Source organism: Aythya fuligula, chromosome 1 (genome assembly GCF_009819795.1).
Source record: "Aythya fuligula isolate bAytFul2 chromosome 1, bAytFul2.pri, whole genome shotgun sequence".
Classification (NCBI taxonomy): Eukaryota; Metazoa; Chordata; class Aves; order Anseriformes; family Anatidae; genus Aythya; species Aythya fuligula.
Window position 1 is genome coordinate 51,440,169 of NC_045559.1, and position 72,089 is coordinate 51,512,257.

The 72,089-nt window shown below is 36.3% G+C and overlaps 1 protein-coding gene across 4 annotated transcripts; it reads left to right on the forward strand.

The window, feature by feature from the left end:
* Positions 1-13,911: 13,911 nt before the first annotated feature.
* On the forward strand, positions 13,912-56,920 carry SLC6A15 (solute carrier family 6 member 15). 4 transcript variants are annotated; one of them, XM_032187452.1, is made up of 13 exons: positions 14,515-14,584; positions 18,614-18,664; positions 23,948-24,421; positions 33,427-33,584; positions 34,079-34,205; positions 36,234-36,415; positions 38,694-38,804; positions 42,003-42,244; positions 42,346-42,538; positions 43,460-43,652; positions 49,688-49,847; positions 54,242-54,404; positions 55,545-56,920. In XM_032187452.1, exons 3-13 carry the CDS (start codon positions 24,133-24,135, stop codon positions 55,914-55,916), a joined length of 2,190 nt encoding a protein of 729 aa, XP_032043343.1. In that variant the 5' UTR covers positions 14,515-14,584; positions 18,614-18,664; positions 23,948-24,132; the 3' UTR covers positions 55,917-56,920. The 4 variants fall into 4 exon arrangements, with proteins under 4 accessions (XP_032043334.1, XP_032043350.1, XP_032043326.1 ...); XM_032187443.1 differs by lacking the exons at positions 14,515-14,584; positions 18,614-18,664 and adding an exon at positions 13,912-13,973; XM_032187459.1 differs by lacking the exons at positions 14,515-14,584; positions 18,614-18,664 and adding an exon at positions 14,010-14,133.
* Positions 56,921-72,089: the final 15,169 nt, after the last annotated feature.

A 72,089-nucleotide genomic window follows, 5' to 3' on the forward strand; every position in this document is an offset into this window, starting at 1 on the left:
ATGTTGGATTATTAACCCATTTGTGTTCAATGAACTTGAATTTGAGCCACAGGTATTTTGTGTTATGCAGAAGCATTTCATAACAATATTTGTTTATTCAAAGACTTAATTTAATTTCATACAGTTTATAATTTTCAAAGATACTACACTTCTAAATGCATTTATAGGATAATAATTTTTCTTTTGTATGTATTCAGAATTTTACCAGAAGTCATGTTATGAATTCACATCTATGTTCTTCTTGATTTTTCCCTTTACTTGCTAATCTATAAAAACTACATTATTTATTTATTTATTTTCAGATTAGGTATTCGGTACATCATAAATATCATTATTTGGCTGGTGAGCTCTAGTAAGAACTATATTTTATTTTATTTTATTTTATTTTATTTTATTTTATTTTATTTTATTTTATTTTATTTTATTTTATTTTATTTTATTTTATTTTATTTTATTTTATTTTATTTTACTTTATTTTACTTTATTTTATTTTATTTTATTTTATTTTATTTTATTTTATTTTATTTTATTTTATTTTATTTTATTTTATTTTTCCTAGAATACAAACTGTATGTATTTGTGTTTCATAGCAGTGCATCCAAATTCATCTAGACAATTCTTCTATACACCTAATTGATTCTTCTTGCAAGAATTCTGTGGTTTGTAATCCTTCTATTGTAATACTTCTATTTGTTACATCAAAGAAGACAACATAGATAAGATTACAGTGTTTTAGCTCATCTATGAGATAAAATCCAAAAGAATACAAACACAAAGTAAGTCTACTCAGCCACTGTAAAGAGAAAATAAGAACATCTTTATTTTTTTACATTAACTTTCTTGTTATTATTGTTAAATAATAATAATAATAAAAAAAATAAAGTGGCTGGAATCAGCTATTTTTCTTCTGCCCCTATTTAGCTTTGAAATGAGAAGATCTATCCCTCGAATACATACTGTACTACAATTCTAACATAATTCCAGCTGAACTAAGGAGCTGGCCTAATGAATTTACATGACAGTGCAAATGTTTATATTTGTACCCTTCTTTTTTTTTTTTTGAACTATAAGGCTGAATTCTTAAAGACATGAACAATCTACTAGTACAGAAAGTATTTAGGTTAAAAAAATGAGAGCGGTTCAAAGCTTATCCAAGGTATTGTTTTTAACATGTTATTAAATGTCTGTAATCTTGTTTTTAAAGTAGCATTATCATTATCAAAGTAACTAGAGATAAGGAAAATAATTAAAGAAATTCCAGTGACTGGCATATTCACTCTTTATGCAAATCTGCAAATGAGCATATAATTTCTACTGATGAACACAAACTAAAGAAGACATTACACTTATACAAATGTGAATACATGAATGTATATATTTGAAGAACTAGACCTTTAAAATAAATTGCCTCCTTCAGCATAGTCCACTCTTGGCTCTTCCACTAAATGCTGAGTTGAGCCCTGGATACTGATGTTTCTTCATGCCCATCAATTGTGCTGATGTTCCAGTCAGTGCTCTACTTGTTATGCATATATGTGTCTGGCTGCCAAAATGGCACAAAACTCAAGTCACTACCATAACTCAATAGCAACCGCACCTCCTGGCAATTTAATAAGCTTATATTTAATAGCAAGAAGTTCTGTTCTTGATTCTTTTTTTTTTCTCCAGCTTTTGACAAATTTATTAAAAAACTTCAGAAATACTTAATCTTCTGTTAAACAGCTGGACAAATAGTCAGATTAATTCTGTAGCAGTTCAATTTAATTTGATAATAATGGCTGTAATCCTCTGCCCCAATCAGAATAAACATTTTTCCTAATTAAAGACTAATGTTTGTTTGTGTGTAATTTGTTTACTTTCATAGGTAAAAGAGAATGACATTATTTGCATACTTTTTTGCTGGGATCCCTTAGGAAATCAATAATATATTTTCATTTTTTTTTTTTTTAATAACAAAATCCATCCTTTTCATTAATTAACTGATGGTATCAGCACTACGAAGTAGACAAGGCTTGTTTTGCAGTGTCTTGTCTTCATTTGTCATGTTCAGGTAATACCAGAGAAATTTAAAGATAAAGAGACCATGAAAATCAGCTTTCTAACTGATGCTTCCATGTGAAAGCAGCATTAATCATCTCTTTGTAAGTAGTAACAATAGATTAATTACTTTGGACATAATATTTTTGTGAACGAAACGTATTTGTAAATAAGCTTTCTGTTTGCTCATTCGTATACCTCACCTGAACAAAGATAACATGCTTGCTGTACTTTCCTCAGCCTGTAACTGAAGTGGTTGATCCTGCAGCTCAAAATGTGGTTGGGTCTGAGTTCTTACTTCCTTGGAGACTGGGAGCACTTTTCGGTAAGAGCAAGTCTTGTGCATAAGGCAGCAGCACCATAACTATCTGCCCTGAGGCACACATTCCTGAGATGTGCATTCCTGCCTACTTCTTCTTCTCTGGGGAGTTATCTCCTGCTAGTTTATACCTGTAGCAAATTAAAGCTTTTTTTTTCACATGTACTTACAGACACATTGCCAAGGGTGGAGAGATTCTAATTGTTATTTACCACAGAAATGTTGCCATTGACTTCACTAAGCACATGATCAGTCTCTACTTTCATAACCTAGAACCCATAAGATAGGCAATACCATAAGAAAAGAATATTTACAGAGAATTAAACTCACAGTCTACTCATTAGTTAGTGATTTCATTTCTGCAGTATAATACTGCTCTCAGTTATACAGTAGCAACCAGGGTAAATCAACAGCTCTAGGAAAAGTAAACAGGCAAACAAACAAATAGAGAAAAAAAGACCCTCTTAGAACTCCAAACCCAGTTCTTTCGTATCAGCACTTACAAATTGCATTGACACATGTGTGACTTGCATTTGAAGTTTGCTTTTGAGTCACAAGCGATGTATTTGAACTTATTGAAACTTATTGAAACCTTGTTCTTAAACTGCACTGTAAGAATGAGTCTTCAAAGTCTATGTACAATTGCCCAGAAGAGTCTCACTAAAATAGTATAAATTCCTTGATATGATGCCTTTTGTTCAGCAGTAAAGGGAAACCAAAATAGAGTGCTCTATAAATAAACAATGCTGCAAATATGTGAATGTAAATGCTGCATATTTTGATTTCTGTGTACAGAAAAATAAATTTTATTGTATTTTCAAGAAAATACTAGTTGCTAATTTCTAGCATTTATAAATGTACTCCAAAAAAGTAATTTGAACAAACTTTACGACTTAATTTCATCACTGTAGTCTTTATATAATATTCATATCAGTATAATATACAGAATGCAAAATAACATGTAATTATAATTAATAATAATAATAAATAATAATATATAATAAATAATAATAATAAGTTCTAATCTAACCATTTTTTTAATCCTTGCTCTTTATAAATATGGATTTAGTCAAAGTATACAACTATTCAGTTCAAATCTCGAGCTTGTCAAAATATTTCTATCACAATGAATCTAATCTACAGAACTGGGATCTCAAAAGCCATACCTATGTAAGGCACATGGGTGGAGTGTGGAATTATTTCAGCTGCCTAGAAATTTGGTGTCTGGATTAAGCTAGGATTTTGTCTTCTTTTCAGCAGCTTGACAGAACAGGTATCCACAGGGCAACTTAACCCATCCCATAAGAGGAATGTAAGTTCCAATAATGTTGGGATGGTTGATATAGGTTAGATAAATCCTACCTTTAAGTAATTGTGATACACCCATATGTGATGCATTTTCTATGAAGAAAAGAAAAAAGGAATGGAAAGGAAAAAAAGAGAGGAAAAAAGAGAGGAAAAAAGGAAAGGAAAGGAAAGGAAAGGAAAGGAAAGGAAAGGAAAGGAAAGGAAAGGAAAGGAAAGGAAAGGAAAGGAAAGGAAAGGAAAGGAAAGGAAAGGAAAGGAAAGGAAAGGAAAGGAAAGGAAAGGAAAGGAAAGGAAAGGAAAGGAAAGGAAAGGAAAATAATAATGAACAGTAAACAAGACATATAATTTTAAAAGATTACTAATTGGATAAGATTCATTATAATTCACAAAACTGAAAAAACAAAACAAAACAAAAAAAACAACAACAAAAAAAACAAACTCCTAAATCCATCAGTGTTTTCTTTTATTTATTTATTTATTTTTTTCCAGTATTATGACTTTGTGACTTCTACCTACACATTAATAGTTCAAACAAATGCATCTCATTTCTGTGATTTCTATGAAAAGTCATTTGCCAATGTTACCAATTCTCTTTTTCTTTGTAATGGTATGAGGTTAACCTTTCTGTTAAAGAAGCACCATCCTGTAAAGTAATAAAGTATTAAACCATAAAATAGTTTTTTTTTTTTTTTTTTTTTTTTAAATACAAAGCAGCCTTAACTTGTGTATGGTTGTAGCTACAACTTTTCCTCACTAAAAAAAAAAAAAAATAAAATGAAATAAAAAATCAAGTATTGTTATGGTTTTATAAAATTATAAAGCAATTTATTAAAAGCATTATAAAATACTACTAAATTAATCCGTGTTACTATTTAATGGTCTTTATAGATTAACTTCTTGCTAAGAAAGTATTTAATAGATAAAATACAGGATCCAGGACTTATATACATAACTAACTCTATTTGAAGTTTTTCAGTAATTAAGAGGGGGAAAAAATGTGTTGTCGGAGATAAAACCTTATTTTCAGTATTGTTCTCATAGGTACATAGAAATAATGAAGTAAACGTAAAATGAGGAAAACCAAATTTTGAATAAATAAACTTGTGCTGATATTGCTTACCCCAAAACTTTTGATTAATTGCTATAACATAAATCAGTACATTATTAGTTGGGGGTTTACAACAGCAAGTGTGATTAACCTCATTTCATATACAGGGAAACTGAAAGACAAAAAACTTTAAAATACTTGTTCAAAAGATACAGTGAAAACTGACAAAGGCATATTAATACAAAAGGGGTAAAATTTTTGTTTGTTTGTTTGTTTGTTTGTTTGTTTGTTTTTAGTAAAACATTTAGATGACTAAAAGGAAAAAAAGAAGAAAAAAAAAAGAAGATGGAAAGAAAAAGGAGGAGGGAAGCTCAACTCAGTAGTAAAATCTAAGAAAGAGACAATCATGAACCAGATGAAAAGTCAAGACAGAATGGTATGTTAAGAAACATGATAATGCCTACAAGTCATAATGATCAGAAAACAGAAATAGACCAGATGGGAAAGAGTCTGATAATCACTATAACATCAAAAAAGTCAGGTCTTTGTGGTTAGAAATCCCAAATGAAGAAGTATAAGGAGGTCTGCTCATCAAACAGATTCAGACACAATAAAGATTTAAGATATTGAATGTAAACTGAAAAGAACTCAAATGGAGAAAAAATAACTGAGTGTTCTTCATGTCTGGCCATACAGCTTCCTGATTTCTAGTAAAAGGCATGGACAAATAGCAGACAGGCAATATTCATAGAAGTGGAAAGTCAATGAACACAAGAGTTCTGCCAGTTCAGCAGTTCTCATAGCAGGAATCTGATCACAAATGGAGTTTTAGCACCTTGGAGTGAGAGCAAAGCCTTGCTTTGAGTATTTACATTGGTATTTGGGGTTATAAACCCTGCAGATGCAGAGCCTGCAGGCAGCAGTTTTTGGAAATCCAAATATAGCTAATGAGGCTGAACAGAAGATTTAAAGGAGATACCCAACTGCTGGGAGGAATTTTCAGGGAAAGAACTGTTCCCAACAGATGAAGTTGATTCTGATTCTGTAAGTAAGCCCAGGTATCCAAGATCAAAGCCAATTCCTCAGAAAATGGGGTGGGAGAGTATCAGATAATCAATCTGCTTACATTTAGTAAAGAAGAAGTAGAAGAAAAATGATAATCAGAGTGGTAAAGAATACAGAAGATAAAGAATAGTATTATAGGAGAAAGAAAATATGAATAGTGATTAGAATAGAACAGTAGCAAGGGCAGAGATCGAGGATGCAAGACTGTTAGAGGAAGATTGCTTAATTTAGCTAGGAAATTGGATGAACCTCAGAGAAAACAACATATCTTTACATTAATGCAAAGACCTCTGAAAGTAAAATGAGAGACTTAGAACAGCTAGTGTAAGACATAGAACAGAGATCAAGTTAAAGATTATGTGTAGTATTCTGGAAGCTGCTGCTGAAATCCTTAATTAAATGAAAACTGAGCATAAATAAAATATATTTTGGTTAAAATCAACTCTAGAGAAGATTTATTTTTTTTGAGGGAGGGCTGGAGGTTTTTTTCATTTTGTAATGTCACACTTCTACTAAGAGCCCTCAAAATGGGACACTGATATAAAAAAATTAATATTACTGGCAAGATAAATATTAGAGCAGACTGTGCATACAGATAGAAACCATGGATAATTTGAAGAGGAATTATTACTCAATATTCAATATCAACAGTTTCTGAGCAGGACATATGATGGATTTCCTTATTGACAAGTAATTAATGAAGTAAAAATAAGTGATTTACTTTTTTGGGGGGAATAGTGTAGTGATAAGGGAAAAAATCAGTTAAAGAAAGTTACAGAAAATCTCATGTTGAGTCATCATTAACTAGTGCACTGGACTAATCAGAATGGTTAAGTAATTCTGTGACTAACTGTATTGGTCTTAGAGGACCCAAGGGTAAGAATTTAGGGAAAGTTATTAGGAAAGCTTGTAGACTTATACAATGAGGAAGTACAGAATCTCTTTAAGTAAAATACACAAAAACTACGAAAGCTTGCCTGAGCTTTCAAGAAAATTGATGGTGAAACTCCTGGTGGCAAAGAGAGCTTTGCTAATGAGAATGATTAAAATGGAAAAAACCTCAACATTAAATGTTCAATTTCTGTGTAGCTGAAGGCAGCTGAATGAGGAAAAAGTCACATTATTTCCATCTCAGAATATCTAAAGTACTATGCATTATTTTAAACACATTTTAGTAAATGTTTTAAAGAATCTTCTTAGCAATTAAAATAAATATGTATTAAACTCAAGGTTTGTAAATATGCCTGCAAGTAGTAGGATAAACAGTGAGACTACTCATTTCACTTCAATTGTACACAGATTTTTCAAACAAATTTAGAAGAAAAGGCAGTCGAAAGAAATAAAAATGAGTAAGATCCTTTAGTTTCACATATTCATCTGATAAAATAGTATTTTCTTTTAACTACAGGAAATATTTTCTGAAATTTGCTAAGCATTTCTTATAATATGGAAATCATACATGCATTGTACCCTTCTATAAAAATCTTCTATTTACTACTACCAGAGACAGACAATCTTCAGGTGGGCCTATGTCCAAGTACCATATATAACTAGGAACAACATATGCTACATTTGCGTTGCTTTGTGTGTGCGCTACTTAGTCTTTAATGGAGATGTAATAAATTAGCTCAGGTATAACACTTTGCTATTAAAATATTGTATTAAGTTGTCACAATGCCTGCTGCTTTTAAGACCCATGCTAAAGTCTCTTCACTCCGTGCATGACAAATGAGTGTACATGATACATGAATATTTTTCTATATTATCTTTCATTGCTCTAAAAGACCTACTTTATACACTGCCAAAACAAAGGGAGAAAGGGATAGCATTGTTCTCTGTAAATACATTATGACACATGAAATACAGGGACAGAAAACTGTTTAAGAACTTTTTGGCACAAGAACAAATGCCAATGAATAGGCTGTGACTAGATACTCAAATAAAGCCTCTTAACCACCACTGAGAGAAGTTTGGGACCAACTTTCAGTAAGATGTGGTCATGAAATCTAAGTAGTATTAAGACTAAACATGATAAACTCGGATGTGTTTATGAAGGTAAATTGATGATGATATAATAGAACTGGATTTGGTAATGCAAGTTCTCTCTGGTTCCTCACTTCTGTGAATGAAACAGAATATCTTGGTCCCCACTCCCTGACCTTAGTTTCTGGGTCAATAACTAAATTCTAATTCTGTGAATATCCTATAAAATTACTTTTCCTCAGATTTATGACTGTAATGATTTCAAATTAAATGATTTGAAATGAATTTCTTGTGGCTTATTACAGGATGATCAAGAGGTGCTTGATTCTTAAGGTATTCTGCTTAAGGAATATGGAGTACACCAGTCTGAAAAAAAAAACAGCCCCTTATACCACAGATATTTAAGAAGTTAAAAAGTAATTTCCACCCCTAACCATCAATAAATAAAGTGGCATGTGTAAGGAATGGGGAAAATCTAACACAGATTTCATATTTACTCCCCAGTTTTATCACTTCTTTCATGAGTTATCATATACTCATGAATAGATCATCTTTATGCTTTCACAGAATCACAGAATCACAGAATTTCTAGGTTGGAAGAGACCTCAAGATCATCGAGTCCAACCTCTGACCTAACGCTAACAGTCCCCACTAAACCATATCCCTAAGCTCTACATCTAAACGTCTTTTAAAGACTTCCAGGGATGGTGACTCCACCACTTCCCTGGGCAGCCCATTCCAATGTCTAACAACCCTTTTGGTAAAGAAGTTCTTTGCTATATATTTTATGTAATGTAATGCATATATATGTGTGGCCTAAAAATAACAATAATGTTTTTACTAGCTTCATTTTAAATATGTTAAAAATGAGTATATGACAAGGTGAAAGCATTAGACTTTTATTTAGACATTTAATATTATGAATGCAGTGTTGCAACACAAACCTACATAGACTGCTGATGCAGAATTGTGTAATTCAGTAAAATTCTGGCCTCTTCTTTTTCAAATTATTGTCTTAAGTCAGACCTATCAATTGCATCCATGACAGTGACATCTTCTTCAGTCTTTTGCAGCAGAATTATTTTTTTCTCCATGTCCTGAGTGGCCATGTTAGAACACTGTAGAAATGTACATAAACTTGCCTAAATACATTTGAAATTTGATCAGTTATTTTTTACAAGTAATTCTGAATTACGTTAATTGAAATAATAGTCTCTACCTTTTACACTGTACTATCAAAGTACCATATTTAAAAAATACATACCCAACAGCTTTCTGGAAAATGTCTCATATCATGAAATGAAACTTCTTTGAACTCACATACAATTTTTATCTGTTTCATTTTTTTTCTTTCTTCTAGTCTCAGTGAATTTGGGGAATCAGAAGGAATTTCCCTATGGTATGATTTTATTGGTACGATTTTATGATTTTATAGTAAACCTACTGGTGTTGGTTTAATATAATTTCTGAGATTCTCAGTGCCTTATACATATGAACATAATACATAGAGTCATTCCTTAGTAAGCAGTAATTTCTGTATTTCCAAAACCAAAATTCAGAAGTTATAGCTATGCTTACAATTTACTGATGCTTTGTATCTAGCTGAACAATACTTTGAATGTTATTTTTTTCTTTTGTGAATGAAATGGAGTAATTTTAGAATTTATTCTGCTGGAGAAATGACAGTCAGTATAAAGTTCCATCTATTATACCTATACCTTCAAGTTAAGAGAAAATTAAATTTTAAATACAGATTTTGAAAACTAAGTAGTCAAACCCTCAACCTGTAGTGTTCTTGGAACTGAATACTTTAATCTCTATACCTATCCAACCTTTGCAATGCATTTGCAAAGGACTTGCCTCAAACTGGAGAGTGTAGTGCATTCCTAAATATTTTCAGAACACAAATGCAATTGCACAGTAAGCAGACCCACGCTCACTATGTTCAAAGAGATAATTCATGTCCCAAGGCATGCAAATTTCCTTCAAATCCCAATGAGATGCCACCTCCTAGAGGACTAACAACAGCTAGCCAAATTCTGAAACAAGAAGTCCTGAGGACTTGTCAGGGGTTCATTATATTTGCTTTCTGAGCAAAAGTCAAACAGGCTTACATTTAAAATGAACAAACAAACAAAAAGTTAAAAAGGTTCAGATGTGATTTACAATCACTGGATCATGAGGCTTTTTGAAAAACATGAAAAAAAAAGACAGATGCTTGAAAACTGTAGTTGTTATATAATATGTTAAAAAGTTCATATTTTTTTCTTCTTTGTCTAGGATCTATTTCAGTGTTTTGCAACTGTGGCTAACGTTTAGCATAGCCTATTTCATTTTTCTACTTGCTGTGCACTTGTTGTGTGATTTATTAACTCCTTAGACTTACTCTCAACCCACTCAGCCACATTATTTTTAAGATTGGTGTCTGGAAATTTCATTTGTATACTGTGATATAAATTCTTGTACTTATACTTGTTATATCTTCAAGAACAGAAGATTTGGCTAAGTAGCTGCTAGCTTTTTATGTTGCTGCCATCAACCAATTTTGATGATATCTTTCTACACTGTCAAAGGTACAGAGAATATCTCCATTATCAAAATTTTATCTTCATTTTCCACATTTTCACAAGTAGCATAATCATCTTTGTTAGGTATAACTGCTAAATATGATTTTATATGAGTCTTCTGCTTGGTTTGGATGCTAGCTTAATATATATTTGATCTGTAATGAATCTCGTGGTGCTCTGAGCAGCTGGAATTTGTTTATCTTTCCAGTATTCTATCATTTAATAGGATGCTACTGCTTCACATTAGGAAGTATTTATGATGTTTTGCTTCTCCAGTAGGTGACAGAAGGGCACACTTAATCTGCCAGATTTCTATGAAAGCTCAAAACTTCTAGGACTTAATTTCTAATGTTATTCTCTCCTAGAATGGGGTAGGCAGCAACTTCTTAAATTGGGATGATTGGACACTGAAGTCACCATCAAACCCAGCTTCCTGAGTTGCTTAAGTATATATTTAAGACACAAAGCCTGCAGACAAGATTTAACTTTTAAAATGTTCCTCTGTTTTGTCCTCTAAAATAAGTTAGTAGTTAGAATTTCTGGGTGTAATTGTAAAAATATTTCAGTCATCTTCTGAGGAGACTGATACTACAGTATCAGTCTCCTCAGAAGATGGGGAGACTTCATTCATACTACAGTATGAATGAAGTTATACACAATGTAGCAGACAATCCACATTTTTGACAACATGGACAGAGATGTGTCCTTTGATGAGGTCAGCAAAAAGGAGCAAATCTCTTATATCTGTTGATATTTTAAAACAAATATTTAGAGATGAAAATGCAAACAGCCGTTTAAGTATAGACAGACTTTAAGGATTCCATCATTGCTTCAACAAGTAGGAACAACAGCTGCAGTTTATCACTGCTCCCACTGGTTGACAAAATCTCAACAGATTCTTTCCCTAGATAGATATTAAAACACCATGGCTTCCGACCTGATCAAGATATCTTGCTTGTACCTCATCATTTATGAAAGAATCATACTGAAATGTACAATAATCTTTGTACATCTGCTAAAAATACTTAACTGTTGTCCATGCAACTTTGCTTATATCATCAGGGTTTTCCATGGTGAAAAAGTTTTGTAGGATCAGATTGAATGTAATTTTGTCTGATATTTTATTTTTGGAAGAACAGGCCAAGTTAAGCAAAAAATCCAAGAATCTTCTCTCCTATGCACCAGTTCGCATTAATGCAATCAGAAATGTGAACACCAATATTTGGACATGCTTTAATAAACTGAAAAGCTTCTCCAGTTCTCCAAAAATAGTGTTTCAAACTGGTTGAGAGTTAGACAGGACATTAACAAATGATGTTGTCTAGAAGTGACATTGAGATTGACAATAAACAAATAGAAATTATATTAAACAGCAACAAAAACAACAGATTTTCTTTTTTGATTTCTATCTGAGTCTGAAAGTAACACAGGATCAAAATTCAGGCTGAACATGTTCCTTAGAACAATCAACTTGCTGTCCATGTACAAAACTCTGGATTTCCTATTGACAACATACCTGGCTTTATTTTTATTTTTATTTATTTATTTATTTATTTTTGTGTATCTGCATACTATGCATCAAGTCATTATTTAAAATCTGTAAAAATAAAGCTTTGGTGTAAAGCAGTGTCCCAGAGACTTAAGTCAGCATGGTGCAGGTGTAGTAGACCGGTGAAATATCTAGCATAGTGGATAATTGCGGAGGTAAATCAGCTTACACACTATTCTAAATTGCAATAGCTCATAGAAGATGAAAATATTGCTGCTGAATGGTTACTACTGTGTTGTTTTATATCTACCTCTTTAATTATAATAGTATGTGAAGAACTGCAATTGCTGAAAACAAATTCTAAATAACTGATGAAAACAAATTCTAAATAACTGTTGGTGAACATTACAAACTGCATGATGCCTTTCTCATGGTAAAATGAGTCATCAGTCAATAATTGATGATATCATTAAAGATCTAAGCTCGCTGTTCACTGTACACAGAATTTAAAAGAATCCAGGAATGACCTTTGCTGTGTCAATTAACTATGCAGTCATATGATACAGTTACCTTTATTGGTTAATTTATTTTAAAAAGTATAATTCTTATAATCTGGCAGTAGAAAACATAATTTCCTTCCATTTAGTATAAAGAAGTTTAGCTCACAATTAGAACCTTCTTGAGGTAAGTTCACTTTTACTGAGTTCCAAATAAGATTAAATCACGAAATGCAAAATATATTGCTTACGGGAGTATTTTCAGACATAACTGAAATACAGCCTGTGGAAATTCTTAGTTCAGTGTACTAGTAACAACACGGGGAAATACACCATAGTGTGATGAATTACTTTTGATGATGAAGATGAAATAAGAACATAAGTTTGCATGACAACTTTCTGAGTAAGATAAGTGGGAAGTGCAAATCAGCTGGCGAGCCCAAATTTCTAACTCTGAAGAAAAATCTCTTCTTGTTTGTAAGAAAGGTTTTTTTTTTTTTTTTTTTTTTTTTTTTTTTTTTACCAGCATGTGTTAAGATTGAAGTTGATGCAATAATTATTCAGACAACATTAAAAAGGTTTGGTCTTCACTTCATCATGCCTATCTTCATTAAAGTAAATATCACTTTCTTTTCTGGCTGCTGTGCCTTTGAACTGCTTACTTTCTTGATTTTATTACAAGCCTTCCTTTATAGCCAGAATCATTTTTTATTTTTATTTTTTAATTTTTCCAGAAAAATGCATACACACACACACAAAACCAAACAAATGACAAAACCAAAACCAAACAACAACAAAAACTGGTAGAAGGCCAGTGGACAGGCTTAATGACAGAAAGTTTCAGGGGTGATTAAAGAGGAATATCCCAACTTCATCGTCATGCAGTTTGTAGCAGCGGTGAAAGCCTGAGCTGCAAGACTTGTGCGCCATCACCACGGACGATGGTTGGTGCTTCTGTCTTCCCCGAGCTTTCTCTCCATCCCTTCTTCACTCTCCATCCCTCACCCCCCCAGCTGCCTGCCGCCTTCCGTCACGCAGATGGACCCGCTACGGCCGCCCTTCTCCTGACCGATTCCCGTCCTTCTTCATCCCCGAGCCCCTCACTCTTCCTCCGGAAAACCTCCGCTATCTCCCAGGAAACCCACGCCCGTGCTGCCGTGCCGGGGCTCCCCCGCCGGCTTGTGTCCCGCTCCCCCAGCCCAAGGGGGCACTGCGGCGTCGTCTCCCGCAGCGGGGTTCTGCGGCGAGGCCGCACTGGAGGCTCAGGGGCGGCAGTGCCCGCGGCGGGCGTCTCCATCCTCTTCCTCCTCCTCCTCCTCCTCCTCCTCCCTCGGCTTCTTCTGCCCTCCTCCCCGTCAGCCCGCGGCGGAGGAGATGGTGCTGCAGGCGGCGTGTGTGTGTGTGGGGGGGCGCGCTCCTCCCTGCGTCAGGAGGTGCGGCTCCCCCGGCCCGCCGCTGCCCTCCCCTTTCCTCTCCCCCCGCCGCTTTTATGTCTGTCTTTAAACGCCGCCGCAGCCGGGGCTGGCCACATGTGCCTGCCGTCGCCGCCCGGCCGCCGCTGAGCCCCGCGCCCGCCCAGCCCCGCTCGCCGCCCCGCGCCCGCGGGGGCACCCGGCCCCTTCCCGTTGCCGGCGCCCGGCGAGCCCCGCGGGCTGAGGAGGTAAGGCGGAGGCGCAGGCGGCAGCGGCCGGTCGGGTCCCTCGCTTGTGCGCCGGACCGCCAGGAGGGGCCGGGGGTACAGCGCGGTGTCCCCCTCCGGGGACAGCAGCGAGCGAACGCCCACTGGAAGCCGCAGCCGCCCATGCGGTTTTAACGCACCGGTGGGTTAGGTTATAAGGAAGCGCGGTACTTTTTTTTTTTTTTTTTTTTTTTTCTTTCTCATTGCTATGGCGAGGGATTTACATCCTTTGCATACCACAACTGACAGAAACCCCATTCATCTCCCTCGCGTGGCGCACGTAGTGACTGTGCAGTGTGCGTGTCGGGGAAGGACGGGGCGACGTCCGGCAGGCGCGAAGAGGGGTTGCTGCCAGTCCCGCCGGCAGCGGCTGCCTGCATCCTTGTTCCGCTCCTTTCCTTCTCCCGCAGCCGCGAAGGCAGCGCCCGCGGCCTGGGCGGCGGCCGGCTCGGAGCCCGGCACTGCAGGGGCGGAGGCGCCGCCCGGAGGGGAGAGGCCGGGAGCCTCCCTCCGCCGCCCCCCGCTCTCATCCCTCATCCCTGGAGGGGCCGGCGGGCTCGGGGCTGGTGCGCCCCGGTGTCAGCCATGTTTGGGTGGGTATGATAATGAGGACCTTTTCCCAACCTCGGGGCGTCTGGGGCTTGTTTTCCGTTCAGGATGAGAATTGTTGCAGCCCACTGCAACATCTGCACGGCAACGGGCTCATGCCAGCGGTTTTCTTACCGTGATTATTTTTTTTCGCTAATTTCTAATTATTCCTTTTAGTTTCCTATTCCCGCATTTGGTGGTTTTGTTCCGATTTCGCTTGTGTTAGAGTGAACTGGGATTTCTTTGCGGTGCTTTGCTTTTGCAGTGGAAGTAAATGAGATGACTGAAATATGCCTTCACTGTTACAGTCTTGCCAAAGAGAGGTTGTAATGGGATTTATTAAATTTCAGCAAATTGCACTATGTTTTATTTGTAAAAGATGTAGCCAAGACCTCACCCTTATCAGCCATTTTATTTTGCCTGCATGATATTGCTAACATATCAAGCTCACTGACGTAGTATTGATTTCTAAGAGAAGCCTAATTATTTTCAAATAGTAGGTCACTGTGAATATGCTATATACTGTAGGATTGGAATCCAAATCTCTGCTCCCCCCTCCAAAGGAAAGTATAAATGAAGAAAATAAAAATGTAATTATCTGATGTAATGTACATTTGCACTGGATGTATTATCAATTCTGCTTTCTCCAATTGATAAAAATGTACATCTATATACCCTCCCCACCCTTTCTTCCTTTTTTTTTTTTTTTTTTTTTTTTTCTGTTTAGCAATGTGGTTTCTAGATAGTCATTATCAACATCTTATTGAAAAGGAAACTTTACAAAAATAGGTAAAGAGAGCTTAATTTTGTCTTTGCTAATATACAAGATTTTGGTCTACACATAGAACATGTTAAGATAATGTGAGAATTACAAAGTGATTCTACATTTGATGCATTTCTACAATTCCCTTTGGATTCAGTTTTGCACTTCAGATTCGAGAACAGAAAATACCATTGGTTTTGATTTGTGGATGAAAAAATGAAGCCATTTAATTGCTGTTCAGGTCTGCCACTGATAGTGAAATTGAAGAAGTCAAACTGCTGAGACATCTCAAAACTACTTTTGTGGGATGAGCTGATTCATGTTGACCTCTAGTGTCTTGTCATTTTTACAGTTTTCTTTTTTTTTCTTACAGTCAAGCAAGAGAAAAAGTAGTAGTGCAGATGAGGGCCATATAGTTTGAACAACTCTCTCAACTCTTTTTTCTCTTTTGTATACTGCAAGAGCATGTATGCACAAAACTTTTTAAATGTTGAATTTATGGGAAAAGAAAAAATAATCACAGGTTATTCACGAAAATGTTTGGGAGATAGCAACAAGAAACACACAATCTACTAATTATAGCTAATTCTTTTGGTATAAATTACATTGTTATGGTTTATTGGAATAGTTGCTGTTTGTGTGGTATAGAATAAAATTGCCTGAGAAGTATTTGCAGCAGGAATCTTTTTGGGAAGATAGATTTTCTTCTGAAAATCTCTAGTGCACAGCCAGGAGTGTCCACAATTTTAAGTGCATGTGCACCTACATCCCCAGATCATCCATTGCACTGACTCATATAAAGTTCTTCCTTGAAAAGACAGAGTATGTGTCAGTTTTTGGAAGAACAGTTTTGAGTCCTTTGCTTATAAATTTTATATATCAGCGTGCCAATAGATTGTAATAAATAAATAAATAAATAAATAAATAAATAAATGATCAGTACCAGCTTTTCAATGTGACTAAAGATCTCTGTATTCTCAGTTAGTTGCAGAAGAACTTTGACATATCATCAGGTAACATCTCAAAACTTAAGCAACTCCATTCTTCCTTGAAATTTAATTCAAAGTCGCCTTGCTGTTCCTTGGGAAATGTTCTAGGAAAAATACAATGACAAATGTTAGCTGAATGTTATTCTTCTAAAGAGCTGGGTTCACAAAATGTGGCAAGTGCATACTAAATAGCATGAAATAACATTGGTAACTGTTAGAAGAGTTTTAAGGGCGTGGTAATAACTGATCTGAGCTACCCAGAAGCCTGCACTGAAACATAATTCTTTTTCACTCTGAAGTTTGTGGTTCCATATTTGCTATATGGAAGAAAGAAAAGAATAAGACTGTGTAATATTATGTACAGAAAAGCCTTGAATCTAGTTCATGGTGGCAGTAGTCTGTCTCCCACTTTGGGAAAATAGACTTCTGCTGTTGGCAGATGCTATTATTTTTGTATTTCAAGTGCCAGAAATTCATACTGCAGTGCTAGTGATTCAGCATGCTCTTCTTATGCTAAAATGGAGAAGGGATGGGAAATTGGAATAGGGAGTTTCCAATATAGGACTTTCTATAAGGGAATTTGTATTAATCAATTTCTTTTTAAATTCAGGGATTTACTCTAATTTAAAAGCATGAATTATATCATGAAATTAAACAATCAGATCTGAGGAGAACCAAGATTTGTGATAACCTGTCTGTGAACAATTCTTTTTTTTTTTTTTTGCTTATGTGTAGAAAACAAACAAAGAAGAAATCATATATATATATATATATATATATATATTTTTTTTTTTTTTTTTTTCCCCAAGGACAACCTGATTTACTTATTGATAATTCAGATGCATAGAGGGAAGAAAATTAAGGTCTTAGGGCAACTATATATCTGATAATGTCTAATTTTCAATACTACATTTTGAAACTTAATAACTTCAGTGCTTAAATTAATTAATATATTTTCATTTCCTCTCCCATCTGAAAAGTGTGATAAGATTTTATAATAAAATCATGGTCATGGTGTAGTTTATATGGTTAATATAGAAAATAGAGATTTTATTTCATGTTGCTGACAGTTATGACTTTTTTACTTCACCAGTGAAAAGTGAAGTATCTTCAGAATTGCTAGCATTATTTCACACAACTTCAGCTGGAAGAGCAGGATCTACTAAATTTGAGTTTTCTCCATTAGAATAGGAATTTACAGGCAGCACACCCCCCAAGTTTGTGAAGTATTTCAGTGAAGCTGACTGAGAAGAAAATGCTGAGAAATCTATGAAAGCTGGTGAGAAATTACTGTAAGATGAATAAAGTTCAAAGATTACATGCAATGAAAAAAAAAAGGACATTCAGGAGCTCTAGGTTGTTACATTCTCTCTCAGATATTTCTCTTCCGATGTTGATGTTGAAGAAACATTTCTAAGAAAGAAATCTTACTCTTCTTATAAAACCATTGCGTTTTTCTTAAAACTGTAGGGTGTTCTCCAATAACTATACTTCAGGGAGACTAGTCTGGGGTAGAAATTTTAATCAGGTTCTTGATGCATGACTGGAAGAATGTTTTATTGAAACTGAGAAAAAATTTCCCAGTAATATTAAGGAGACCCAATGTCACTGAAGTTTGTATAACTATCCATATTTACAGCAAGACTGAACTTAACCTTGTGTCTTTAAATATAGTTGATTGTGAGAAGAAAATGCTGAGAAATCTATGAAAGCTGGTGAGGAACTACTATAAGACCAATAAACATCAAAGGTTACATGCAACAAAAAGAACAAAAAATAATTGCTATAGTCTAAATGATTTAACTTTATAGAGATAGTGGAATCAAAAATATTCTTTTTGTTGTTGTTTTCAAGTTTCCCATAACCCACAGGTTTTTATTTATTTATTTATTTTGATACACTATAATGTATTATCTGTAGTGTGCATTAGTATGTCTCAGATACATTTATCTACATTTTTTAGTGATATTAAGTTTCATTGCACAAAATATAATTATCTTTCATTATCGTAGGGTTAGGTACCTCTTGAATCTATTACTAACAGGCTGCATTAAATGGGCGAGGGCGAAGTCCTGTATCATGTAGTTTGATATACTGAAGAGCAGAATAATGTCTGCTTGAGTATGTAGGTAAAATGGACTTGACTAGGCAAAAAGAGTATGGTGCATATTCTTGTTTCCGCCAAAAGACATAATGCTGCATTGCAGCACTAATTCAGTCTGTTAAGTGCGTACTGTAACACAATGCAACTCTTGCTGAAATAATTATCTGTCTGCACACAGATTCCCCGAGAAATCGCCATTCTTCACAGTTCAGTAATCCCACAAAACCAGGTTTGCAGTCTTCTTTCTCTCTTATTCAGACATGACCATTAGCTGCACCAATTATCTGATTCCTTTTTGCCGAGTCACAGCAGTCTTTTAGTCCTCCCATTTTCTGTATTGGTTGTTTCAATACACTGCCTAGATTTATAAGTTTCCTTTAAGGTGCAAAAGCTCCTCTTCACTTTGGCATGTAATTTCATTGACTGAAAACTTTGACATGAATGTCAGTCAAGATATTTTCTGAATGTCTGCCATGGTGAGCGTTTTGGCTTTTAGTTCTGTGTCCTGTACTGAATCACCCATTTCTTCAATTGGAGTCAAGGTGGAGGTTTTGTCAATAGGAATATATAAGCTTGTGGTAATACTCATACACTGTGTGCTGCAACAGTCTACCCTCAAATCTGAGAGATATATTGCTTTTTGGTATCCCTCCAGCATCATGGTCGTATGTTAACTGCTTCATCTGAGAAGATCAATGAGCTCCAGAGAAAATAACTTTTTTTTTTTTTCTTTAACGTTAAACATTAAATTTAAAATGGTATCCATTCTTTCCCTTTTCTTATTTTTAATGATGGTACAGTAGCTTATTAAGACTGCTAGAAGATTTTTTTTTCCTGAGCTTGTTTGATATTCCTTTATGAAGTACAGACACATTTATTTTCCTTCTTCCAATTTAGATGAAAATTGAAACCATTTTTGATCAAAGATTTGAGGATTATTTGTCATTTGTTAAAATCTGAATGTAAATAATTCTACTGAGATGCTTTGATCAGATGTAAAAACATGATAACAGAAATAAATTACACTATGTTAGAAGAGAATGGAGGGTTTATTGGACATTCCTTTTCAGAGAAGAATGCATTACTTTTCAAAATGTAAAAATAGTCATGTTTTAATTTGTCAGAAAAGCATCTCTTAGAAGTTCCTTAATATCAGTTATATCAGTTGTTATTATGGCATTGTGGGATGTTTTACACAAAATTGCTTTAAGAATGGCTTTTTATAGTGGCTTGTTTGGTAATTGCAAGAATTACCAAACAAGGCATGGGGCAGTTGTACTCATTCTACTTTCAAATTTGCCAGTGAGTGTTTTTTATTTTTTTTTATTTTTTTTTTTTTTGTACCTGTTTTTCTGTACAGGTTTGAAAGTCTCCAGCATCATAACTAAATTGTTTATTGGTACTATGCAATTGAGAAAACTGGAAGTACCGTGTTGGTCTACTAAGTGTCTATATATTGGCACGCAGATCTGACAGTGTCTAATGAAAATGTGTCAGAAAGGAATCCCTCACTATATCCAGAGTAAAGGTGAACAGGAACAGGCAGGGTTGAACAGAACTATTACAAATCCCTTACAAGAAAATACATATAAGAAAAATTAGGAGAAAAGAGTATGCAACAGAATGTTTCTGAATGTGTCTTCCACTCTTTTGGCTCACAGAATTCCTGTGAGTACTACTGCAAATGCCTGCAGTTTGGTTAGCAGAGCCTTTGCAGGTTTTATCTCCCTGTGCTAGCATTTCAGAATTTGTTCCTGAACCTAAGTAAAAAGCTGTATAGCAAGCTAAGCTCCAGATCTTCTAAGGAGCTAATTTAGGTCTGAATTCCATATTGTAAGGGATTATTATTGCTTAATCTGCTAATAATGTGGCAGTCTAATCAAGTTTATTTCTGCATGCTGATCCATTACGGCTTGATTCTTCTCCCACAGAATAAAATAACAAAATTCCCACTGTCTTCTGAGAAGGAAAGTTTGGGTCTTCAGTTTTCTTGATGTGTCAGAGAAGACTCACTGTTTTATCTTTCACTACCAGAAAGAAATAGGAATATTTACATATCAAGAACAATACTAGTAAAACATCATAAAAATCCAGCTAATTTGACTTAGCAACTTGTTTCCCCAAATTTTGCTCATGCTAGCTCAGATTTTGATTACTGTTAATTCAATGACTTTTTTTTTTTTTTTTTCTAAATTTCTCTTAACTGAATTTTGATACTGTTCAGCAATTTCTGCTCTTCTAAATTCCCTCAAACAATAAAGACAGTTGTCAGGTCAATTTAAGATTAATTTTGGAGTAGAAGGATTTTACATAAGAAAAGGGATAGCATCTTTCTTTTCTGCTTTGAGTTGTGGAAAAGTCCAGAGAAAAAATATATTCTCTAGTATATGTGATAATAAAAATTTCCTTTCAATGTTTTCATCTGACGTATGACATCAGTTGAATTATGAAAAGGGTGGGTGAAACTGCCTGGAAACCAGAATTAAATCAGTGCACCTAATTCCATGACACAGATCTAATACAGAAAAACAGAACAAACAAAACAAAACACAACAACAACAACAACCAGCAGCTTTAATAAGGCTAAGTTACATTTTAGGCATTTTACTTCTAATCCAAAGTGCTGGTAGTCAATAGTATCGTGTAGTAATAATTTACCATATGTGGCAAGATTTAGGAGTTGGAGCTTAAAATGATGACGGTAATGTCTGAGTCTATTCTACCAAATTCTGTAACTTGTTGGTAATTGTGGTGGTTTGTTATGTACATTCGTTAATGAGATCATCAAGGAGAACCAGTCCAATCACATAATGCTGTATTACTGTAGAAGTCTCTGTAGAAGGTAGCTAGCACTGGAACTGAAAGAACAATTTAACAGAATTTGGCATGATATTTCCTAATTATTACTTGATGCTAATGAAGAATTTCAGTTCTGTACTTGACTAGAGCCAAAGTATGTGGGAAGCTAAAATAGTGTTTTATAGGTAGAAGTGCTAATGTTCAATAGTATGTTACAAAACAAAGCTTGTTCAGTGATTCCTGATTAGCCAGCTCTGCTGGTGAATAACTTAACTAGGTATCTCCTTATTGAGCCTTTACTCAAGGGCATTCATATCCAGACACAACTTGAGCGTTTTTTTATTTGCCTTCTGTATGGTTGATCAAAGAAACAGGCTTCTGTGTAAGATTCTTGGGATGTGTGCTGGGAGTTCCTAACATAGAGTCCTTGCAAAAATCAACTGGGACTGCATTTTGAAGTACATCTAATGGTACTGTCTGCTGAGGTAGGACTTCTTATCTGGTTTAGCACAGACTCTTCTAGTACAGAAAACAAATTGTGAAGTCTGACAGTTGGAGATCACTTGTGAATTTGTGATGTATCCTGAAAGACGTTAGCAGTGTAATCTTTAATGCAGTCTGGACAGTGAAACATACTGAATTAGAAAACCAATACAATCAAAAAACTTGCATTGTCCCAGCAGTCTGCTGAGCATGCTTCTGGCATTTCTCAAATATTGCAGTCTATACTGTGATATTGCTATTGATAACAGCCTGCTTAATGGAAAGTTAATGAAATGCAAATTAATATTGCTAGGGCTTGATATTTTTTATTTCAGTTTATTGTGAAGTGTAGCAATGCAGTGACTCATCTGTGAGAGCAGCAGATAAATCATATTGCTGCCCTGCAAATCACTATATCTAAAACATTGTAGACCTTTTAAAGTATTTTAATAAGTTATGATAAATAGCTGGTCTTTCAGACTGTAAATACCATTTGTTGCTTACAGTTTGAAAAGGATTTCAGACATACAGACAAATACCGATGTAGGTTCACCAATGCAACTTTCGTATTAAATACTTGTTTCATTTTCACTTGCAATCCCAGAGTTTATTAGTAATTACTGCAACTGAGAAGCTGAAGTAATTTACATTGGTGGTTCAAAAGGAAAGGAAAAGTTTGGAATGTGACTAGAAGTAGTTGAAGTACAAGAGTCCCAAAGCTCCATTAGGATTATTTAAATGCTTCAACTGTATTATTAGTTATTATAAATGCTTCAACTGCATTACTAGTGTCTGTATCCTGGTTCTACTTAAATATTTCAGTCACAACTACTGAACAGCGACTAGAACAGGACGTAAGGTGGTATGCCAGAGGTGTAGATGGTGAGAGGAGACAGTAATGGGAAGCAGAGAAAAAGTGACAAGGCAGTGACTACAAGTCTAGGGAATAAATGGGAGGAGGTTAGAAAGGAGTGCAGTATGCAACTGGAGTGAAGTTTAGTTTTAAAATGCTAGGAAAATATTGGAAAGGTAATTGTCTTGTCAGCCATGAGGCTGGTGATACTTTTGTTGACAAAGGTTTTAGTTCTGCTTTTCTGAAGTATCTTCCGGATAAGGTGCGGGCTGCATTCCAGTGGCTTAACTTCTTTCTGTGTGATCTGTCACTGGACTCTCAAGCAGCCTTGAGGTGCTTGATCTCATGAGATATTGATCAATTATGATAACCAATTATTGTGCTATTAGTCCAGTAACATATACAGTTCTCAGCTATGTATGAGTTCAGCATAGGGTACCGTCTTCATTCTACAGACCAGATGATGCAGCAAGTCCATAAGCAACACCTGAAAGTTCCCAGGTATCCTGTAACTAATTTTTGATTCTCATCAGTTAGGAGTTTTGGTTACACTCCTCATGTAAATCTATTCTCACTTTAGGGTTTTGAAGAAGCTTAACACATAATCTAAATCCCTTTTAATACTCTTAATTGTGCAGATGGCTTTACACATATTAGGTTTGTCCCATGTGAATAGTGGAGAATTTTTTTTTTGGTCTGTACATGCACATTTGAAACAGTACGCTTTTTAAATGGGTTTGGTTACAGTTTCTCAGATGATTATGTATGGTTAATTATTTCATATTTCCAAGAAACTACCTAAAACATCAAAGCTTTGAAGAGATGAGCCTCCCTCATTGTAAAATGATTGTGATCATATATTCCTAGAAAAAGAATATGGGAGAAAAAGTCTCCCTTCCTTTTGAAGTACTGGGTTCATACTATACATGAAAATCTTAATTGAAGTATGATTTTCAGAAATGGCTCCCAAAATTTAATATACTTTGTTTAAACTATATTTTTAATAAACTCAGCAGCTAAAGTAGAGATATTGTGAGGAAAGAATGGAACTGGGTTCCTAAATTTTATATAAGGTTCATGTCCCAATGTGCCTACTAAGAAGAATCTGGTTATGCTGCCAGATTGAAATATGAAAAATTAGTCTGTCAGTCTAAACAAAGCCCTCAAGTGAATGAAATGCATTTTATACAAGTATTTAAGACCAATATGTGAACTTAAGTCTTACAATTTGAAAGTAGTTTAATATTCCTTTCTTCTCTTTTTGTCCTCAAATCAGAGATAAGCAGAAATAGGTAAAACAGAGCATATGATTTCTTAATTTTCTTCTGCATGGTATAATAATATTCTTTTATTGTTGCTATTATTATTCTTCCACAGATACTTTCAATAGGACAAACAATCGGGAACAGAAGTGCTTATTCTGATTTCCTACTATCAAAGACTCAGTCTACATCATAAATCTATTTCTTCAAGATTTTTGTCCAAGCAGAGGGAGAGCTTTCTTCAGTGCTTCTCCACCTGTTTCAATTGAACTTGACTTCTGTATTTTTCTTAGAGTACAAATGCCTAAGAACAGCAAGGTAGTGAAAAGAGAACTAGATGATGAGGTCATTGAGTCTGTTAAGGACCTTCTCTCTAATGAAGACTCTTCAGATGATGCCTTTAAGAAGAGTGAGCTTATGGTTGATGATCAGGAAGAAAAAGATGTAGATGTTGAAGAAGGCTCAGATGTGGAAGATGAAAGACCAGCTTGGAACAGCAAACTCCAATATATTCTGGCACAAGTTGGATTTTCTGTGGGACTTGGGAATGTGTGGCGATTCCCATATCTGTGTCAGAAAAATGGTGGAGGTAAGTCTTGTGATAGCAGTAGCTAAGTGATGAAGCTAACCTTTAAGATTTCAAGGTTAGCACAGATAATCACAGTAAAACCTGCTATGGCTTGTCAGATTTTTCTTTTAATTTATGCCAGAGCCTACGAGGAATAAAGCATATTCTTTTTATTTAGAGAGACATACTGGCTAAAGTAAGTAGTAGATTCTTCTTAGATTTCAGGGCAGAAAGTTTCTTACAGTTTTTGAAATGAACTTAACCAGGGGTTAAGCAAAACCATACTAGGTCTTTCGGGAGGGGTTGCATTATTTAGGACCTGGTTATCGTTGTGCTAAAATGTTCTGCATTGTACTTGCACAATAAATCAAACCATTAAATATTCATCTACTTTAAAGAGCAAAGCAGTATTCAGTCTTTAGTATTTAGCAGTACTAAGCTTCACAGTTTTGCTTTTTAATTGCCTTTAGCTCCTAGGCCATTTTTTATAGATAATTAATTATATAGATAATAAAATTTACATTAAGGAAATATATCTGTTTGTTCTGTTACATGGTTCTATTTTCCTAAATAAGTTATCTATCACTTAAAGTAATAAAATCAAGCATTTTATTTATTAGCTCTATGGTCATGAATGTAGAACGAAGTAGTTGACTGGAAGTTTTCCTCCAGGTTTAGTGTTTTATCCTATGCTGTACTGTACCCTACTACATTAATACTACATTAATACTACATTCATGTTCATCCTGTTCTAGCGAACTACTTAGCTGAATTTGAAACAAAACTGTTGCTTTTCCTTATACAAAAACTGAAACTGTGTTACAGAACAGAAAATAAAGAGTAACATTTTATTCATGCTGGATTTGAGTAGTTGAATGGCAAAACTGATGTAACTGAGAAATATAGAAATAAGCCTAGAGTATAATCAGAGTATAATTCTCTATATGTTCTCTCATTCAATTTAAACAGTAGAAATTGAGGTTTTACTTTCACATCTTATTTTTCCAGGATAAAATCTAATTTCTTTTATAGCTGTTGTAAGATTTTTTCACTCTCATTTAACTTCCTTTTTGTTTCTCCTTTATTCTGGAGAGAACATCATTAATGGTTGATTTAATGGTTTGTGTGAAACCTTTTTTTTTTTTTTTTTTCCATCTGTAACAGTGATGTTAACTGAGAAAACAGAAGTTGAATGTAGTTTCTCAAAAAACTTATTGTCACTGAATGACAACCTCCTCTAGACTACTAGACACTATAGACTTGACCACTACTACTTGTTCCATTTGTTAAATTGTTTCAAAACAAACTAATTCTAGTTACAGTTGTAGCTATTAAAATACTTATATTCTATATCCTTTCATTCTAAGTGTGGTGTAAGGATGTAGCTCAAGACTAATGCATTAGAGTGGTTTGTTTTGGATATTTGTGTTCTTTCTGAAAGTCTGCATTTAATATAGTTAGTTAGCGCATTGGATTCTGCTTCAAACCAACAGAAAAAGATATGTTGGTAAGTTCCTTAGACTACTGGATTCATATTATCAGGAGCTTTTAAAGTTACTCTGACAGTGAATGCAAATTTAATTCAGGTCAAATATAAATGTATTAAAAGTAATTATAATTTCACATTTTAAAAACAACAACAACAAAAACCGTTAAGGGAGTCAGGTATTTCATTAATCAAACTTGAAAAAATAAATATGCAATCATTTTATGTGTACAATGATTTCAGGAACTATATTGTGTAGAATGGTTTGTGGAGATGCAATGTTTTCTACACATGGCCAGGACAAGGAGGTATTTTGCTTTTAACAGTAGTTTTGCATCATTTTAGCAATTTACAAGCTTCAGTGGAAAGCAAGTGATCATTTGAGTGAAAACTTTCTTGGCTTTCAAGTTAACTATAATGCAGGATAGAAAAGATGATACAAAACATTGAAGCATATACGCTGGGGCATGTAGATGGACAGATAATTCTCACAGATGTGTAAATGAATAAGGGAAGAGGGGGAAGGAAGGAGGGAGACGTTCAAACACATGGTAAAAAAAATTACACAAATTTTACTTGAGGTTACAGTGTTCTGCTAAAGAAATGTTATTATATATGTTTCATTCCAAGCAAAATTAGTGTTTTTATACAACCCATTCAAAATATCAGTATCAGAACTGTTTTGTAGTCTTTTGCTGAGGAAGCTTTACTGTAAATTCCTGTTGAAGTCTCTGAAGATAATGTGAACTTAACGGGGATTTTTATTACAACTGCTTCAGAGGAGTATATGGTAATGTCTCCACCTTTAATGATGTTCAAACATTTTTCATTTTCTTCCCTAACTTTAAACAACTTTTATCTGGCAAATACCATCAGGCAAGATGAGTCTAATAAATAGTGGAAAAAACAATAAATGCACTACAAGCTTAAAACAAAAAGAAGGAAATAAAACATAGTTACTCATTAAAGATTTTCCTTCACAAATTTATTCTAACAGTATTCCAAAAAGTATTCCAAAGCCAGTAAACGAAGGTAAACTTAACCATGTAGTAATCTTATTTTTTTTCCTTTTTTTTTTTTTTTTCAAACTAACGAAACATAAACAACAAAATAAACATAGAACAGACACAGAAAAGTTAGCATGAATGGATGTATTCTATTAGGGGATTTTGTGGAGACAATATTTGGTGTCTACCACCCTGCTTACTGTAGAGATTTTCCTTGTTTGTGGCTATGGTCTGTGTTGTGCCAACACTATTGACATCAGAACTATATTCCACTTCAGTGAAGTATCTGTGTTTGGTTTAGTTGTAACTTCTTTATTGGTACAATGCTACACTATTTGAACATCCATAGATATCTTTCCAATCTCTAGTTTTAGTTCTGGTCTGTAGCATGAAAACAAATTTCCTCCACTTAATTTTTGGAGATCCTTTAGCAGTCCTTCCTGTTGTTTTAATTCATACAAATTCATAAGCGTTTAATGTTATTTTTATGCTTATTTAAGTTACAACTAGACTGGGCAGCTCCTTGCTGGCTTTCACACTTGGCTCTCCCAGAAAAGGTTTATTGTAAGAGGTGACCAAAGAGGCTGGTATGCACCTGTGATGAACTTCACTCTAGTCTGGGATGTAGCTGGAATACAGCAAGTATTAAAAGAAAGAAAAAGGCTGGGAAGAGACTGAGAGCCCTTCAGGGTTCTCATTTGCTTGACTTGGGATAAGAGAGCACCGAAAGGAGTTCTAGGATCTGTGAGTGAGGGGGGCTGAAAGTGTTCAATAAAGTTTTGAGGAACTGACTATAGACTTATGTCTCCTTCAACTTTATCCTCCCCGTAGGTCCCTCTTCTCCCTGGTAGGCAGTGCCTAACCCTCGCCTGGCACTTAATGCCCCTCTTTCACTCTTTGCAGACTAATAGATTAAAAATCTGTTGCTTTCTGAATGCCTCAAAAAGGTGATTTGCATTGGAAATGAGTATACTCAAATTTAAAAGTTTTTGATATTAATCATTTTTACACTACGCCACTAATTTGTTCCTATATGAAGACAAATGCTTTTACAGATAGGCGCAGTTCCTGTATAACAACTTCAAAACAGAATTTCAAGAATAAATGTCAAGTTAGGAAGTAAAACTCAATAATATATAATTATAGCTTTTTATTTATTTATTTATTTGTATTTTTATTTTTGTATTTTAGTCTATATTGCTCTTTGAGCAAAATATAATAATAAAATATTTTTTGTAATAATTCCAATAGAAAATTGACTACTTAGGGTGGACAATATCACATGCTGGTAAAAATGAGCAAAGTTTCAGTGAATTCAGAGAACACACCATTCTTTAAATCACCTGGAGCTGAAGCCAGTGTGAATAGAAGGGCAATAATTAACACAGTATGATAACAAATCATTGTTTTTTAGACACTGATACAAGTCTTTGTCTTACAATATTTAATTACAGAGTCAGAGAGGAGTTATATGAAGTAGGAGAACAGATATAACATCTGTTAGCACCACACAGGACAGTTCTTCCTCATACACTCTGTCCAGTTTGCTCATGCACTCAGTCCTGTTGCCTCCTTTCATTGGTTTTGGTGCTTGTCAGTCTTTGGATTCAGTGGAATCTGAAGTGGTTCAATCCACAGTTCATCTTCATGAATGTGTCCTAATCACATTTGGGCTGTTCTGGATGAGGGAGGAATACTGAAGTTCAGGAAGTTGACAGAAGAGCAAGACACTGAAGATAAACTGGAAGAGGGGAGCAGGAAGACCTTTTCCTGATGATTAACACACTCACTTGTTTTTTTGATCCCTATTTTGTTCTCTACTAGTGTACTTTATTTGTTATTTGATGACTTTCTAATACATCGACTGACCTCAAAACTGGGATGACTCTTCCCTTCCTGTTTCTCCATTAAGCCGTGATATCTCTTGTGCCTTCATGTGGACAAGTGATCCTGGCCTTCATCTATATTAGCATGCTGTAGATTCAAAGCTGCCTCAGTTTCCTGTGATTAACAGTGAGCCTTAAAAATAAGCATCAGGTCTACTCAGTCAAACAATGAGGTTAACAAATAGTGAAAAAGTAGACCTATATTTTCGTGCTGTTCATTGCAATCATCTTGTAAGTAGCTTGCACAACTTCCAACTTTTTCAAGCAAAGGAAACATTTAAAGTTTATTCTGTTTGGTTAAAGTAAAAAGTTGAACTCAAATGGTACATTCACATATTAGAAGTAAACGAAATATATTTTGTTTTGTAATTTCATGGGCATTAACTTAATTGACTTTATTTTATTTTGTTTTGTTTTATTTTATTTTGTTAAGATCAGTTGTTTTAATATTTCTGTAATATAAGAAAACAAAATAACTAGTAAATAATGATAAACAGATAAAGGTGTGAGTAGCATGAAGAAATCTATAGAGGATTACCTTGCTAATACATTTTGAAAAGATTGACACATGGAATCATATCAGGATGTTCTATAGTGACGTAGTCTGGATTTTACACTGAAATACCATTAGTCGGAGCGGTTAAGTTCTGTGGGCTTATAAAACCAAAGCAGCTATTTCTAAGAAATACTGAGGAAACAATATATAAATGCTTAAAGACTAAGTAGTGACTAGATGCTAGTCTTGTCTAATTTTAGTGGAATGGGAGCAAAACAAGTATACTCATGTCTTTCCAACACTGATTATGGACTCTGTGACTTTGTTATTTAGATGTAGATCAATAATCTATAATCAGTGGCTAGAATTCATTGCGATCTTCAATATTAGTTTTTGAATTCTCATTCACCCTATAGTATCAGACTCACAAAATTCCATTGTACCTTATTCAGTACACTGAAGATGTCTGATTTTTACTTTGGAAGCCTAATTCTTCTTTAAAGCTGATTGGCAAGAGGATTTTCATCCTTTAGGCACAGTTTTGTAAGTAAGCACATGTGAACATATTAAAACTGTGAAAGATTACTGACAGGAACTCCATCCTATCAGCTGGATAGACTATAAATATACTGATAAAACCTAAAACCTTTTATTAGAGTTTTCCTGATGAGAGCCGTTAGTGTTTTGTAACTGTGAATAAATTCAGTGTAAACCTTTGGTATTTTGTTGAAAAATCAAAAACAAACAGACAAACAAACAAACAACAACAACAACAAAAAAGCTGTGTTGTGCACAGTACTCCCTATTTCCTGAAATCAATAAATCATCTGTATTTTTGCTGTTAATTCTAGTGAAGAAGTATGAGTTATATTTTTTTATATGTTTTATTTCTTATTGAGATGAAAATATTATTTATATATATATATATGAAAATCAATGTTTAAGGCCAAAATATGCCAAAAAAGTGACTTTACAGTAGAGTAATTTTTAAACTGTAGAAGGCAAATCTGGGGATATTGTACTACAGAATTGTAACCACAATAAATAGTTTATTTGGCAGATGTGGCAGACAATATGTATGTAACTAATTTTAGTATGCTGTTCAAGGCCAGCATGTATAATTTATTGTTCTAATTCAAATAAAAACGATCCTTATTCAATACTGCTACTCCAAGGACACGTTTTCATGGACTGGCAAATAAGAGACATGCTGAACTGTTTCCATAGTAATTCTGTTTTATCATGAAGTAAAGATATCTTACAGGTTATTGAAGTATATCTTGCTTCAAGAGAAGGCTGAAACAAAATACTTGCTCAGAGATTCTGTGGTTTCACATGAATTATAGGACACAGAAACATTCTGAAGCTTTGATACACAGCTGTATATTCTAGCTGTGTCTAAACCACATTGTATTGAAAGCCAGATGTGCACCATTGTCCATTACGTCCTTCTTTTGGGGAGGGATACAAGATCGGAAGGGAGCTCAGCAGGTTTGAGTGATCAGAGGGGCCAGTGTGTCAGGTCCTCTGCACAGTCTCTGTAGTATAGGGATAATCTCTGCTGGCCATCCAGATTGAATTACAGGGTTGTGTAATGTATAATGTAATGTGGATATAACACCACATTTATTTAACTCATTTAGTTGAATCTAATGGATAAATCTTGCTACTTAAGTTGATACTGCACCTTAAAGCACCCACATCAGCCCAGTCTTTAAACATGTGCTTAACTTTGCAGCCTTGTGATTAAGGTTGTGGACTGGGACACTGAAGAGCTGGGTTCAGTTCCTGCTCTAGTGCAGTCATCCAGTGGGATACTGGGTAAGTCATTTAGGCCCCAATTTTTTGAGATGTTTAGGCTTTTCTCTACCTAGCCATGAAACACCTATCTAATTAAGGCATCAGGTATCATTTACATTAGTGTTACACTATTTTAAAAAATGTTGGTTTTCAGTGAATTATACAACCACATTTTGAGAGCTAGTGATGCCTAAGCTTCTGTATTTCATTTACATTGTGAATTAACAATATAGTTCTGTCTCACAGACAATTTTGGGGAATGATGGTGATAAATCAAGGATACTTAATGGTATTATATGTCTTATATATTTTTAGACAGATAGTCATCCTCATTTGAGAATGTTGTTACTCTGTTTCTCAGTTTTCATCACATTTATATCTGTCTCTCTTGTCTCTTTTTACACTGTTAAAAGTAAGTCCTTTGTGTTCATTTCATTATGTGCACATATAAGATGAACCAGAAGAGATGCCAGAGTACTGATTGAGAATATAGCCGCTGTTGCAGGACAAATAATAATTATAATTGCATACTTAAATAGACAGTATATACTGTACTGATATAGGTACATGCAACATAGTATTTGTCTCTGTGAGGTAGCATTGTATCGTCAAAATCAGTACTTTGTTCAGAACATAATTTCTTGAACAAATGCTGATCAAGCATTATCATTGCATTGTCATGCAAATAAATCTCAAGAAGCTACTTCATTGCTAACAATAGTGTATACACTCTAGGGTAAATAAGATCAATAGTTTTTTTTTGGTCCATCAGTAATTTTTCTCAGATTTTCTTCCTCTTCTCTTCTTCCTTATTTTTCTTAGGATCAAGACTTAAGTTACTCCATGCTTTGGATCATTATAAAATCTTTATAAGCAAAACTGATGTCCAGTTCATGAATATTTCATGAAGAGCAAAACAGCAAATGGACTTAAATAGGAGCAGATGGCACCAGAAAATCTGAGGCCTCTGCACAGTTTACAAAATTTTAAATTTTCTTAAATAAAGCCTATTCCATGAGAATAAGCCACCTACCAAGGATATGTAAATTTCAGTGTATTTTGATAGATTCATGAAAAAAAAAAAAAAAAAAAAAAAAAAAACAACAAAGGGGGCATTGAGTAAAGGAACTTAAAGTAGGACTTACCTGGAGGAGGATAAATCCAAAATTCGCTTCTGAACTGTGCTCAGCTTCTCTCTCATCACAGAGGTGAATAGGCTGATTGGACAACTTCATAGCTGTCTCTGGGTTATCAATTTGTAGCCTTGCTTTGACATGTTACAGTCTGCACCTCTTGTGCTTCTCTTACAATGATTGTGATCAACAGACTTAGGCCCTTTGAGCTGGGTGGACAGCATAGTACCCTCCCTATATTGCAGCGTAATTGTCACTTATGTGAAAATTAGGTGCCATATTGCTAATTGCTCATGTCAAAATGTTGTGTTAGCTCTAGTCCTAAATACTCCTCATCAGAAAGGATCAAGTTTGGCTCTGAACTGCCAGTGCACTTAGCATATGGATATATTTTGCTTGGAAGTAGTTTTGCTGAAATAAATGGAGATTCATCCCAAAGTTAGAATTGTATATAACCACTTTCTGGAAATACAACACTGAAAAGGGGATTTGTTTCACTTATATATGTCTAAAGATGAAGTAAGAGTTGTGTTTTCAAATGTCTTTAAGAAGAGCTTGTGAGTACAGGAAGGGGGCTATCTGGATCTACAGTACACCATTTCATTTCCACCTCATGTCTCTGGTATTTGTCTGGAGCCTGGTATAAATGAGCCCATACAGTTCTTTGCTTAGCTGAATAGTATCACTGTTCTGCACACTGGGAAATCCCCTTTTCGAGCATCTTAGGTGCACGTGGTGAGAGGAACACTACAGTCTTCTGAAACTGTGCTGAAGATTGGATGTAATTCAGAGTATTGTAACAGCACAGTATGCTCTGTATTTCCCTTATAAATTCAGTCTGGCTGGTCTGTTACAAACCCAGATTTAGAGTTTCTTTAGGAAATGTTGATTTAGCTCCTGAAAGTTTGACCTAAAACATTTGTGAATATGCCCAAATTTTCATGCGAGCAAACAACTAGATTAGGTAATGACTCACTTTTAGTAAAGTTTGCCTCAAAATATTACAGTGCTTTAGAAATAAGATATCTCTGTGTTTTTCTTATTTTACAAGATTTGTGGCCAAGATCCAGTTAAAATTACACTTTGCATGTAGTAGAGAGAGCTTCGTCATGAATGACACTAGCTCAAACTTAAAGATATTAGATGGTCTCATATGAGTTGTGTTAGATTGTGACTCTTCCTACACTGTCTCTGATTTCTACTTTGTTCATTTTGTAGGTGCCTATCTTGTGCCATACTTAATCTTGCTACTGGTCATAGGGATTCCACTCTTCTTCTTGGAGCTTTCTGTGGGGCAGAGAATCCGCCGAGGGAGTATTGGTGTATGGAATTATATCAGCCCCAAACTTGGAGGAATTGGATTTGCAAGCTGTGTAGTAAGTTTTTTACCTTAACTGTATGATTTATGTCCAATCTGTGTGATCCGAACTGTTTTGCTACAAGAAATGGACAGTGATCTGTAGCTGGGCTTCAGGGTCAATGTACAATGTTTTTTGGAAGATACTAAAACTTATATTAGCACATTAAAATGGTTATATGGATGTTTGTACAACCCGTTTACTAGTATTTTTGTATTTTTGAAATTAAGAACTATGGAACACCTTAGACATCTGGGAGAAAAATAGCCTGTAGAAATATAGGTGTCTCATGATAAATATGGGGAAAAGTGAAAGTGTAACAAATTGACATTAGGCACTGTAATGGTACAAACCATTAAGTTCTTATTTTAATGAAAAATAGGTTCAGTGTCTGATGAGCAGAAATGTGTAAAAGTAAGTTCAGTAGGTGTTTGTTTGTTTGAATTTACAAATGTAGTTATTAAATGTAACTTCTTTATGTCTTTTTTTTTTTTTTTTTTTCTTTTTTATAGGTATGCTTCTTTGTGGCCCTGTACTACAATGTCATTATTGGATGGAGTCTGTTTTACTTTTCCCAGTCTTTTCAGCATCCATTACCATGGGACCAGTGTCCTTTAGTTAAAAATACATCGCATACCTGTAAGTCTGTAATATATTAATGTTTTAAAAATCATCCAAATACAAATCTACTCATTAAGTAAAAGCAAGTCTTTCTGCTGAATTTAACTGGATTTCCATAAAGGCTTACTGGAGAAAAAAATATGATTTTTTTTTCTGCTTTCAGAACTCTCTCTTTAAAAATATATATATATATATAAATATATTTACACACATAGTTGGTTGTTATTAACATAACTGAAGAGAATCAAAGAGAAATTTTTGTATACAAAACTGATATTGAATTTTAATAAGATTTCACTTTATGATATTTGGAAAAATTTAAAACAAACTCATCTAATCTATATTACTATATTTTGAAAGGAACATCATTGTGAACAAGATTTTAAAGAGTAATAAAATTATGTGTTACTTAGTGTGTTGGCAGGAAGAAAAATCCAGTTTTTATTTTTATTTAATTTTTCTTTTTCTGATTTTGATACTGTTTTTCATGCTTACTTGACAAAAAACAAAGGTTCAAGAAGGGTATTTCTCCATTTCATTTAGTATGCATCTCCATTTCATTTAGTTTAGTATACTTCCTTGTGAGAAAGCAGGAAGTGTTGCATTACCAAAAAAAAGCAAAAGATGGAAAATTGTAAACGACAGTGAAATGCATGTAATAAAAGCACTGTTTGCTTTGTAAACTGGTAGCAATAGAATCATTGTTTGCTGCAATAATAAGACATATTATGCAACAGCAGGAAAAGTTCCACATGCCTTAGTTTTAGTTATCTCATAATATTTGCACACTTTGCATTTGTCTTGCTCTTGAAATATTATTATTATTATTTTCATTTCTTTTTATATTGGATCTTAAATTTTTATTTTGTATTTTTCCCCTTTTAATGAAGAACCTAACCAGGGACATTTGGAAAGTTGTACAGTGTTTTTAAATAGTTTTTCCCAGTGTTGTTTGCTTCAGTTATTTGAAACAAATAGTCAGTATTTGTGAATGTTGTTACTCAGTTAAATTGACTGTATTCCACAAGCTATTGTCCATTAATGAAGCCACAGTTTTTGTCTGATTACATTCTCTTATCCTGCCCAAATCATAAGACATAAAGTCTCAACTGAACTATAGCAGAGATCATTTAAACTAAACTAAAACACAAAAAAACATTACATTTGATAACATCCTATCACTTTTGACATTTTATTTTGGAGAAGACCTGACAACTGTGTTAAGTTTCTTAAAATTGCTATATTTCTCCCTTCTTTTCATTAATTACCTTGACTCAGGACCTATCTTAAAGATATGATTGGTTGTCAAATAAAGACATTATTAAAATATATATATATATATCTTCTTTGAAGATTTTGTTCTATTTCTATGTGCTACATGTCTAGATGCACAAAATGTCTTAAGCTGTTAACATGAACAAGGCAGAATTTTAGTATAATGAAAAAAATCACTTTTGGAACAGAAAGCAACTTTCATTTGCACATAGCTGTGTAGGAGCCATTTTCTCCTTTTCTCATCACTTTGATATCATTATTTTATTGATTTTGCATTTGTAATTACATTCCAATTGATTTGAGTGTCATATCAAAGCAGACACATTTGAGAAAGTTTTTAATGTTTTATTTTATTTTTTTTTCCGAAATTAAAATAATCCAACTTTTGAATTCAGAGACTTTTCATAGTATGTAAGTCACAGGTTTTTTATATCGAAAATCTATTCTTATGTGTAAAAAAATAAATGTATGTGTTTATCTAGCTCTTCCTATTATTTAGTACTTAATTCATAGATAAATTCTGCCTAGGACTTGGATTGACCACATGCAGAGGAATACCTTAAAGTGTTTGACAAAGCTATATCCAGGGCTTTTAACCAATAGCAGTTTCTTTTTCTTTTAGAGAACGTCCTAGGACTCTGTGAATTCAGTTTCTAAGTAAATGATGGTAGGACAATTGCAAGTATTGGGAATTAATATAACCTTGTAAAAAGCGTTGGTAAAATAGCTCTGTCCTGAACCCATTCTTTACTTGCTAATGTCTCTTGACAGTTGTGGAGCCAGAGTGTGAAAAAAGTTCTGCAACAACTTATTACTGGTACAGAGAAGCACTGAATATTTCCAGCTCGCTTTCAGAGAGTGGGGGTTTAAACTGGAAGATGACTATCTGCTTGCTGGCTGCCTGGGTCATGGTATGCCTAGCCATGATCAAAGGCATTCAGTCTTCCGGCAAAGTGCGTATGCTGTTTACCTAAATGACAGTGTTTTCCTTTGAAACATTTAAGATCTACTTCACTACATTTTTGTTCACTGCACCCTCTGTCTGCTCTTTCATGAAATGTGTAGGAATAAGATGGAAGCTGTGACTCACCCCAGTATTTGTATAATCTCTACTCTCTTAGTAGTTAAGCATTAAAATTGTAGTAATTTTCATGGAACTATATTAATTTAGTGGAATTGAGATGTGAAGAAGAATAATTTTTGTTCTTACCAGCATAACATGTTGCAATTAACTGCACCTCAGCATTGTTGAACTGTTAATGCAGCGTGAACTTGCTGCTTTCTGAATATCTAAGGAATTAAGTTTCATGTATATCTATACTCTCACTGTGATTGCAGTGCATCCAGGCTGTCAAAATTCACTGTCATTTTTGCCTTTTATTGTTAATGTCATTGTCATTCATCCTTCACAGCTTCATCATCATCAATGAATGATGATGAAAAATAATAAAAATAATAATAAAAGTCCTTTTACTTCTATTTGTATTTATCTATAATCAAAAACAATATCAAAATTCTGTTTGCTTGTTTGTTTCCCTCAATACATAGCACAGCATATAAAGTCATTTGTTGTTGTTGTTTTTGTTTTGTTTGTCTGTTTATTCCAGTATTTATCAGCCAGCTGAATTTCTTCTCTCCAAGATTCCAGACAGAGTTTGGCAACGTTTTACTCTGTAGTACTGCTCTGGTGCTGAACCATACTTCTGTGTCAACAGAAGTTCAAATTATTCTTTCATCTACCTAGTCCTGCTCTCTTCATACTATTTTTTTTTCCCCTTTGTGATATAAGTATTTTAAACTGAGCTGTTAAATTCTTATCTTAGATCAAAAACCATAACTATTTTCCTGAAAAGTCATAAAGGTTATTAAATTCATTTATTGATTCATTAATTACTAGTGATGCAGTATTTTCATCTCATCTGTGTCTCCTTCAGCATTCTCCTAGAAATGAAAGCAGAACAGGATTTATAAGATCTATAATGATATATAGTTATGTTATCACTGCAATGTAATTATAACTGTTTTCATCTAGAGGTCTTATCCTTGTAATTAAGCATATGAGGTGTAGAAGAGATCTCCCAGAAACATTACCTTAGTTGGGACTTTGAATATTCCACCTAAAAGTTATTATCTTAGGATAGGATATATCACCCTTTGGAGATTTCCAAAGGATGAATGAAGGATGAATGACAACGACCTTCTTCCCTCCCTCATTCCTTCATCATCATCATTCATTGATGATGATGATTCATCATCATCATCATGACATTCATCATCACAGCTTCTTTTCAGAATTCTGGATTGTTTCTTTTGACTAATGGTTAACCATCCCTTTGGATCTGAGTACATGACTTTGTCTTCTTTCCTGTTCATACTGACAGATAGGTTGGCTAGTGAATGATTTGCTAGCTCTGTTGATCTCAGTGGGATTTTCAGATGAAGACTAATCTGTTGTTAATTCCCAACACCTACAAAATTCTTTGCTATTAGGAATTTTTTAGCTGAGGTGGAACTTTCTGTGGCCTTTTTAGTATATTTCAGTTAAAGAAACAACTTGCAGCTTTAGCAAGAGAATCATTTTACATAAACTTTAAACCACAGAATAAGCATGCTTTTCAATGACGGAGAATGAAAGATCATATTTGATCATTAATTTCGTGTTTCCTCTCTTTGTCTTTCTGGTAGTCAAAGCAATATTGCTTTCTTGTTTTTATGATTCAAACCTATGACATCTTGAATCACTTCTGTACATTGGAGAATATACCCATATTTCCTCCCTCCCTCTCTCCCTCCCTCCCTCCTTCCCTCCCTTACTCCCTCCCTTTTTCCCTCCCTCATTCCTTCCTGAATTTCTGTTCATGCTGCATCTTTACCATACTATGTACTTGAGTCTAAGTGTAAAGAGAAACATTTCTAAAACAGTCTACTTCTGTTATTCTCATATTCTCATTGAATTCACACTGATCTTCCCTGAAAGGCTTATAGTTTGTTATCAGTCAACACAATGGCAACTGTAGCGTTTTAATACAGTATGATTTTTTTTTTTCTAGTACAGTCATGTAATCTTGCTCTCTTCTGAAGAGATGAGGTGAATGGAACATGTTTTATATATTTCTGAGAATACAGAGTTTTCAGTTCAGACATATTTCCAAAAGATACAGGATAGAGAATGAGACTCTTGAAAATAAAGTTCATGGGTGTCATTTTAAATTTCTTCTTAATGTATTTCAGATCATGTACTTTAGTTCACTTTTTCCTTATGTGGTACTTCTATGCTTTCTGATCAGAGGATTGCTCCTTAATGGGTCATTGGATGGAATTCGTCACATGTTCACACCTAAGGTATGTTCTTAATTTCTGTTTGAAATGTGTTTAAACTTTAAGTGCCAACTTGACCATTTATGAGTGCTCTCAGATAAGCTTATTGCCTTCATAGAAGATTGACCATTTTTGTGTCTGGCATAATTGCTGTTGACCTCAGTGACACAATATCAAGCCGTAAGGTCCAAAGGCTCAAAAATGTTCCAAGGATGTATGTGTGGACTTACCTTCCCAGAGTTGGCTGCCTTTGCAAAGCTAAGCAACTAAAAGTGCTATTTATAAGAATTAAGATGTTTAGAAAGCTCCATAAGTTGGCCAAATGCTTAAAAGAGAAGTGAATCATAGAATCAAAGAATCATAGAATCATAGAACTGCTTGGGTTGGAAGGTACCTCAAAGACCATCTAGTTCCAACCCCCAGCCATGGATAGGTAGATCCACCCATTAGATCAGTTTGCCCAGTGCCTCATCCAATCTGGTCTTGAACACATTCAGGGATGGGACATCCACAGCTTTTCTGGGCAACCTGTTCCAGTGCTTCTCAGCCCTCTGAGGGAAGAATTTCCTCGCAATATCTAATCTAAATCTCCCCTCTTTTATTTTAAAACCACTTCCCCTTGCAATTCCCCCTCATCTGCCAAAGCAAAAAGTTGCTCTCCATCTTTTTTATGAGCCCCCTTTAATTAATAAAAAGCTGCAGTGGGGTCTCCTTGGAGCCTTCTCTGAATGCTTTTTTTCTGGGACATCAAAGTGAAATGCATTACCTCAAATGCTGTCATGGATTTACATAATTAATTTGTCCTTATTGAAAAGGTTGCTCATTTATTTAGAAATAAACTTAACTTGCTTATCATTGCTTTACAGAGTTCTGGTTCTGCAGGAATTTGTAGGCTGCTCAGTCAAATTTGAGGAAATTTGAGGAACAGAGAAATGCAGTGCTTATAGACAAAGATGAATTCTATAGCTGAGATGGAATACATACCTCTAGATGTTATAATTTGGTTTCTCAATGACAGTATTAAAACTTTCTTTAACTAGAACCCCTAGATACCACTAGATACCGAGAGGGAATCAATACTGACACTCCTCTTTAATATCAACCGCGCATCCTTCAACTATTTCGTCTTCCATGAGTTATTCCTAAAATAAGTTGCAGTTGATGCTCATTTTGTAGTTTAATCCTAAAATTGTTAAATTGTTTAAAATGTTCAGATAATCTTGAAAGAAATCCCCCTCGCTGCCATTGGTTGTATTTCTCAAAAAGTTGTGGTTTAAATTTGAGGTTAGGAAGTCTATAAGTCAGATAGAGTATGTATAGATATAAGCCTTAAAAAATATTTTTATTATAATTTTATTATAATCTCCTCTCTATATATTTCTGTTCTTGAACAATAGTTTGGACCTTAGGTTCACTGAAAACTACCTGAAAGAATTTAGACTGTTGTCATTTCCACTTGCTCCAGGTAGACTAAAATGGACTGGTAAAGTGATCTGGGTTGAAAATAATCCATGTTGATAGATAGGAGAGGGTCTTTGATTTAGCCTCTGTTAGTTCAGCAAATAGATCACAACACATTTCCACAAAATAGTTGTGTTAGCACAGCAGAGGACTGGCACATGCTGGTACAGGTGTGAGAGCACAGGGTTAATGAAGAAGGAGCAAATTTCTGTCTTGGGCATGGCTGTTGACCAAAGCAGAAATTCAAAATAATAGCCTTAATGAAAGAAAATAAATAAAGAAAAGTGTATGAAAAGACCAGTGAATTAATGAAATTAAAATATAGGGCTGTATATAGCTTAAATACAGAATTCCCTAAATTTCATAGTTAATATCTTACAATAATAAATCAGTTACAATTTTGCTTTGAAACACTAGGCAATGTTTATCTGAGAGCGTAATACCTTTGATGATACTAAACAATATTTTGAAGAAAGTGAAAAGTGTTTTTTAAAAACCATTTACAGATTCCTTGAAATTAAAACTATTCCTCTAGCTCCCTCTAGTGGAAAAACTCTAACATGACTGTTCGATACAGGTAGGTTAACAGGCAGGTTAAAGTAGGTGTAACAGATATATGTACAATGTAATTATAAAAAATAAATATGTCGGGAATAAGTTTACTGTAATAAAACTCTTTATTTCAAATGTATTTTAGCTGTATATGTCAAAGGTTAAAGAAGGTGTCTATTATCTATCACAGTAGCAGACTTTTTTATTAGAGTGAGACAGTCTTTTGATGCTAGCATCCTCATGCTTTTTAGATTTACTCTTTTCAATAAGGTTTGGGTTACAGAAAAAAAAAAGTCATATTTCCAGAAGTAAGTCTTTTACTGTTAAATGACTGGAGGCCCTGGATTAACTTCCGACAGTCTAATGTTGAAGTCTTTCATGCACTTCTTTGTTATAGTGCAGACTTGAGAAATATCTTAAATAGGTAGATGATGACTCATAACTTAAAAGATATTTCTTGAAGTCTGGTCATCTGAAGAGCAGTTTTATAAAGTTAACATTTAAGCTTTTAGATGAAAGGCTTAGTTGTCCCTCAAACATACCACTCATTTTACTTGATAATTTCAAGGCATCTAGCTTAAGGGAGATTTGATTTCTGCACTGTGCAGATTCTGGTGGCCAACATTTATTTTACATGTTGCATTTTTCTTTACATATTTGCATGAACTGTAGTATAATTCCATATAAACACGTGTATGTATGTCATAGTCACCTTTTTTTTTTTTTCTTTTTTCTTTTTTTTTTTTAACAAAACAAAAAGGTAGCAACAACCAAAACAACTTTCAACATACATACTACATTTATAAAAGGGTTGGCCGTCCCAAAATAAATCTTAATTCTAATGTCCATCAGTACAGGTAGTGTAAGAAAAGAGAGTACCAAAAAACACCCCAAACAGATGTTCTTTGATTTCATTGTGTAACTAGCTGCAAGTTAAATTATCATATAGATCCGTTAGTATCTCATTTTTTTGGAACTTACTGTATAGAATGTTTCTTTTTAAGGATTATATTGCATAAAATCAATGGAAATTCTGGCCCATAAGTGCACCCAATTTTAGGTGTCACATTCAGCTTTATCACAATGAAAATATATTTGTAGTGGAGTATTAGCATTTTATGATATAGGTTGTCTTCATGTTTTTGTGTTCTTTTCATGTAATAGAAATGCATTTTATAGCTGACGTCTATTGTATCTAATTTCAAACAGCTTGAAATAATGCTGGAGCCCAAGGTCTGGAGAGAAGCTGCTACTCAGGTGTTCTTTGCCTTAGGGCTCGGATTTGGTGGAGTCATTGCCTTTTCAAGCTACAACAAGAGAGACAACAACTGCCATTTTGATGCTGTACTGGTGTCCTTCATCAATTTTTTCACTTCTGTGCTGGCAACCTTGGTGGTGTTTGCAGTTCTGGGCTTCAAAGCCAATATCATAAATGAAAAATGTGTTATCCAGTATGAATATCCATTTTTAATTATTACTTTAATGGAAAATTTCATTTATGAATGCACACAGATCATCACATTTGATTTCTCTATTTTGTTGTATTTCACAGAAATTCAGAGAAGATTTTAAAACTTTTGAAAACAGGCAATCTGAGCCAGGATATGATCCCACATCATATCAATTTCTCAAGCATTACAGCAGAAGATTACAATTTAGTTTATGACATTATTCAGAAAGTTAAGGAAGAAGAATTTGATTCTCTTGGTCTGAAATCTTGTCAAATTGAGGATGAACTTGACAAGGTGAGAGTGATAAGTATGTATTAATTACAAAGATTATAAATGGAGGAATATTTGCAAGTCCAAAATAAACTGTGGTGTATACCCACACAGAATATTAATACTTTGTACCTATAGAGATTGATATGAAAACATGATTCTCACTGGAGCTGGTGAGAGCACTTCTGTGTCTGATGTCTTAATACAGTCTGCTTTCTAGTGTATTTTGATCATAACATTGCTCCTTAAGAGGCAATAAAATTTTAAAGTTCTGTTTCACCAAAGGCGTTTTTTCAGTCTAAATAGAGATATATTTATTCAACATCTCAAACTATGACATCTTTCAATGTCAAGATATCATTGCTAAATATAAATATGATTTTATTGGAAAGGAAAAGTTATTTTTTATTACATAGTTTTAATTAACATTATCATATTTAAAATCTTTATTTTAAACCAGATCTGTAAAAGAAATTTTTTGAACTTCACTTTGGAGGGACTTCCAGTTTTAAACACTGACCTCTGTGAAGTTGCATCAGCATCTGAAGCTAAAATATCAAATTGGCAACTTAGACATTTAAAAGTTCAGTACTGTTTCTACCTTTTTAATCTGAAGCAAGTAAATATAGAAATGAAATCCTTTATATACTAACAGGAGAGACTAGACTGTGTTTTATAGCCATCCAGTATAATAGCTCTGTGCAAAATTATCAGTGAAAGAGCAAAAAAATATGTTGTTAATATCAATCAATGTACAGCCAAATCCAGTATGTCCATACTAGTTAAGTTAGCATGGATGGGAGAATCATATGTTAGATATCAGCTAACTCTCCCTTCAAGATTTAATCAATTGACAAACATGAAGTCAAACTGTCACTCTAAAAAAAAAAAAAACCAGTGTGAATTATAATGTGATTTTTATTTATTTTATTTTCTCACTGACAGGCTGTTCAAGGAACTGGTTTAGCTTTTATTGCCTTTACAGAAGCAATGACCCACTTTCCTGCTTCTCCCTTCTGGTCAGTCATGTTCTTTCTCATGTTGGTGAATTTGGGACTAGGAAGTATGTTTGGAACCATTGAAGGCATCATCACACCCATTGTTGATACCTTCAAAGTTAGGAAAGAAATTCTTACTGGTGAGTTTCGCAGCGTTTCTTTTCTCAACAGAGCAGTAAGCTTAAAATTGTTTTGGAGAATATGAAGTTTGTTTGTTTGTTTGGTTGGTTATTTATTTTATTTTGACATGAAAGTTTTCAGTACTTACATTTAACAGACAAGGAAATCACTGTACATCCATGCACATGTACGTTAATATCTGCAAGTAAATCCTTTTTCTGAATGCTACAAGAGTGGGAATTCTTCAGTTCTTCAACTCTTCTTCAATTTAATGAAGAATTAATTAATTCTGTTAGAATTTTCTTTATGTTAAGCTGTTCTGAGCTCTTCCAGAATACTTTCCATTCTAGCCTGTGTCACAGATCAGGGAAACAAAGCCAAAGGAATGATTAAAAATACATTGTAAATCATGACAAACTATTTCAATAAAGCTAAATGGAATCTTAAAATATGATGAAATGTTTATTATATTAAAAATAAGTGCAGTTACTCCAGTTGCTCTCCAGAACAATATATATATATATTTATTTATTTATTTATTTATTTTTTCTGTTGAATATGTAAAGGGTCTTAAACAAGGATTTTTTTCTTTTCCTTTTTCTAATGCCTGAAATCATGTGAGGTACAGCTTGTTCATGTATTCATGATTGTCTTGTAGCAGTTTCTTTTTGAAATATGAAATAAGCATAAAATATGAAAGTTAGGTTTCTGAAAATTTTCAGGACAGCTGCAGGGCACTTGGTATAATGGTAGGTTTGGATTTTGTATCAATAGCTATGACAAGAGGGATAGAAAATTATAAACTGTTTTCATATTTTCTAGCTCTATGGTGCAAATAGTATGTTTTCTAAGAGTTAAACCCTGGTACAGCAGAACACTTTTCTGACTGCTGAGTTCTTAGGTAATAGGTAATTAACTGAATGCATGGATATATATATATTTTTTAACTTTATTTTTTATTTTTTGCTTTGCTTGGTCTAAGAATAAAATTGTTCCTAAAGATTAAACAGCTGATTTTTCTTCAGTCTTAAACTATTGAGCACTTTTTTTTTTTTTTTAATATGTTTTTAAGTTCATATTGAAAAACCAAAGTGGCGTTCAGAAATTTTAGGGCTATTTGCCCTAAGTATATATGCAAATAATATGTTATACAGTTATTACTCTGGAATAATATAGTAATTCCTTTTTATGGAATTTGAAATAAAATATATTAAGAAGATAGTATATAAAGATGTAAAGATAAGATGAAGATATAAATGAAAATATCTTCTTATAAAATATAAAGAAGATATAAAGAAATATACAAGAACTGCTTTTCTCTGCTACTATTTTTGTGTTATATATGCATGATTTTTACTACTTCAGTTAGTTGTACTCAAAGAATTAAAACATAACATAACACAGCCCAGAGAAAGCAGTCTAGGAGGTTTCTGGAGAGTGTGGAAGATAGCTTCCTGACAGAGCTGGCTAGTGAGCCTACCAGGGGAAGTGCCCCGCTAGACCTTCTCTTCACAAACAGAGAAGGACTGGTGGGAGATATGGTGGTTGGAAACTGGCTTGGACAGAGTGACCATGAAATGGTAGAGTTCTCCATTCTTGGAGAAGCCAGGAAGGGGACCAGTAAATCCGCTGTATTGAACTTCCAGAGGGCTGACTTGGAACTGTTCAGGACACTGGTTGGTAGAGTCCCTTGGGAGGCGGTTCTGAAGGGCAGAGGAGTCCAGGAAGGCTTGGCGCTCTTCAGGAAGGAAATCTTAATGGCGCAGGAGCAGTCTGTCCCCACGTGCCCAAAGACAAGCCGCGGGGAAGAAGACCGGCCTAGCTGAACAGAGAGTTGTGGCTTGAGCTTAGCAGGAAAAAGAGGGTTTACAATCTTTAGAAAAGAGGGCAGGCCACTTGGGAGGACTATAACGATGTTGCGAGGCAGTGCAGGGACAAAATTAGGAAGGCCAAAGCTCATCTGGAGCTCAATCTGGCTACTGCCGTCAAAGACAACAAAAAATGTTTTTACAAATACATTAATGCAAAATGGAGGATTAAGGAGAATCTCCATCCTTTACTGGATGTGGGGAGGAAATTAGTTACAAAAGATGAGGAAAAGGCGGAGGTGCTTAATGCCTTCTTTGCCTCAGTCTTTAGCAGCAAAACCAGTTGCTCTCTGGATACACAGTACCCTGAACTGGTGGAAGGGGATGGGGAGCAGAATGTGGCCCTCACTATCCATGAAGAAATGGTTGGCGACCTGCTATGGCACTTGGATGTACGCAAGTTGATGGGGCCAGATGGGATCCACCCGAGGATACTGAGAGAACTGGTGGAGGAGCTGGCCAAGCTGCTTACCATCATTTATCAACAGTCCTGGCTATCGGGGGAGGTCCCAGTCGACTGGTGGCTAGCAAACGTGACACCCATCTACAAGAAGGGCTGGAGGGCAGACCTGGGAAGCTATAGGCCTGTCAGTTTGACCTCACTACCAGGGAAGCTCATGGAGCAGATTATCTGAGTGTCATCACGCGGCACTTACAGGGCAACCAGGTGATCAGGCCCAGTCAGCATGAGTTTATGAAAGGCAGGTGCTGTTTGATGAACCTGATCTCCTTCTATGACAAAGTGATGCACTTGGTGGATGAGGGAAAGGCTGTGGATGTGGTCTACCTTGATTTCAGCAAGGCTTTTGACACTGTTTCCCACAGCATTCTCCTCAAGAAACTGTCTGCTCGTGGCTTGGACTGGCGTATGCTTTTTTGGGTTAAAAACTGGCTGGGTAGCCGGGCACAAAGAGTCGTGGTGGATGGAGTCAAATCCAGCTGGAGGCCGGTCGCTAGTGGCGGTCCCCAGGGCTTGGTGCTGGGGCCGGTCCTCTTTAATATCTTCATCGATGATCTGGATGAGGGCATTGAGTGCACCCTCAGTAAGTTCACAGATGACACCAAGTTAAGTGCGTGTGTCGATCTGCTTGAGGGTAGAAAGGCTATGCAGGAGGATCTGGATAGACTGCACTGATGGGCTGAGGTCAACTGCATGAAGTTCAACAAGGCCAAGTGCCGGGTCCTGCAGCTGGGGTGCAATAACCCCAAGCAGAGCTACAGGCTGGGAGATGAGTGGTTGGAAAGCTGCCAGGCAGAGAAGTACCTGGGAGTATTGGTTGATAGTCAGCTGAATATGAGCCAGCAGTGTGCTCAGGTGGCCAAGAAGGCCAACAGCATCCTGGCTTGTATAAGAAGCAGTGTGGCCAGCAGGTCTAGGAAAGTGATTGTCCCCCTGTACTCGGCTCTGGTGAGGCCACACATTGAGTACTGTGTTCAGTTTTGGGCCCCTCACTACAAGAAGGACATGGAGGTGCTCGAGCAAGTCCAGAGAAGGGTGACAAAGCTGGTGAGGGGTCTGGAGAACAAGTCTTACGAGGTGTGGCTGAGGGAGCTGGGTTTGTTCAGCCTGGAGAAGAGGAGGCTCAGGGGCAACCTTTTCGCTCCTTATAAGTACGTTAAAGGAGGATGTAGCGAGGTGAGGTTGGTCTATTCTCCCACGTGCCTAGTGACAGGATGAGGGGGAACGGGCTAAAGTTGTGCCAGGGGTGTTTTAGGTTGGATATTAAGAAGAGCTTCTTTACTGAGAGGGTTGTTAGGCATTGGAATGGGCTGCCCAGGGAAGTGGTGGAGTCACCATCCCTGGAGGTGTTTAAAAGACATTTAGATGTTGAACTTAGTGATATGGTTTAGTGGAGGACTTGTTAGTTTTAGGTCAGAGGTTGGACTTGATGATCTTGAGGTCTCTTCCAACCTAGACAATTCTGTGATTCTGTGTGATAATGTTTTTATAATTAATTTTTATACTGGAATGCCTGTGTTAAGCTTCATATAATATCAGTGGGACTTAATAAGGATTATGCTTGCACTATAGTTTGTGATTAAAAACCACAATTTGTCATTTTGTAGAAGTACTGCATTACATTTGCAACTTTTTTCACTATAATTCCACTTCCGTTTTCAGGGAAACCAACTCATATGCTTAAAGTTAATTTTGTGCTCCAGTATTCCAAATTGGAGTTTGCATGTATACGTGCTGAAAAGTGTACCTACCAGAGTGTAGTTTACAACTGAAGGTGCTGTAGTGGGTTTACATGGCAAGGTTTTGGTAGCAGGGAGCCATAGGGGTGGTTTCTGTGAGAAAGATCTAGAAGCTGCCCCATGTTTGGGAAGGGCCCCATTGTTTTCCAGATCCGAGCCAATAAGCGATGTTGTTTTGCGCCTCTGTGAGAGCATATTTAAGACAGGGAAAAAACGCTGCGCCACACAGCAGCCGGGAGAGTCAAGGGAGTGAGAGAACAGCCTTGCACCAAGGTCAGTGTAGAAGGAGGGGGAGAGGTGCTCCAGGCGCCGGAGCAGAAGTCCCCTGTGGCCTGTGGTGAGGACCACGGTGAAGCAGGATGTCCCCCTGCAGCCCATGGAGTACCACGGTGGAGCAGGGTTCCACGCTGCAGCCCGTGGAGGAGACCACGGTGGAGCAGGTGGCCCTGCACCGACGGAGGCTGCCGCCTGTGGAAGACCCCTGCCGGAGCAGATTCCGGGCCGGACCTGTAGCCCGTGGAGAGGAGCCCACGCAGGAGCAGGTGACCCGGCAGGAGCTGCTGCCCGTAGGGGAGCCAGGTTGGAGCAGTTTTCTCCTGAGGGATGGACCCCGTGGTACGGACCCATATCTGGAGCAGTTCTGAAAGAGCTGCTGCCTGTGGGAAGCCCACGCCGGATCAGTTCATCAAGGACTGCATCCCGTGGGTGGGACCCCACAGCACAGTGGACGAGAGTGATCGAGAAGGAGCGGCAGAGAAGAAGTGCTGTAGACTGACCATAACCCCCATTCCCCCGTTCCCCTGCGCCGCTCGGGGGGAGGAGATGGAAGAGGGTGGATGGGGGGAAGGTGCTTTTGTTTTTTTTTTCCCTTTGTTTTCTCACTTCTCTCGCTTGTTAGTTGTAGGCAATAAATCTTACTATCTCCTTATGCCGAGTCTGTTTTGCCCGTTACAATAATTATTGCGTGATTTTCTCGTCCTTATCTCAATCCTTGAGCCCTTTTCACATATTTTCTCCCCATTCCTCTTTGAGGAGGGGGAGTGAGAGAGCGGCTGTGGTGGAGCTCGGCTGCCCACTCGAGCGGAACCACGACAGGTGCATGTTTTTTGGGTGGGCGGTATGACGTGATGGGAGAACATAAAAATAACAAGGATTTCTAAATTTGCTTATATACAGTTCTAAAATTCTTTTCTCAGGGTTAATAATAAGACTCAGTGTAATTAATGTAATTAATGAGACAAACATTGGGAAGATTTTATCTGTGTTGAAAAGAGTGATCATATTATACCACAATATTTTAAAAAGTGTCACTGTCTTCCTTTTGTTATTTTAATCAATTACAAATAGCTGGTATTAATACAATGACTATATTATTTGTAAGAGTATTTTATACTTTTGCTTGGATTTAGCTCACCTAATTTTAGACTGCGTAGGTGCAGCCTTAACCTTAGTTCTCAGTGGAAAAGAAGAAAAGGGCACTTCAAGTGGGAGAATCAGTTTTGCTCGACCTACAGCTGATTTCACAATTTATTGAAATTTGACTTGTTTTATAGCTGCTTAAGCATTCAAACCTGTTCTTGATGGATTTAGTAGGAAAAAAAAAGTTATATTGAGATTGATTGTGTAGGTGATCTAGTGATCAAATAATATGATGCTCAACAGTTTTCTTTATTTTAGCCTTGCAGTCACATTAAGTGAAATATTTATTGAGATATAGTCCTTTGATTAATCTGTGCTGCTTAATGGGGGCTGCTGTAATACGGTAATTACAGTAACTACTTCTGGTTTCATGACATTTCTGTTTCATAAGGGAGAGGTAGGATTCCTAATATTCTCAAAATTGCCACCAAAAAATAAGGAAAGTGATAACAACTTTCATTATATGAAATAATGTGTTAAAGTACAACTTTGCTATATCAAACTCTCTCTTCATTTCCTCTTTTTCTGTGAAAATTGTGATTATTACAGTTTACAATTCTTCATTACAGTCATCTGCTGCTCGGTGGCATTTTTTATTGGCCTGATCTTTGTGCAGCGCTCTGGAAATTATTTTGTCACGATGTTTGATGACTACTCAGCTACTCTGCCCCTGCTTATTGTGGTCATTTTGGAGAACATTGCAGTTACCCGCATTTATGGAATAGAAAAGTAAGTGAAGGAAATCTATTTCCCTGTCTACATCAACAGTATTCAATACAATATTTATTGTTATTATAATTTTATAGCACCAATTATTTTGTATATACACACAAATTAAAGCCAATAGAAAGATATCCCAATCTAAAGAGAGCCTTTCAAACTGACTGTTACATAGAGATAGGGAAGAAAGCAAACCAAAATGAAAGCAGTAGGAATTAAGGATGAAAACAGGAATTTATCTTTTCTGGTTTGTGCAACTGTAAAGGTGTTATTCTTGGAATGATAAGGGAGTCAAAGTTTGTCAATGTGGACTTGAATCAAGTCTTCCTTTAAGAACAGGTTAGAACCTTAGGAAGAAGGCATAATGCATCAGGACAGTGTAGTGAAGCTCAGAGAATAAACTACAACAGGCCCACAAAAAGGAGAATGAGGCAAAAAAGAGATAAAATAGAGCTAGAAAGGAGTCTGGATGGGTAAGAGGAATTTATATATGGAAAGGACACCAAGAGAAGGATTTCAAGGAGTAATAACAGCAGTCTAAGCAGCAGATAAGGAGGAGCATTTTGAACAGATCTGCAGTATTTTGTCCGAGAGAGGAACAAAGTAAAATAAGAAAGTTTCAATTTATTATCTAGATTTAGCTTGCGATGTTGTAGCAGCTGATTGTTCTTTGCATTTGTTGTGAGAGAGGAAATAGAGGAAATGATAGGGAAGAACAGGATCAAAACTTACATGGAAGCAGCACATTTGGCAATAAAATTAAGTAACCTTCTATCAGTGATAACTGAAGAGAAGAGTAAAGAGCATCATGTCTCTAATTTCTTTACATCATTTGACAGAGATCAACAGAATGTGTTCACTAAGTGCTACACTTTTAAGGAATAGAGGTGCTTGTATCAAAAATAACTCATGTTATCCACAGATAAAGCATGCTATATTAGTATGTTGAAGTAATTTAAACATTGGTGATTCTTTCATATGTATAAAGGGTGACATAAATGGGTATTTTTTCTTTGACTTTTCATCTGTTCAATCTGAGTAATCAACTAGTCCCTTGCTATAATGAAAAACAATATAAGAAAATATAATCATATGGATTCTAGATATTTTTTCTGGTCTATGCAAATAGTGTCTGGACTACATACTCATTAATACAGAATTTCTACCAAGGCCAAGTGTGTAAGTCTATAATTGGACACATACAAAATACCATGTAGATGTTTTTACTCATACAAACAAAAGATGATACAAGTGGCCTTGGCATCAAGGTGCTATTGTCTAATCAAATAGAGTTCCACTGTGCAGAGAGGTAGACACTCCAAGAATCACCAATTTACTAGTGATGAACTTGGTGTTTAGGAGTAGCTAAAATATGGTAATACTTTGCTTCTGTATCAGATGGCCATTGCTTGATATTTTCAGATGTTCTGACAGAACACAGTAAACAGCTAACAGATTTCTTGTGCCTAATGACCACCTGATTATTTCTGTGGAGTATTCCTTCATTTCTTCTGATGTATAAATTTCTCCAGAATATTTTTCTTCATGAACCCAGCATTCTTGTTTGCAAAAACTGCCAGAATGAACAACCTCACATTGTCATTAGCTGTAGTAGCTCCCATGGGGGATAGTCATAGATAAAGATTTGTGTATAAGTAACATTAAAATCTCTGAATAGGAATAGAAAAAAGAAAGAAAATAAAATAAAAGACGGAAAAAAAAAAAAGCATGGAAAGGGATTACAGCCAAAGGGTAGAAAAAAAGGCAATATGTGGATCCTTGCAGCCAGGAAGGCATAAAATGTTAGATAATTATCAGTTAACATCATGAACCCTGGTATTGCAAAGCAGCAGATATCAAATTTTGCATAAAATTCACAGAAAAAAAATAAGGAAATGGAACCAGAGATTTATGGAATACATCACCTATAGATGGGGGACAATGCTTCTGAAGATACCTGATTGAAAGTGTAAGGTAAGTGGGAGATAAACACTGAAATAAGTGAAGTTAAAGGAGCTCGGTAGCTTATGATAGAGGATTAGTAGTGTGAAGAAGTGAAGTATGGTGAAAGACTTTGAAAATGAAGAGAACAGATTTATGTTTCATTGGGTGAAGAGCTGGAGAGAGCAGAAAGAAAAGGCTGTGTGCTCTCTATAGAGAGCTCAAACCATTTGTAAATTCAGCTTCTTTTTAACAATATGTTTCAGTGCAATGTAAACAAAGGATAGAATACCCCAAACGATGTGGTTCAAAAAATTTTTGAGTGTTTATTTGACAGTGACTTTACATGTGTAACTGCTTTCGAAACATGTTTATTGCTATAAGAACATTTTCCATGCACAAATTTCAAAAGAAAGTGGGATCACAAGGAAGTTAAAACAGAATCAGGGCTTGTGCACACTCCAAAAGAGTTAGCTATAAAAATATTCTCCCTTTTTCTTCTGGCTCTGGAACAGCGTACTCCTCCATCAGGAATACAAAAATAGGAGTTTTGTTCAGCTCATAATTTGCAATTTTGAGGCACAAGGAGGCAGATTTAAAACTTTGCAGTTTTATTTCAGCGGCTTATATGATGCAAACCAAAGCTTATATATAAAGTTTTTTTTTGTTTGTTTGTTTGTTTTTTTACACTGCAACATGCATATAGGTTCGAAATTAATCCTGCAAAATTGATAATATGTGATGTTTTTTATATGTGCTCAAAAGTGATGACACATACCTTAGCAAACAACTCATTAGACAATATAGAAAGATATGAAAAAGAATCCTGTAAATTAGAGATGAGTTTAAATATCTTTCCAGCATTGTCCAGCAAGCAGCCCACATGCTAAATTTGGTCCAATACATGCTCCCATTGGCTTCTGCTTCTGAGAAGGAGCAGAGGACTGGTATCATCTCTTGCCTGGCAAATGTTCAACAGAGTAGTCTTACTGCTTTCTAGTGCTCATGTTGACAGTATGGCCAAGGAAGAGTAGGTGAATTGTAGCTATGGCTAGGTTTGGTCTACCTCAGAATTAGTGTCTCCTTTTTCTTATACCTCCACATAAAAACAGAAACAGTCATAGGCTATATCCATGACTTCTGCTTGCATCAACAGTAGTAGGCAGTCTGGTCTGCCTCTGTAATTTCACTCGTTCTCTACTGCCTGGAGTACCTAAACTACTCATGTCTTCTCATTGCAGCATAAGGCCTTTCATGTGAGGTGGCACAGGAGCTTAAGTCTGTATTAGCCTCTGTAAAAGTGTCAGGGCAGAAGCAGAAAGAGAGAAAGGATTCTTGTACAATCTGTGAGGTGAAGAGGTGGGGCAGACTGATTTCTCAGATCTTTTTTGCAGCAAACTGTTCTCGTGGGAGGAAGGGGTAGATGTTCTTGGGAGAAGGGAGATCTCTATGCAGTCTGCCTCTGCATATGAATGCGGCCCTGTGGTCTCACAGAATAGAAGGGGAGTGAAGCCTTTACAATATGGAACAGGAGGTGCAGCTTCCAAGATCATCCTCTTCTAAATGATCTTTGAATGTGACAGATGTGATGATTGTGATGATTCTTCCATCACTATCTTCTAATAAGTATCTTCAAATAATGTTGATATCCATATTGCTTTAAAAAAAATAATAAAAAGGATATGTGCAGTTTTCTGAATTGTAATCACACTTAGCAGAGTCCTCAAGTAGTTGAAGTATCCACTATTCAGAATAGAGGAGAAGGCTCAATTGTTAAGAATCTTTGCAGTGTAGTCTTTCATAAAACGCAAGCTATCTTTATGTATTTCCGGTACCACTCAACCTTGTTAATGGAAGCTAATAGAAGGTAGCTTGGTCTTCCAATTTTGCTTTGCTGATTGCATCTACAAGAAAGATTATTCTTGAGAAAATTTTAACACATAATACCACTTGAATTCACAAATTCGGTGAACATGTGTTTCAAGGGAATGTCTGAAAATGTGATCTCAGTTATATTTCAGTTTCACTCTACTCATCCAGGAAGATCCAGAACTAAAATTATGCATTTAATGCACCTCAAGATGCCTTCAGTATCCATTTTCTTTTCAGAAGTCTAGCATTGTAAGTTGGATTGGGCATTAAACTTGGACTCAAAACTGTTATTGAATAGAAGGACATCACAACTCTGTATTTTACTTCCAATTGTATTAGGATTTAAGTCTGATTCTTTAGAAGTCAAAGCTAGTTTACTAACTCACAGCACTGTGGAGTAATTCCTTCTGTTCATCTGTTCAGAACTGGTTATAGAAGATCCATTGTCAGCCCATTAAGTCAGCTAAAGTGCAGCCATTTGTATACATAAATTTGGTCAGCATGTCCCTTCAAATTAGGTGCTCTGTGTCAGCTATAGCACTAGAAATTTAAGTGTACTGAGTAACGATAACCTTTTATTCCCTTCACAGATTTATGGAGGATCTAAAAGACATGCTTGGTTTTTCTCCAAGTCAGTATTATTACTACATGTGGAAGTATGTTTCACCTTCAGTATTGTTATGTTTGCTGGTAGCTAGCATTGTCCAAATGGGATTAAGTCCTCCTGGCTACAATGCATGGATTGAAGACATGGTATGTATGTAACAGATGCCATCACTATCACAATGATCATACATGAAATATTTCAGAAGTACATGAAAAGACAAAAAATTATGATTGCAAATTCAAATCATTATAAATAATGACATGGTGCTTAACTATCTTTTTAACTTTAAAGTACTTCTTTTGCTTTAAAATATAACTGCTTGACATGAATTTATGTGTGTGTTTGTTGTTTTTTTTTTGTGAGTTTTAGTTTGTTATATGTTGGAGATGTTCTTAAGGACAAGAGATTTTGTTGACTTTCTTTAAATTTTATTTCATTGCAGAAAGCAGTTGGTAATAATGCTGAATAAATCATTTCAGATATCCCATCATTTTTAGTGATGGGATTATACTGAGATTAGCCACGTCATAATTTTTCCTACTTGGAGGCAGGTAGTGTCTGCTGTCCCTTATTTGGAATGCGGATTTGAATCTGTCCTGTGATCATCTTAAATGAATACCCCAACAGTCCAAATTTTGAGTTCAGCATGCCTCTACCTCGCAGGCTTGGGCTGCTCCTTTCCCTGTATAAAATTAAATGTTAATTGAGCTATTAGACAAATTAAGTTTGCTGCCCAGAGATAAATGCTTGCAACAGAAGCATGCTTGTGAGGTAGAGTCATTGTCCCAGTAAATGCGTTTTATTTTACATGAAGCTTACATGAAGTAGAACAATCCTGCAAGGTGATCTGAGACAGTCCCTGCCTACGCTAGCTGTTAGCCTACAGAACCTTGCAGATATAGTTACAGATGCCACTACGCACTGCTGTGATGTTGTCTTGTGTCTAGAATATGTTCTACACACCTTTTAAAGGATCATGGAACAATTACAAACAAGCTGTAGCTCAAGGTCTGATGTGAAAATCCTGATTTGGGCTCTGCTTCAGTGCTCTGAGCATCTCAGAAACTTTGGGTTGGCATTTTGGTCCTACTCACTGGCAGGAAGACAGCAATCATCTATTTCTATGATTGTTCAACTTTGAGATCTGAAGTAGTGCCTACATTGTGAGTGCAAGATAACAAGAAGATGAGCATGTGTTTGAAAACTGCAGGCCTTGGTAAGGACCGCAGATTTCCTCTTTTTAAAGTAAAAATGTATTAATAGTCTTTTTCTCTTGTCTTGCTCAGGCTACAGAAGAGTTCCACAGCTATCCAACATGGGGAATGATTGTCTGTATATCTCTGATGGTACTGGCCATACTGCCAGTCCCAATAGTCTTCATAGTGCGTCGCTGCAACCTTATTGATGACAGCTCTGGTAGCTTGGCATCCGTATCCTACAAAAGGGGCCGGATAATAAAGGAGCCTGTTAATCTGGAGGGAGATAATACAAGTCTGATTCATGGGAAGAGTCCAAGTGAAGTGCCATCTCCAAATTTTGGGAAAAACATATATCGAAAACAGACTGGATCACCCACTCTGGATACTGCTCCAAATGGACGCTATGGTATTGGATACCTAATGGCAGATATGCCTGATATGCCAGAATCTGACCTGTAACTACAGAAAAAATGTTCTCTGTTGTTCTTCTTGCTGATCATGGCTTTCCTAAGAGAAGTGGTCAGCTTCACTTACTAGGGTGCGATCTCAGGTGCTCTGTAGTGGCAGTCTTTAAGATACCATGACTGACCATACAGGTTGAGAAAACTCCTTTTGGATTAGTTCTGTGGGTTTTCATTTGCACTGAAGGGAATAAATGAAAAATCAATGGCAGCCTACATCTGCTAGCATAGCTGAGAATTAGTTTTTTAAATTAATTTCTAAATTTAAAACTTTCTGTCACTGAAGCCCAGGTCTCACTCAAATGATGTAATATTTCTGAGGTAATATCACTGAAAATCCTTTTTTGTTTGTTTTGTTTTGTTTCTGCTTTCAAGTTAACTCCCCAGTATTAAAAGTGAGCTCTAAAGTAGTTCACCAAACCCATGTTGTGCACACATTTGTATATACCCTATGTAGATATGCTGTATTTATTTTGTTAGCACTGATAATTACTTAGGCTATTAGCTGAGTAAAAAAGAAACCTGCAAACTATTTTCTTATGTAATAGCTGTATAGAACAGTAGTATTAGAAAATCAAGGAGTAGACTTATGGGAAGGTAAAGAAAGATTCCCTGTTCACTGGGGACTGCATAAACTGTCTGTATATTTTGTGTAAAATATTTGCTTTTTCAGTGTGAAAACAATGTAAGAGTGAGTCACTCCAAGAATCTTAAGGATTGTGCAGATTCTGCATTTTTTTCTATTCTGTGTGCCTAAAAATGAACTTGATATTTATTGTGGTTACAAGATTACATATATATTATATTTATATAATATACTTGTAATGTAAATATGTATATTATTCTGTATGTAATTGTTTCAAAAGTTAAAGCAAGATGGCTTTTTTAATTACTCTCCTGTTTTTTGCTTCTGTTTTATGCAGATAATTTTTTTCAGTCAGTAATTGTTAAGAACTGTATGGCATTACATTTTAACCTATTAATAAATAGATTGACAAGGTATTCTCTGTAATTTCCTTTGCCAATTCCAAGAACACAGCCTGAATTACATTTACCAACTAAGGTGAGGTGCTTAAAGAATCTGAAAACAAATGTGGTAAATCAGACTGTCCTCTTTTTATTTAACTATTGGACATGGACTTTACTATGAACACAATAGTTGATGTATCATTGTAAATTGACATGATACTCTGAAAGTTAGAAGGTAATTTATTCTGTACCTCAAAGGTACAGAATGTAAATTCTGACTGCTACCTATAATAAGCAAAGGGCAGAACTTAGTTGCATTGTTCCAGCATCAGACCAATAAACAAATTACTTAATCTGAGGTAAATGCAAGTCTCAGAATCATAATCAGGTAAGGCTTTCTCACTGTTCTACTTTCCATGACTCCAGTTTAACTATTTCAGAGGCCAAAAACTGAAACAGATTTCTTACATAGCTCTGATTACTCTTTATCATGTATTGCCCACATCTCGCCCTTTGATATGGAAGAAAAATTGTGAAGGTTGATTTAGGTTGCTTTCTACACTGCTGGTGACCCTAGAGGTAAGTGCCTTCTGCTTGCCCATGGGAAATACTCTTTTCCAACACTGCTACTGTGGGTTTCAAATGTATAATTTCAAGTATGGAAATGTGAAAAAAAAATGTCAAACAAATGTTTAGGAAGAAAACCCTAAACCAAAGTAAAACTTTTTTTTTTTTTTTTTTGTCTTTAGGATGATATATATCCCATCTACTGCCAGATATTTGATTCATGGTTTGATCTTGTCCATGACTGAACAATCAGAAGCGCAGAAGTTCCTTGCAATCTTGTTTAGTCTGATGGGTTAAAAATAAATTCCATAAAGAAACAGGACCAATCCAAAAAGTGCTAGATTTGGAGGTTTAATAACATTAAATCACTGTAAAATGTAACACCCATATCCTTGTATATTAATGAATATAATGTTGAAGTATGGTATGAAATTGTATGTAAAATTGCTATTAAATCCAAAGGAATTCACAGTCCTTTCATACTTCTAATTTGGGTGCAAATTGCGACTTGTTGGCCTTATGGATAAAAAGAAGTAAAAGAGATGTAGATGGCAGGAAAGAGACGTTTCAAATATTTATCACTTTATAAGACAGAATGTCTGTATGTTATGATGATCATAATCACAATTAGCATACCTTTTGTTAAGAAAAAGATCATTACAAAAGGCACTCTTGCTTAACATTAAAGAAACTCCTATTTGTGTCTTACACAAACAGAAATAGCCTAAGAAAAAATCATCCATGTGGAAGGCGAAAATAACATTACCAATACGATTTATTGCAGAAGGTCTAAGGTTTCTGAAACAAATATGCTTTATGAGATCTGATTTTCCTCAATGGAAGATAATAAAATCATGCAGAATCAGTATGATTCAAATGAAGGCCATGTCATTACCTCCATACTCTTCAAGAAGTTCTCAAATTTGGTGAGTTGTGGAACAGAGATTATACAGTTTTGCTGTATAATCTCTGTTTATAGTTTTAGTCTTTCCTGATCTACCAAAGTTTTATTGATACCTTACAGAGTGTCATGCAGAGAAGAAAAAAAAAAAATCTGAACAATCATAACCCTGTTCTTAGGGAGCAGCTGATACAAGTTAACTGATGGTGACAGCTCATACAAGCTGATGAATCATCACCCTGGCGTAAGAGTGATTTTATCATTCTGGGCAGGATTAATTTATATTTGTGATAATAATGGATGAGAGAAAAAAAAAAAAAAGTGTTTGCAGAAGGCTTTTAGATACACATAAAATACCTGACTTTACCGGACACTCTAAGCACTCTAAGACTAACATGCATTGTTCAGCTGAGATGCAGTGTACTCAAAAAGCTTCTTATCGCTACAACAATACCTTTGATAATTTCACAGAAATATAGTCATGCCAGTTTTCCAAAATGCATGACATTTAATGTAATTTTTAAAATGATTAATTAGATTTTGTGTAGTTTGCTGGGGGTGTAGTGGAATGGGGAGGCGGGGGGGGGGGGGGCGTAAATGGAAGCGAGGAAATAGAACATATCAGATGTGATTTACTGACATTGCCACTGGATGGTGCTCGCATTTCATATGTGCTGGCAAAGTGGCATGTTCGGGAGTTTTTAAAAGGGGAGAATGATGCATTTTTATTTTCTACTAAAACAGAGTACTCCAGGATGACCATGGTCTCTCACCAAAAGTCACAACTTCAGTAATCTTCTGGACCCTCAACTGCCTTCATATATTTATATTATATATATATATATTTATATCTATATTTATATCCAGAAATGAAAGATGACAAATCTTTAATGTTAATGGAAACAATAATGTGCTGTTCATATCTCTCTGTCTAGCAGTACAGTTTTAGGTCCTGGGAGCAAGCAACTTCTTGATTCAATATTTGGAAATCAGTAATTTTTAACATGCCGTTTGAAGCATCCTTTTACTAGCCATTCTAATTTCTGATTTTAGCAAATTAATTAGTGGTATATGATAATCTCAGACTATAAGATTACTAAAACTGGCAATTACATTATTAGGTTTCTCTCTGCCTTCAACAGTAAATGCTGAAAGATGCACTGAAAAGCAGAGGGAGTAAGGGACAATCCCCAGAGAAAGGACAGCAGCTGATAGCTGATAGTCACTTGAGCTTGTAACTGCTTCTGAAGAAAGCTAGCACTAACATCTGGTGTGTTTAAAAAGTAGTGTTGCTGCTAAAACATGTCTCGGGCTGCTGTTTAAATCTTTTGGTAAAGGCAGAACCACTATGTCTTTCATCCATGCTATAGCATCATTACTTTACAGTAAATGAGCAAAAGCATGAACTAAGACACTCTTGTCTCAAATGAGCATCAACAGATGTCTTTGTTGCTGACTTTTTCCCAATGTCACACACAGAATGGCAATGTGAACTCCCATGCCCACATCCTTGAATTATGGTGTTAAATGATATTAACATAAAGATGTTAGTGAAAAAATAGGGTGTAGACATTCTCCCCCCCCCCCCCCCCTTTTTTTTTTCTTTTTTTTGAGATGCCCTCTGTATATCTTATATCCAATCCAATCTCTACAGGTGGAAAAATAAGACTGTTTTCCATCCCTAAAAGTTCCAGGGTAAGAGACACTCTAACTAAAAGAAGTAGAGCAGATTAGTGAACAATGGTGCAGAAAGAAAAAAAAAGAAATTTGCTTTAAAGTAAGTCTAATTGATTTTCATATTTCTGATTAGAGCAAAAAGGAAATACATGCAAAGGAATATCAGGTTTAGAGTTCAAAGAAAAAGGAATTAAGAAAAAGTGTAAACAAAAGAGTAGTGAGGAGGTGAAATTGAAATAGACCTCATTAAAAGAAGAAAGAATAAAAGAGGAATGAAAAATATACAGTGGAAATAAGGGTCGCTCAATGACTGACAAAGAGTAAACTGAATAGGTAGCAGGTGATCAGAAAGATGAAGAGCTATAGAAAAAAGAAAAAAAAAAGAAGGACTTCAGGAAGAAAACAGGATTTGATGTCTATGTGAAGTGGAGAGTAATCAAATCTTTAGAAGATAGAACCCACAGTTAGGTACAGTTGTTAAAGTGAGGTAGTAATCAAAGGTGTTTGAAGTTGTGTTAGCATATGAGGATTGAGAGAGGAGAAATCAATCCGGACAGGAGAAGAAAGACTTGGACTATGTCAAAATCAGTTTCTGTTTAAGTACAGCAGTGCCTTTGGCATAATGAAAAGCTTGGTTATTTTTCATAAAGTACTTTGAGATAGTCTGAGAAAGATGTTAAAGAAATGCAGGCTTCCAAAATTATTTTATTTTAGCTGTCTGAATTGAAGACAGAACTATCAGGGTAAGATAGCAGGTAAACTGTGTGATAAATTTAAGGTTTACAGAGAAAAATAAATACTTAAAAGCACAGAAAACTCTATGAGGAGATGAGGTGAAAAAAAATGAGAGTTTGTGACTAAAAGCTCTGAGTTGGAGACTGCTGCATTACTGCGATTTAACATTGTAGTAAATCTCCTGAGCATTGCCTAGTGTCAAGGATATGAATAGTCCCAGTCATTACTCATAGACTTGAAATTATCCAAAAACTTAAAGCACCTAAATGATACACATTTTACTGCCTGGTCCCTGGAATGGAAACCAGATACCCAGTCTCCCATATGCAATGCATCTGGTCAGTGAAGTGTTCCAAAAGTATAGATCTATAAATGGTCAACATTTATTTATTTATTTATTTATTTATTTATTTATTTATTTATTTATTTATTTATTTATTGTGGGGACTTAACTATGAAGGAACCCCTTGTTCTCAAAAAAGGAGAAACTGAGGCACACTGGAGAAACTGCCAAATCAGACAGTTGAGACATTTATGTCTGTGGGTCTTTATGGAAACTGAGTGTTTAGATCTTTGTTCAACAAAAGTATATTTTGAAATAAAAATAGTGTATAATAGCTGATGCTACATTTAATGAATATGTCACAAATGGTCTCCCCCCCTTAGGCAGCAAAAACATAGAAATCCTGCTTATGTGACACAAAAATGAAGTGGCTTGCAAAAATGTAAGCAATATATATGTGTATATACATATATATATGCATAAGCATGTACATACACATTTAGCTACAAGTCAGCTAACTTCCTCAAAGAACAGCAAAAGAGGGATGGAACAATTGGCACTTAAGGATCTATTTTTACTCATCAAGAAGATTTATTTTCAAGTAAGTTTATGGATTATTCCATAAAGAGTCTTACAAGTGGCCAATGGCTAAAAGGTACTAAAGAGAGGGATTTTGAATTAGAGAAATGAGAAGGTTCTTGAGACACATTTTGAAACTTCATGGAAAACTATAAAATCTTCCCCAGACCTCAGATCCTCTAGGGTCAGTTTAACAAGGCCTCCATATACACTGTAGAAGTCCCGACACAAGGTTAGTTGCTCATACAATTTATTTCTCACATTGTTATAAGCTTCCTTTTGATTTTCTTGATTCCTCTCTGCTGCCCCAGGATTTCTCAGATGGTTCCCATTTTCAGCACAGACTGCACAAACAGCTGTGCTGGCACAATGGATTTGGTGGTGTGGAGACAGAAAGGAAAGGCTGAGAGAAATTGCTTAAACTTGCACTGGCATTGAAGAAAGAAACATGGAATTTAAATTTCAACTGTGCAAACTGTGATATAGACAATAAAACATTAGCAGAAATATCCATAGTTCTGTAATAGTTTTACTTAATTTATTGGTGTCAGGTAGCTGAAAATTAGCTATCACATAATGTACAGATATATGTGCTCCTATCTGTATAAAAAAGAGCTAGTGACATTAGATCATAAGTTCTTCCAAACAAACAACAAACAAACAGACAAAATCCACAGAATGGACTGAATTGAAATTCATACACTTCTTTCCACAGACTTTCCTTTCTATTATTAAGGATAACTTTTTATCTATCTGTTCACATCTATAATTTCCCTATTGCACAATAACCGGCCTTCAAAACTCATTGAACAGTTCAGTGAAGTATCTGGAATTTGCAGAAGACACATAGCAGAATTTATCAGTCACATGTAAATTACATTGTAACTATCTGCACTGGATTACTTAATTGCCTTTGAATCCTGAATGCAGAGAAACTAAGCCTGTGCTGCTATGCTGGACTGAAAATGCTTAAGAAAAAGCTGCACAAGGTTACAGCATCACAGAATCACTGAATAGGGGTTGGAAGGGACCTCCAGAGATCTTCGGGTCCACCCCCCTGCCAAAGCAGGTTCCCTAGAGCAAATTGCACAGGTAGGTGTCCAGATGGGTCTTGAATATCTCCAGAACAAGGAGACTCCACAACTTCCCTGGGCAGCCTATTCCAGTGCCCCTCCACCCTCACTGTGAAAAGGTCTTTCTTATATTGGTGTGGAACTTCTTGTGCTCCATTTTATGGCCATTGCCCCTTGTCCTGTCCCCACAGACCACTGAAAAGAGGTTGGCCATATCCCTCAGTCTCCCACACTTCAGGTATTTATAAACATTGATAAGGTTCCCTCTCAGTCTTCTTTTCTCAAGGCTGAACAGATCTAGGTCTTTCTGCCTTTCCTCATAGGGGAGATACTCCAGGTCTTGTATCATCTTTGTGGCCTTCTGATGGACTCTTTCCAGGAGATCCCAGCCTTTTTTGTACCAGGAATTTTTGGTACAGGTGAATACAATGAATCTGGTCCAGATCACATCTGTGTATATATGCTTCATCTCTCTGCATTGGCTGGTTTAAGGACCCTGGGATCTAATTCTCATCCTCTGTAATATTTTGAAGCCCAAGCACTTTCTTTGGGAATATTGTGATATCAAAGAGCAAAATGATGGCAAAATGAATGAGAGTCAACAGTGTGCCCTGACAGCCAAAAGGGCCAACCATATTCTGGGGTGCCTCAAGGACAGCATTGCTAGCTTTCCCTTGACAGGGAAGTGGTTGTCCTGTTCTACTCTGTGCTGGTGCAGCCTCATCTCAAGCACTGTGAACAGTTTTTGGCATCACAATATAAGAAGTACATAAAACTGTTAGAGAGTGTCCAAAGGAAGGCTGAAAAGATGGCAGAGGGTCTAGAGGGCAAGACATTTAAAGAGAATCTGAATTCACTTAGCTTCTTAGAATTATAGAATCACAGAATCATTAAGGTTGGAAAAGACCTTCAAGATCATCTGGTCCAACCATCCCCCAACCACCGCTGTAACCCATGAAACCATATTGCTAAACACTGTGTCCAAATGTTCCTCAAACACCTACAGGGATGATGACTCCACCATCTCCCCAGGAAACCCGTTCCAATGCTTAGCAACACATTCTAGGAAGAAATGTCTGCTAATTTCCAACCTGAACCTCCACTGGTGCAGCTTTAGGCCATTCCTTCTCATCTTATCGCTCGTTATGTGCAAAAAGAGGTTGACCCCCTGCTCCCTACAACTTCCTTTAAGGTAGAGAGAGCAATAAGGTTGCCTGAGCCTCCGCTCCTCCAGACTAAACAACCCTAGGTCCCTCAGCCACTCCTCATAGGACTTGTGTTCCAGGTCCTTCACCAGCTTCGTAGCCCTCCTCTGTACACACTCTAGGGCCTCAATGTCCTTCTTGTAGTGACAGACCCAAAACTGAACACAGTACTTGAGGTGTGGCTTCACCAGAGCAAAATACAAGGGGGCGATCACTTCCCTGGTACTGCTGGCTACATTATTCTGATACAAACCAGGATGCTGTTGGCCTTCCTGCCTACCTGGGCACACTGCTGGTTCATTTCAGGTGAGCATCAATCAGCACCCCCTGATCCCTTCCTCTGCACAGCTTTTGAGCCACTCTCCCCCAAGCCTGTAGCGCTGCATGGGGTTGTCATGGCCAAAGTGCAGGACCTGGCACTTATCTGTGTTGAACCTCAACCCATTGCCCTCTGCCCATCGACCCAGCATGTCCAGGTCCTTCTGCAGGGCCTTCCCACCCTCCAGCAAATCAATTCTTCCCCCCCAGCTTGGTGTCATGTGCAAACTTACTGAGTTTCCCTCTTCAATTCCCTCATCCTCCTGGAGAGGATGGCCTCCAACACCGACCCCTGGGGAACACCACTGGTGACCAGTCGCCTGCTGGATTTCAATTCATTCACCACCACTCTCTGGGTCTGGCCGTCCAGTCAGTTTTTAACCTAGAAAAGTGAGTACCTGTCCAAGCCATGGGCTGCCATCTTCACCAGGAGAATGCTATGGGAGACTGTATCAAAGGTCTTCCTGAAGTCTATGTAGACTATGTCAACAGGTTTTCCCTCATCTACCAGGTGGGTCACCCAGACATAGAAGGAGATGAGGTTGGTCAGACAGGACTTGCCTTTCATGAACCCATGCTGATTAGGCTTGTTCCCCTGGTTGTCCCCCAAATGGTGCATGATTGCATTCAAGATGACCTGTTCCATCACCCGGCACCAAGGTCAGGCCTGTAGTTCCCTGGGTCCTCCTTACAATCGTTCTCATAGATGGGTGTCACATTAGCAAGTCTCCCGGTCATCCAGGACCTCTATGGGTGACCATGACCACTTAGAGATAATGGCAAGTGGCCCAGCAATCACATCCGCCAGCTCCAACAGCACCCTTGGGTGGATCCCATCTGGTCCCATGGACTTGTCCAGGTGGTGCAGCAGGTCTCTAATTATTTCTGACTGAACTGTGGGGGGTTTCTTCTGCTTTGCGTCCCAGGCTTCCAGGTCAAGAGGCTGAGTACCTGAAGAATAAGTGGTCTGACTATTAAAGACATGTAAAAAAGGTATTGAGAATCTCAGCCTTTTTCTTCTCCTTAGTAATCGTGTTCCCCCCCACATCCAGTAAAGGATGGAGATTCTCCTTGGCCCTCCTCTTTCTGTTAATATATTTGTGAAAACATTTTTTATGTTGGCCAGGTTGAGCTCATGTTCTGTTTGAGCCTTTCTGATATTTTCCCTGCTTATGATAGCAACTTGCATACCTCTACTCTCTGAGAGTTGCCTGTCCCTTCTTCCACTGGATATAAACTCTCCTTTTCTCCCAGAGACTCAGCAAAAGTTCCCTGTTCGGTCACACTGGTCTTCTTCCCCACCAGCTTTTCTTACGGCACAGGGGGACAGCCTGCTTCTGTGCCTTTGATACTTCTTCAGCCCAGAGCAGAGGAGACTGAGGCCTCATGGCAGCCTGCAGCTTCCTCACGATGGGAGCGGAGGGGCAGGTGCTGAGCTCTACTCTCTGGGGACAGCGACAGGATCTGAGAAAATGGCATGGAGCAGGGACAGGGGAGGGTCAGGCTGGGTTTTAAGGAAAGGTTTTTCACTGAGAGGGTGGTTGGGCACTGAGACAGGCTCCCCAGGGCAGTGGTCACTGCACTGAGCCTGCTGGAGTTCAAGAAGCATTTGGATGATGATCTCAGACACATGGTCTGTTTTTTGGGTGGTCCTGTGTGGAGCCAGGAGTTGGACTCACTGATCCTTGTGGGTCCCTTCCAACTTTATTCTGTGATTCTATGATTTCTTCAGGGACAATACAAATGTATCTAAGTTAGATTTTAGATTTTACATCTAGTGCATTTGCAAATATATAAAAAGTTTTGAGTGTTGTCCAGGCAAAATACTTCAGAAACTAAGCATGTGGTGCAACAGATTTTCAGACTGTGTCTGAAAATGAAGAAAGATGCATAATGAAAATGTAACATTTCAGTGTCCTTGCTGGCTATATGCATAATTATTTTTATAGTATATAATGTGCAGAAGATATTACTTGAAGACAACATCAAGAAAAAATACAGAAGGGTTTGTAGTTATGGTAGACAGCTCAGTTTCTTCAGATGGAAGATTTGAAAAAAATGCCAAGTATATTGTTCATAGGTGTAAGCATATCCTGTCTTGAAACATCAAGACCAGTTACTGGGCAGAAGGTTTCTCTTTTAACATTGTGGATGGAATCAGCTCCTCAGTAACAGGCTTTCTTTGGAAAGTACAGAAATAGCCAGAAAGTCACTGGTATTGAGATATAGTGATCACTTTAGGCAATGAGAAATCCTACACTAGCAACATTAAAAATTATGTATGTAAACTTTCAGATGAAATGGGATAGGCCCACTATAGCTATATTATGTAAAATAATGCAATATCTTGACTGGTACTCCAAAAATATTTGCATCTGAACAACATCAACAAATGAAAGGTGTACGATGGGGTAAAACTATGAAAATTAAAATGCAGAGGAAAAATGGGGATCAAATATGAATATATTTGCTTTAGTTTAATTATTAAAGAAGTAAACAAAAAAAAAAATCCAGTGTTATTAACCTTTGTGAGTATCAGGAATGTGGGTCATTTTGTAAGTATGCATTCATACTTCTGGCACGTCCCAGGATCCTGGCTATGTTATGAACTCCATTATGGAAAGCAGTATGAAACCAGAAATACTCCATGCCACACACATGCACATAAGGAAGACCAATCCCTACACACAAACAGCCTATTTTAATAAAGGATTGTAGCTTACCATTCACAATCTGGCCTAGCAAGCAATGCTATAAGCAGAGTGTGAGATATATATTGTTCCCTCAAAATAGCAAGGAGAAATGAGTACTCTGCTCAGCATTAGTGAGACTTAGATGCAACTCTTACATACAAATGGAACAAAAGCCAAGAGAACCTCAGCACATCTCAGAAATTTTGAACACTGCTTTTTGTGTCAGAAGTAACTCTCATGGGGTAGCAACACTCTGTCCCTCGCAACATGCATCTCCCTAAGTCCCGATGATTTACAATTGTAGAAAAATTGAGAAAAATGCAACAGCAACAAAATGAGATTCCAGATAAGACACTTGGTTACATTCCTCTACTCTTTCCTTTTTTTTTTTTTTTTTTTTTTTAACGGTCAAAACACGGGAGGAAATCCTTCCTACTGAGAAAATAATTCATCTATAAATTCATTATTTTATTTCTTGCATGATGTTAAGAAGGTGAGTCAAGTGTTACTTAATAAACCAAGCAAATTAACCCCTTCTTTTTTTAACTGAAAGTTTTAAGGGGAAAATATAATGTTCTTAGATCTACACCTATGTACACTACCATGAGGGAAGTACTGAAACTGGGACAGGAGATTTAAACGTTAAACTTCTGTTTACTTAGTGGGTGTCATGCGGCTTAACCCTGGAAAATGTGTCCCTATGCAACCATTAAGGATGAAGATTTTCATTTCTGAATCTTTCATGTACTATGCATCCTGGCTCAGATGCCATATATTTGTACCAAACTGTGCAGAATGTGCCAGTATATTGTTTATTTTCAGTGCTCTGGCTCCTAATTTAGGCTGACAGCCTAGTTTTGAACTAATGTAGCTGCATCATCAACAGTATTAGAAAGAATTCATCTGCATTGGCAAGTGCTTTCTTTCTTCCTTTCTTGTACCTACTCACTAGTAGGTGCAATTAAGAAAAAATATTCCATTTGTAAAATCAAATAAATAAACAAAAAATGTTGGCCTAAACTACATGCAACATGGGAGGGAAGAAGAGTGTGATTTGTAAGTGGTTGCATAAGTGGTATTTCCTCACCTTCCTCACTTTTCATCTCTACCTTTTTACACAGGATAGGAATAAAAATAGGTTTGGGAACTGACTCTAAAGAGCCTGGATTTGCTATCAAATCTGTGAGATTTTCATTTTTGTTATGTGTCCTTCATGCCTGATAATGATTTAAAGGCCTCCCAGACAACATGAGTGAGGATTCTCCCAATGCATAAAACATTGTCCATTTTCTACAAGATGCTCCTCCTTTCCATCAAACACACTCTCCCTGGAAAGGGTAGAGTACCAGCCTACAGAAGTTAGGGCACTGTCAGTCTTGAATCATAGCTGGGGTTGGAAGGGACCTTAAAAATCATCTAGTTCCAATCCCCCTGCCATAAGCAGAGATGCCACCCGGTAGATCAGGTTGCCCAGGGCCTCATCCAACTTGGTTTTGAACACCTCCAGTGAAGGGGCTTACAGCTCCTCTGGGCAACCTGTTCCAGGGCCTCACCACCTTCTGAGGGAAGAATTTCCTATGAGCAGATAATCTAGATCTCTCCTCTTTTAGTTTAAAACCATTCCCCCTTATCCTATTATTATTTGATTGAGCAACAAGTTGCTCTCCATCTTTTTTTTATACGACCCCTTTAAGTATTGAAAAGTTGCAATAAGGTTACCCCGGAGCCTTCTCTTCAGGCTGAACAGCCCCAGCTCTCTCTCTCAGACTTTATTCATTGGAGAGGTGCTCCAGCCCTCTGATCATCTTTGTGGCTCTCCTCTGGACCTGCTTTAACAGATCCACAACCTTCTTTTGTTGGAGACCCCAGGCCTGGATACAGAACTCCAAGTGGGGCGCAAAAGGGCTAAGTGTAGGGGCACAATCACCTACCTTGATCTGCCAGCCACTCCTCTGTTGATGCAGCCCTTGTCAGAATGAGAGTTGTGAGTGCTGCTGGAAAATACAGTGCTGCACAAAGACAGTTGCACAACCTACACATGGCTTCCTTGGATGCTGTCTTCATGAAGCTGTCATGGTTTTAGCTGAGATTGCGTTAATTTTCTTTGTAGAGGTGCACACAAAGCTGTGTTTGGGATTTTTGATGAAAACTGTGGTGAAAACACACTCATGTTCTAGTTGTTACAGAGCAGCGCTTGCACAGAGCAAAGGACTCTTCACCTTCTCTTGCTTCCTTGCCTGCAAGGAAGCTGAAGGCGTACCAGGAGCTGGGAGAGGACACAGCCAGGACAGCTGGCCCAGGCTGACCAAAGGGATGTCCCAAACCTTATGGCATTGTACTCAGCAATAAAAGCCCAGGTAAAGAAGGAGGACAGGGGGAATGTTTGGAGTGATGGCATTTGTCTTCCCAAGAAACCATTATACATTCTTTCGTGAAAGTGGCTGAACACCTGCCTGATAATGGAAAGCAGGGAATGAATTCTTTGTTTTACTTAGCTTGCATACATGGCTTTTGCTTTACCTAGTAAATTGTCCTTGTCTCAGCCTGTGAGCTCTCACTCTTATCTTTCTGATTCTCTCCCCCATCCTACCTGGGGAGACCAAATGAGTGGTTGTGTGGTATGTAACTGCCTGCCAGGGTTAAACCACAACACAGAATCACAGAATTTCTAGGTTGGAAGAGACCTCAAGATCATCGAGTCCAACCTCTACCTAATGCTAGCAGTCCCCACTAAACCATATCCCTAAGCAACACAAGCATATACAATCAATTACTATAAATAACTGGCAGATGATTTCCCTTTACAATATGAAAAATAATTTCTTAAGTTTCAAGTACAGAATTAGGCAATTGTAAATCTACCTTTGGCACAGATTTCTTGTGTGAAATGTTTTGATTCGTCTCTCTTGATATCTGTTATTTTATCCTTAAAATATAAATATATAGCAAACCATATTTTACCATTACTGTGATTTTTTTTACTGACACATTGAACACAGGACAGGATAATATTTATATAAATATATAATATATATTATAGATAGAATAATGTTTAATAAATGTTTTCTATTTTAAGATTTAGATTCTTCTCAGTAATGGATAAAGGGGTCCAGCTGCACTCGATGGAGGAAAGTTATGCTGTCATCAGCAGAGATAAAGTGCTACATTTCTTACAGCCACTGTTAGATTTGGAGGGGCCCACGGGCAACAGGGATAACTTTGATTTTTGCTTTCCCTGGCCAACATTCACCACTGTCTAATTTAGTGTAACACAGACTTTTTGAAGCCTGGGAATCAGGTAATACTCAGGGTGCTTATATCTTAAGCTAGATACGTGCTAGGCCACGTGAATAAATGAATATATGATCTCTGTCTCTGAAGGAAACTAGCTTTGTTTTTCTGCAATTGTGTATAAGTTTCTTTTAACATTTTGTTAATTAGGCTGCGACTAGTCAGGATAGAAATAATTTTTGTAAGCACAGGAATCACTGATGAACAGTTCCAATTTTCTACCAATATTACTACAATGAGAGTGGACTAGCACAACCACAAATCCTGTCATTGCAACAACAATAACCATGATTTGCTCTGCAGAATATATTATTCCCCTTCATAGGCAGAAGGAAATTAACATAAATTTTAAGATTTCAATCAAAAGCTTGCTCATAAATTCAAAACCATATCGTAAAATAAAAGCTGAGATTAATAGATTTGTTAACAAAAGTACCTTTTCATATCTTGTAAATTAGTTTATTAAAGGACAAATTGTTTTATCTTTCCTCCCCTCACCAAATACTGTTAAAGTGCTTCTGGGCCAAAGATTTGCTGCTAAGAACACTGTTTTCAATCTATGAAACACACCTCTTTGGCAATAAATCAATGAAGACAGAACAGATAGTTAGTACACTGACAGGTCAGTCAATCCCTATGAAAACCACCTCTCTCAATGACAGAAATGCTTGAGTTGTCTATGACACTGATTCATTTTCTCCATTATGTTAGTATGGAGCACTATATTCTGGGCAGCACGTATACCCATTTATTTCTGAAGTGTAAGTGTGCATCCTGCTCATTGAATACAGACTGATGCGTAATACTTCAGTTTTGTGGAAACAGGCTTGATGTAATCAAGTGTAAAGTGGATCGGACAGTACAATGCATAATGGTGCCCCACACAGAAAGGGAACTTGAAAAACATCCGCCGGGGGCATTAGCTGAAGTTCTCAAGCAGTTTAACACCATAATTTAGCAGTCTTACTCTAGGTTTGATTTAGTCAACATTACATATGACTAGAGTGAGGAGAATGAAGGGGAAGTTCCAGAAAACTACAGAAAAAAATGTTAATGGTTTCAAGGAGGACTCGGAATTTCATAAACATTCTGAAAAAAAAAAAAGAAAAAGACAATCTAAGTAGTTTAGAAATTTTGTGGAAGAAAAATGTTCATTTGGTACTGAAATTTCCAGATTTATTTATTTATTTTCCCATCTATTTCTGGTAAAACCATTCCAGAAGACAGGGTGAGAACATCATATTTTGTAACTCATACTAAGATTTGATTCTATTTGTAATGAGAAGATATATTTCTCTTTCTTAGAAAAATTCTACCACATGTAGACTGATGCCAGCATAATACTTTTTCTTTTAATTGAAATAGCATGGCCACAGTTACCACATGTGCAGATGTTGGAACCTCTGTTACAGTAGCTCTTCTCAGGTAACCACAGACCATATCAGGCCTGACTTTCTTATTAGGACTATCATATCATGGGGAACTATGTGTATTAATCTTTTCACCATATCAAAGCAGTTGTTTTCTCCACAATATTGTGGCTAATAGTCCTATTTAGACTCTGGCAGGTTCTACACTCATAAAAACAAGGCTATTTTTGGCAACTGTGATGTTTTGATGCTCACGGGAATGAAGTGTTTTGTTGATAGTTTTTCTTTCAACCCACTGCAGAAACTGTCAGTGATGGGTAGGTCAGCCAATCCAAGACATTTGCCAGAGCTGTGGATTTTATGAGGCTAAATTTCATTTGAAAGTAAGTTTTCCCTGTCATCATAAAATGTTCTTGGAATGATTTCATTCTGACTGTTAGGCCTGGACTTCAAATAAAAGTTTCAGTGTATTAGTAATATCCCTGCGGATAACTTGTCAAATGACCACCC

What these genes read in the sequence shown, in the direction of transcription:
- SLC6A15 (XM_032187443.1), top strand. Translation starts at nt 24,133, where the DNA reads ATGCCTAAGAACAGCAAGGTAGTGAAAAGAGAACTAGATGATGAGGTC. An exon ending in AATGAAAAATGTGTTATCCA is followed by an intron (nt 42,245 to 42,345) that starts GTATGAATATCC and finishes TGTATTTCACAG; the next exon opens with AAATTCAGAGAAGATTTTAA. An exon ending in TTGAGGATGAACTTGACAAG is followed by an intron (nt 42,539 to 43,459) that starts GTGAGAGTGATA and finishes TCTCACTGACAG; the next exon opens with GCTGTTCAAGGAACTGGTTT.